Here is a 70654-nt window from a genome sequence, read left to right as displayed (position 1 = left end):
AACAGAAGCTCAAACAGTTGAGCAGTTTCTCCTATCACTGCACAAGGGGCCTTGTGGACACTCGTGCAGCTCAGAATTAGCACACACTGTGCAGGGGCTTTCAGGACAGAAGCCTAGTAAAAACACCTCTACCTTGCCTTGACAGATCCATAGGAGCAGGATCCACCACCCGTGGCCTGGGAACTTCTAGCTCTGAGTGGACAGAGCTAGAAGGCTGACTGTCTAGTGCCAACCATATCAGGCACCTGCACTCCAGTGGGGCGCTAGGCAGCAGGGTGAGCAGCTGCGAGGTGGGGTATGTTGGGAAGAACTCTGGCAAAGAGTGGGATGGTCTGCCTGCCAGGATTCACAGACTCTGCAGCATAGGTGAGAGTTGTCTTTCCTGTAGTGTAGCAGTAGAAGCACTTTCTGGGTTCCTTTTCTGCCTCTGATTCCAGCTTCCACACAATTTGAAACTATAAGCTTTGCTTTTTTTTCAGTGCTCACTCCTCGCTCACTGCTCACCTCACACCCCATCTCCCTGTCCGTCTTTCACCCTCCATTGCTAGGAGGCTTCATTGGCTGGAGATGAATGACATCACCTATTGCTCCTCAAGGGCTCTAACCTTGCCACACAACACTCCCTATGATAGAAACCCATGGTCCACACTGTTCTGGGTATCCATGGCAACACTGCAGCTTGTCACACACTCTCCACACCCACCATTCTCATTACATTGTGCATAGCTCCCACCATCTTTCTCATATGTCACACATTTCCTGAGAAAGGGGGAGCTCTGCATCCCTGCTTCCACCCTTTACCTCAGTGAGAAGGGTGCCCTCGTGACCAGGACCTGCACAATTCCAAGCAGGTAGCAGGACATTCCTGCCCTCTACTGCCAAGAGGGCTGCTGCAGTGTCTCTAGGCATCAGGCCCTACCTCCTGACGTTGGCGTTTTCACCACAGGCCCCTGAATCACACGAAGCAGAGTCCCTGGACTTCCAAGGAGAAACCCACAGCAGGAAGGGGTGAGGTAGGTAGCTTTGTGTGGGAGATCCTCTACAAAATGATTGCAGGACTCTGGGGAAGCAGGGACTAGATGTCTGAGGGGAGATGGGGATAGAGAAGGAACTCTTGGTGGGGGTGGGGAGCAAGCATTAACAATGTTCTCACCCCATTTGAATTACAGGTTGTGGAAACCTGGGACACTTCTACCTTCCTACTTAGTATTGGCTCAAAATTCTTTGAGCACTGCTAGAACTCTGAGTGATTAGATCAGTCCCTAGAAAGAGGGAGCAATGGCTGTGACACTGTTAGAAGATTGGTGCAAGGGGATGGACCTGGACCCCAGGAAAGCCCTGCTGATTGTGGGCATCCCTGTGGAGTGTAGTGAGGTTGAAATTAAGGAGACCTTGAAGGCAGGCTTACATCCCTTGTGTACATACAGGATGCTAGGCAGAATATTCAGGAGGGAAGACAATGCTAAGGCAGTCTTCGTTGAACTGGCTGACACTGTCAACTATGCTTCTATACCCAGTGAGATACCAGGAAAAGGAGGTGCCTGGGAAGTAGTGGTAAAACCTCGGAACCCAGATGATGAATTTATCAATAGGCTGAGTTACTTCCTGAAAGATGAAGGCCGGAGAATGGTAGATGTGGCCAAAACCCTGGGGTATAGCAGCCTTCCCATTGAGGGCATGGAGCCAGAGGACTTGGACCAAGTCAAACCACCAGTTTTACAGCCTCTGAGAGAAAGCATGTGGTACCGAAAGCTGAAAGTGTTTTCAGGGGGTGCTTTACCAGGCTCAGGTGAAGAGAGCTTTGAAGCTTGGCTGGAGCAGGTCACTGAGATGATGCAAATGTGGCAGGTGTCAGAGGTAGAGAAGAGGCGGCGCCTGCTAGAGAGCTTACGTGGCCCTGCATTGTCAATCATGCGGGTGCTCAGGGCCAATAATGACTCCATGACTGTGGAGCAGTGCCTGGATGCCCTAAGGCAGATCTTTGGGAATAAAGAGGACTGTAGAACCTCGCAGTTCAGGTTTCTTCAGACTTGTCAGAAGTCTGCAGAGAAGATCTCTGCTTTTTTGCTGCGCTTAGAGCCCCTGCTGCATAAAGCAGTGCAGCAGAGCCCGTTGTCAGTGCAAAGCACAGACATGATTCGCCTCAAACATATTCTAGCTCGGGCCTGCATGACCACTGCCCTGCGGGGCAAACTTGAGCTCTTAGATCAGCGAGGGTGCCCACCCACTTTTCTGGAATTAATGAAGCTCATTCGAGATGAAGAGGAGTGGGAGACCACTGTGGCAGTGATGAAAGAGAAGCAGAGGCAAGTAGGACGGGGCCGCAGGCCATCTGGAAGACAGGCAGTAGCAGAAGCAGGTGTCTCTGCAGTTCAGGTCACGGTGCACACAGGGTCTTTCAGTGAAAACAGCACCCAGACTGCACAGGAAGGTGCATCCCCGTCACTGAAGCGCAGACGACTGCCCTGTGAACACTGCACTGGGGGCAAAGGCCATAGCCAGGCAGCATGTCCCAAGGCTGAGAACCAATCTCCTGCTAAGCAGAGGCCAACAATTGCTGCAGAAGGGTTGGGAAACGAGGAAGGGGCTGGGGGCGTGAGCCACCCCAAGCCCTAGGAAGCACAGGCTCAGGAGATCCCAGCACTCCTTTCCCTGGTAAGCAGCAGACAGATCTTAAAAAGGGGAAGGAACAGCCAAGGCAAAGAGCGGGAGATCCATGTGGGGCAGGACCTAGTTGGCAGGCCGAGGTCCAGCCTCCTCACCCGCTACCAGTGGGAAGGGCCTTCATCAAACAGGACAAAAGCACATGCTGCTCAGGGAAGGCCCAGGGCACAGTCCCCAGGAAGTGCCAGAATACCAAGCAGGGAGCTGCCCCACCCTGCACCTGGGGGTCCCAAGTCTCCTGCAGAGACCCCAGCGAAGCAGAGTGTGAAGATGGTGAGACCGGGCACTCTGGCCTGGCTGTCTGCACTGCCATCTGGCCACCTCTAAGTTCCCACACTATGGACTCAGAGCTCACCATGCCCAGCAGACACCAGGACACACGGAGCATGGAGGAGCCTGCCCCAGGGCCATCCCTGTCAGAAGGAGCAGGAGCCCCTGAGCAAGAGCTGCAAGAGAGAGAAGTAATGCTCCGCAGGGGAGGCCGCACAGTCCAGCCTGTCTTCAGGATCATCTACACTGCCCTAGGGGAGCCCCAGGAAGGCAGTACCCTTGAACCCCTGCGCCCCTAAAGGCCGGGTCTCTGGACCCAAAAGCCCTGGGTGCCCAGCACCAGCCCAGAGGCAGTTTCCTCCCCTGCAGCCTGACGGGGCTGTGTGGGCAAGGACATTAAAAACTGAGAAGACCCCCTCATGGGGACATTGGCCCCCAGTAGGTCAGTGTCCCAGAGCTGTCTTGGGAGTGAGTGGGTGTGGAAGGCAGCTTTTGTTCCAAACAGGAGCAGGTAGGAGGAGTGGGAGGAGATGAGGGAGGACTTGGAGGGGGGCAGTTTGTTCTGTTTCGTTTGTGCAGGACCACTGGAGAACTGGAGAGAGCAAGCAGAGAGAACTGGGGCCTGGCATGGCAAATCACTACTCAAGAGCTGTCAACACCAGGGTCAAACCAAACCCTGCCAGACTAGGACTGCAGGCCCAGAGGCACCCCTGAGTGGCCCGACCCGGCCTAGATGGGGGCCTGAAGATGCCTGCCACCTGCACTGGACTGGGAGACACTGGGGGAAAGAGTTCATCTCAAGGGTGCCAGCTGCCTGGCTCCCCCAACAGGCGACACCCCACCCTGATTCACTGTCCCCAGGACAGGCTGCTCCCTGTCCCGGGAAGCCCACCTCATCCGTAGGCCCCATAGTGACCCACGTGTCCAACGCCCGCCCCCACACCAGCCATCGTTCCTGTGCAAAGCCGTGAGGTGTGTGTCAAGCCCGGGCGGAGGTCCCTGCCCTCGCCGCCGGCCAGCTCCAGGCCCGGGCTCGTGCCGTGAGCTTCTGGGCGAGCCAAGGCCCTGCTCGCTCCTGTCCAGTGTCGTGAGCTCAACCTCTGCTTTCTCGGTGTAGATCTAGGCCAGCTGCCTGCCGCTTGTTCCCGTGGAGATGTGTGTGTGTTCTTATCTGAGCAGTTCCTCCCAGGAGGCCCTGAGCCCAGTCCCCAAGAGACGGAGACCCGGACGGCGGGAAGGATGGACGGCGAGGGCGTGGCTGACGGCCACGGCGTGGTGGTGATGTGGCGTCGCCTCGGGCAGGAAGCACCGGACCTTGGATGGAGGGGAAGGGCCGGGCCTGTGCGTGGACGTTCCACCCCTGTTGTCGCTTGTGACTCAGTTTCCTCGGCTTGGGGGTGTTCCCTGTCGTGCTTTGCAGTGTGCCGTGACTGTCCTGTGCCCGCCGTAGGGCAGGGGCCGCCCCACAGCAAGTCAGCCAGCCCCTCAGGGGGTTCCCGGTTGGAAGCCAGTGCTCATTGCCAGAGGCCATGGTCCTGGCGAGAGGCAGACCTGGGGCCCTCAGGAAGGGAGAAGGTGGCGGGAGGGCCCCAGCGTGGAGACCAGGGAGGAGGCACCTGTCTGCAGGTGTCCAGGAGGAGGGGGGCCCGGGACCTGTGGCCTCGAGTGGTCGTGAGGAGTCCCTTTAGGTGTTGTCATCCCCTTCTCTTCAATGGTTTCTGTACATGTTTCTCTTCAATAAATCTCGTGGATGTTCCAGCTGAGTCTTGTGCTTCCATTAGGGATGGGATGGGGTGAGCAGAGGGGACACAGTGGCAGGGTTAAAATGCTGGGGTACGTGTGGGCCAGGTCCATCAAGTGCTATCGGGTTCCCTGGGCTGGCCGGTGCCTGCTGACTGCATGCAGGTGGGTGCAGGTGGGCATTACTTATTCCAGTGGAGTAATGTCAGAAGAGGTCAGCAAAACACAAGATTTCCATCAGATCCAGTATTTCATAACATTCATTACAGAAGCAGCACAGGTTTCACGTCAATGTCATGGATCAGAATGCACACAATTAAGATTGCAAAGCAAATCTTTCTCCTTAAACAGACACCAGGGCCGCATCTACAGTTCAGTGGCAGAGTGGTTGCCTAACACATGTGAGGCACTGGGTTCAATTCTCGCTAGCACCATTAATAAATAAATAGAAGTATTCTGACCATTGGCACTGTCTGCCTGGCTCCCCTGGTCCCTTGGGAATGAGTGGGTGAGGCATTGAAGTGAGGATGCAGGACTGCAGGATCCCTGGCGGTGCACTGGAGGTGGGGGGGGATGGGGCATCCAGCCAGGTCAGAGAGGCCACATATGAGCTCCCCAGCTAGCAGACCAGGTCAGGGAAGGGCCTGTGTGAGGGCATGTGTGTGATCATTTGTGTTAGTAAGAATTTCTGAGTGACCGTGAATGTATGCATGAGACATTATGTGTCACTGAATTGGTGTGTATCATTGATGTGTGAATGATAGTATGAGTATAATTATGTGTGAGACTAAGTGCTCTGATATCATGTGTCCCTGTGTGTGAGGGTGTCATTGAATTTGAACATGTGGATCATTTTGTGTAAATGTGTGGTGTCACTGGGTGTGTATTGCATGCAATAGCAGTGTTCAGTGAGAACCTGTAAGTATACTGTGATGTGACTGCATCATTGACTGAGTGTTAGTGAATGGGTGTGAGCAGGTATGTTGGATGGTTGGTGGGTTTTACTTCCTTAAAAGATCAAATGAGGGAGTTGGAAAGAAGGTACTTTGAGGTAAAGCTTCTTCCCCACCAACCCTGAACAGTGTGACCCCTGAGGGCCTCCAGCTCACCAGCCCTACAGAAGCCTCTTGTCTCCTTCATCCCTGTCTGGCCTTGGCACGTGCCCACTGGCAGAGCTCTCTACAGTGTGTTAAGGTGCAAACTGTTCACAAGGTGTTCTTTGTGGGCTATATGTTTTCTGGAGATACAAACGCCCACCCAAGTGCTTACATGTGTGGATCAACCACCTTGTAATTGTATGTTTGTCAAGTCACAGATGAATATCAAGGACAAAGAAAATCTAGAAGCCAAGCTGGGACCTCCTGTGCCTTCTCCCATCAGCCCTCTCCCCTGCAGTGGCCTTTCTACGCTTCTAGTCTCCATCTGTTCCTAAACTTTGGATTGCCTGCTCTTGGAGCATGTGTGAATATTAATTTTCCACCAAGAGGAAGATGCTGTGTAGCAGTCACTTTTCCAGCCTCCATGGCAGAGGTAACAGGATAAAGGTCACACCCTGGGCAGCCTGGCTTCCCGTGGGTCCTGGAAATCAGCAGGTGCAGGGCCATCCCATTCTCAGCCCTCAGTCTTCTACCACAGAGCAGGATATATTGGAATGAGATGAGTGAGCTTGTCTCTCTCCACTTGTCCTTTCCCCATCCATGGAAGACCCCACTCAGACCCCTAGCTCCCTTACTTTATACAAGGGTCAAACCCAGGTACCTGATGCTTGCTTTCCTGGGCTTGGAGGTCCCTGGGGCTAGGGGGCCCTGAGTCATGTGCCCCCAGGTTCTCCCTGGCCAGGCTGGATCTGCACCTGGGTGAAAACTGTCATCTGAGCTTTTCTCCACCTGAATTCCCCATCATTTGATACATGGCTTGTCCAAAGGGCACCATCTTTCTCCAGACCCTACTCCCTCCTCTTGGAGCTTGGAGTGTGGCCTGCTTCCTCAGCCTGCTACACACAGCAGCCCTGCAAGTGCTCTGACTGCCAGCACCTCCAGCTGCCCTGCACCATGCCCCAGCTCCCTTCCTGGGCTCAAATTCTTATAGCAGAAAGCCACAGGTCCTTATATCCCCAGGTCCTCACTGCAAGTCACAGTCTCCACAGCAAAGAGGGGAGAACAGTCTGCAGGAAGATCATTTTCATGACCTGGTGATGGGGGTGGGTGGGTGGATTGCTCTAGTAGCAGCTAGACTGAGTAAGCCCAAGGGTCATCCCATTTCTGGATCAATGGTACAGAGGACTCAGCAGGCTGTAGAAACTTTAGGCAGAAAGGAACCCCTCCCGAATCCCATCCAAAGTCTCACAGCCGTCACTGTAACTGAATCTTCCAAAAAGGATCCACAGTTCTATCAAGTCAGTTGCTTCAGGATTGTGGAGAACATTATAATACCAGTGAATTCCATGAGCAGAACCCCCTGCCACACTATTTTCAATATGAAAGGGTTCCTTGACCAGAAGCAATGTTGTGCAGAATACCATGATGATGGATATAGCATTGTATAAGCCCACATATGGTAGTTTTGGCAGAAACACAGCATTTGGGGAGGTAAATCTCATGGTCAAGAGTTCAGATTCTGGGGCTGGGGTTGTGGCTCAGTGGTAGAGCATCTGCCTAGCACATGTGAGGCACTGTGTTCAATCCTCAGCACCACATAAACCCAAAGAAACAAAGGTACTGTGTCCATCTGCAAATAAAATTTAAAAAAGAGTTCAATTTCTACTAAGGCCCACTAGTAGGCCAAAGCTTATCTCTGAAAAGAAGGGTAGATAATGATGATGGCAAAGTATTGCTCAAAAACCCTTAAAAGCCTGTGCCAACTCACCTGTGGGGACTGCCTGCCAAAGGCTTCAAAGTACAGCCCTATCTGCTACTGACATTTTAAGCACCACTAGGTATGCAGGATCCTATAGAACAAGAGGCAAAGCAGCCTAAACAGCAGCCTGGATCTGTTGCAGAACCTCCTCTCTCTTGGATCTAGGAGGAGCGAGAAGCAGCAATTTATTCTTTGCCTTAGAGGAGCTATCTCAATATGCCACACACTATTGGACCCCTGCAAATTTCACTGAGATACGAGGCCCCTGAATTTTATTCAGATTTATTTCCCACTCCATTACATGTAAATGTCTTAACAGTAAGTCTAGTACATGTATGATTACACAAATGGTGTGAATCTATATCGTGTACAACCATAGAAATGTAAAAGTTGTACTCCATTTGTGTACAATGAATCAAAATGCAGTCTGTACAAATAAAAGTAAAAAAAATTTTTAAAAAGTAGGTCAAAAGTAGTTGCAACTTCACACTCAGGCCATCTAATTAACATAATGTCATTAATGTAACAGCCAGTGTGATACCTCATGGAAGGGAAAGGTGATTAGGATTCCTGGAAGTAAATTCTGACATAGGCCTGGAGAGTTCATATACCTCTAGAATGTGACAGTTAGGGTGTATTCCTGGCTTTGACAGATGAAAGCAACCTGCCTTGGGTGGGGCTTATGACAGTATTATAAAAAAGCATTTGCCAGACCCACAGATGCATACCAGTTATAAGAAGATATGTTAATTTGTTCGAGCACTGAAGCCACATCTGTCACAGCAGCTGCAATTGGAGTCACCACCTAGTTAAGCTTGTGATTGTCCGCTGTCTTCTGTACAGGCCAAGTTGGAAAGGTGCACAGGGGTGTGGTGGGGATCCCCAACCATGCATCTTCCAAGTCCTGAAGGTAGCACAAATCTCTGCAATCCCTATGGACGTGTTGCATTGTATTGATTTGCTATTTTCCTAGGTACAAGTAGCTCTAACAGTTTCCATTTGGCCTTTTCCACCATAACAGTCCCCACTCCACATAAGGGAACTGATTGGGGATTCTTCCAGCTGCTAAGCATGTCTACTCCAATTATGCATTTTGGAATTGAGGAATACCACAGGGTGGGTCAAGGGACTCCCTATGAGTCAGATCTGAGTCAAAACTCCATTGACCACCTGATTTCCATAAACCCCAACTCTGACTGGTAGGTCACAGTGACATTTTGGTTCTCCTAAAATTGGCATCAATTCATAGTCCCTCTGTGAAAGGTCTGAGTTTTTCTTTTCCCCAATGCACAGTTTTCCTGGTAAAAGGCTGTAGGTCACTTTGCAGAAAGCCAGAAGAAAGATTAACAATACAATTGTTAGCATGGACTGAGGGCCTTCCTCAACCAGATGTGGGGTTTTACGTCTATGTTAAACTGCCTCAAGTGTGAGAACTGATTGAGTGCTATAACTCCATTTTTGTCATTTAAGTTAGATTTTGTTTCCTTGACCTAGAACTTTGCTGCTTATATAGATCAAGTAAGAATTTAGTATGTTTCCTATCTATTTCATGACCATGAAAACTATGATCGGCTTTCCAAATATGCAGGTCTGAGCAAGTCAGACTATCCTGTTTGCTACTTTGCTTCTGCTGTTGCATTCAGGATTCCCAGCTGAGTAGCTGTGATTCCTAGGATAAGGTCCGGACTACAGAGAAGAGTGATCATAGAACTCTTTAATGATTCCAGGGCTCCACTGACAAACTTACTTCTAAAAGTACTGGTGGCCCCCATGGTCACTCTCTTGAGCTGGTTTTACATGGTGCATATAGCTTGTCCTGGCAAAAATTCCATGTTCCTTGTATCTCTAACTTTCAGGGGTCTCCACTGAAGCTTTGGCTCCACTATCACTGTGTAATACATCATTCTGTCAGGGTCTAGTTGAGGGTTTGGCCTACAGTGGGTGCTCAGGAAATATTTAAATTATTATATGAACAAATAAGAAACTTCAATTCAGAGGTCCCCTCCCCCAGGACACCATCCTTGACTCCAAAATCCAGGTTATACACCTTTTCTCCATGCTCCTCTAGCAGTTACTACCAAAATGGGATTTTTGCCTTGCCTTTCTCTCCATGAAATCACCATTCTGTGAGTTAACAGTCTGTGCCTGTTTTGATCCCCGATGTATCCCTGTGCCCCATGCAAGACCTGGCAGGATGCAGAAAAAATCAACCACCTTGGGGATGGACATGAATGTAGAACACCATAAAAAAAGGAGCTGGAAGATATCCTTCTTCTATTTAGCAAACTCCTATTTAAGTTATATATCATCTTCTTGGGAAAAGCTGGCCATCAAGCCCAGAATAGTTTACTATATTAAAGCATTTTTCCTACCCTGTATGTTTTCCTCAAAGCACTTATCACAATGGTATGCTATAAGCATCACCAAAGTCTAAACTGGGTCTGCTTTACTGGGAGGGGATATCCATATCTAGCACATTGGTAGAAAACAGATAGCCAGTAAATGCTTGTTTAGAGATTAAGTGACAAAGTGGCGCACCAAGGTGTTGGTCCAAAAGAAAGCACTAATGGACAGGCAAGGAGTTGACTGGCAGCAGCATGTCATATCGAACCAACATAAACTGGATGGCTGGTACAGCAGAAGCTGGTCTGAGATGATTCACTAAGAGCCTTTGTGAAGAGCACAGTGTATAGTGAACTTCATAGGTGATGAGCAAGGTGGAGCAGGCAGAGAGAGAGGCAATTTTCAAGGAGAATGCATCATACAGACAGGCTGCAAACAGCAAATGTAGGGTGGACAGTGACCATGGCAGAGACCCAAAGCAGCTGCTCAAGAAGAACCCAATGAAGTATGCATTCAAAGCAAAGCACAGTGCCAGAAAATAAGCCTTCATAAATTCAAAGGAATTGAAGTCATGCAAAATATGTTCTTCAACCACCACATAATGAAGTTAAAAATCAGTAACAGAAAGTAAGTTTGGAAATTCACATTAAACAACAATCCTAAAAAAACAGTGGGTCAAAGAAGTCACAGTGAAATTAGAAAATCTGTTGAGATGAATGAAAACATAACATGCAGCTAATGCAGTGATAAGAGAAAAATTTATAGCTATGAATGCATATACTAAAAACGATCTCAAGTCAAAAACTCAATTTTACTCCTTAAGGAACTAGAAAAAGGCAAACTGTCAACTTCAAGCAGACTGAGGAAAGTAGAAGTAAAAAAGAGAAAAAGAAGACAAGCAAACTAAATCCAAAGTAAGTAGAAGGAAGTAATAAACAAGTAGATATTAATGAAATAGTAGAAAATGATAGAAAAATCAATGAGAAAAGAGTAAATGTTTTCATTTGAAAGGAATAAAATAAACACCCATTTAACAAGACCAATTAAGTAAAGCATGCCTTGGTAAAGACACTCATGGGAAGAAGGCAGATGAACCTCACTGGCAGAGTCCTTGGTAGGGTCAGAACTCACCAACAGGGCTCAGAGAATGGGGTGAGTGTTTGCAAGTAGAGGGCCCTGGTAAGGGGCCTGGAGCAGAAGGCATTCAGAGGCATAAAACCATGGGAAGAACAAATTTGGAGGTAGGTTTGGGATATTCCCAGTGAGAGGAGACTGCAGAGAAACTTCACCAGAGGAATGTGTCCTGTGGAGGAAATATATAGTCCAAAGATATTCATAAGAAAAGAGCAGGCCTCAGAAGACTATAAATGGGGGTGAATGGGTAAGGGGCCCTCATGGGTATAGACTCAGGGTGGGAGACAGGAAATAGGAGTAGGGATACTGGAGGTCCAATACTGGGACCAGTTTGCTTGGTGGGAAATTGGTTTGTTAGTTAATTTTCACAGTGACAGTACCGTGTTTTTCTTTGTGTCACACACTATCATCAACTGAGACAGAAATACCTAGTTAGAAGCTAGCACTATAATCCTTTTCTCTTGAATTAGTAAAAGCTCTTTCTCTTTTCCTAATTGCATCCATTTTAGCCAAAAGGGGGTTGAGGGTGGGGTGAGAGACGAGTACAATAGCCCCCAGAACCCTATTCAGTGGTGGGAAGATTTCATTAGTGTCTCATGTGTTCCATCTTTGGACTTCCTGTCCCTGAGTTGGATCAAGACTTTGATGGCATATAAACTGCATTTTCTGATGATGTGAAACTTGGAAGCATGGCTGGTTTGATAGGCAGAATGACAATTCACTAGGACCCTGACAGTCTGGAGCACTGGCTTTAAGGAGCAAGATGAAGCAGTCTTGCCTTTTGATACACAGCTGGAGTAATAAGATCCAGTGAGCATTGCGTGGCAGCTTTAAAGAGTGCCTTTGAGACGTGTATTCAGAATCAATGTCAAGAAGATCTGAAGGAACCAGGAGTGTTTAAATGGAAGGAGCTGACTGAAAGAGACCCTGAAAAGTATCTTCAATCTAGTTTAGGGGCTGGCATTTAGGAAAGGGATTACAGACCACCAGTGGGTGACCAATTAAAGGGAAACATGATTTAACTCAGTTGAAGAATGCATTTTCTAAAGCTGAGGCTCTCCACAGGACAGTGTGGGCTTGGAGAGGAAGGGGTTCTTGGTCGTTGGAAATGTTTAATAAGAATGTTTATTCATCATGGGTCATCTGTCTATAAAGGATACGAAGGGAAGAATATATCCAAAGTAATATTATTTCCTATATTGATTTGCTGAACGTAGAACTCCACATTCCCTGTACTTTCAGTTTCTAGATCTTGCTGTAAGTACTTAGTTGCTTTTGTAGAGAAAGGCTTCAGGTAAATCACACAGCCAGGTACACCAAGTTACTAAACTCAAAAAAAGGAAACCTCAAACTGACATGTATATTTTAACATTTATTATAATTGTGTACACTATTGTAGGTTAAGCAAGCACAACTAGAAACACTAAGAAATTTTTTTAAAGTAACAATGTAATACAACCATTCCTCTTCCTTAAGTCTGCAGAATTCTGTGTCTTTTAAGACATGAAAGAGGCTGCTTTGGATCAAGATCAATACTGACATTACAAGCTATCTCTCAATATCTCACAGGTTGGTTCTAAAACTACCTTAAAGGAAGAGTATATCTTTAGGGTGGGGAAAGCAGCCTATCTTGGGCTTCTTTACCTTGTATTCCATCTGGGAGGCCTGTACTGAGACTCCGCAATGGCACCTCTCACCAAAGGAGTGACTTCTTTCTCATTCACTCAACACCTATATGTTAGTGCTCACCATGTACCAAGTCCCATGCTGGGAGCTAGACTTCAAGACTAGCTCACATTTAGTCTGGGTACATGACATACTTACTCTTCTCCTTCAGAGTAAATCCAAAGCAAGCTATGCAAATTAATGGAATGTTCTTCTCTGATCATTTGACAGGAATAACAAGTCCACAAGCCAATATGCATAGGGCTCAGAAACTAAAGATAGAGGCTACTGAAGGGTGTGTATTCAGAGTAACTGGCTGATTGGAGCTTTCCCTGGGTTGACAAGATTCACTTTGGGAAGTCTGTGAGTCAAATCTGCTCCAAGCTGAAAACACCTTGGTTTGGAGGAGAGGGAAGGACGGCAATTTGGCCCTTGAAGTGCTTCATCAGGGGTCCAGGATGCCCAGAGGAGGACTGAGATTTCACATCCTGCCCCTTTATAAGAGTATGCCTTGGTGGAGGCCAAAGGGGTAGTGTTACATGGTAGGAATCAGGTATCCTCTGCACAGTGCTGAACATATACTAAACACTAAATCAATGTTCACTGTTGTGGTTACTGTTCCTGGAAAGAGCATGGGCCCTGGAGAGGGACAGCAGTGGTTATGCATAGGGTTCTTTAGAAGGCAATGACCACCCTCCTCTCTGAGCCTCACTATCTTCATTTGCAAAATGGAGACAAGAATACTCTCTTCTCAGGATTATTACATCAATTAATACCAAAGATACCTGGTATGTGGTGAGGCCTCAAAAGATGTTACTTTTTTCTCCTCTTAATCTTACTTGGCTCTATGGACCTTGAAGTTGAGAGGATTTCTGTGTACAGCCCAGTAAGCAGGAATTAAGGGCAAATGCATTAATCAGTTATCAAGATTCAAACATACACAGATACCCCTTTGGTCAGTAGCCTCCTAAAATCATATCATATTGAATTTAAACCTAACTGCATAAACACCACATGCCTTCAGGGAAAAAGTCAAATATAGCAAAAGGTGCATGGGAGGAGGTAATTAAAATCTTCTACATAACTCAATCAAAACCAACTAACTACTTTGAAGAATGTATGGAAACTTTAAAAAATATATATGGGAAACAGACAAGCTAAACATTAGCCTATGCCAATCCCTAGCATTCAATGCTTGCAATTTACCCACAAGGGATCGTCAACAGTCTTTAACTTGACCCCTCAGAAGCCTCAAGGGAGTCAGCACAAAATGAACTCCATACTTCTGCCCATTCCTAACATTCTAGGCCACCTATACTCATCAGAAAGTCAGTATGTCTTAGGAAAGCAAAGATGGAATTCTTGTTCAAGCCTTTGACGGGAGCCTGAAATGAGACAATAGATGTAAAGTGCCTCCTAAGCTATAAAAAGCTACACACATAAGTAATTATCATAGCATCAGTAAGATACAATACTGGATGTAAGCATGTTCAATCTAAGAAGGGCATAAGTATGAGGAAATCAGAGGAAGGAAGTGAAAGGAGAGGATCCAAGAACTGGGGACAACCAAACTTGTCCGGGAGTCATCAGCTTCTGATCATCCTGGGGGAGCTAAAAGAAAATAGGAGCAGCCATGAGACTGGAAATATACGTTCAATCCAATGATCAGTCAGAGGCCCTTGATGTGGGTCACTGTTCCAGTGATCAGGAGCTAGAGTCCAGTTGAAATGCATCACCTGTTGCAAAGGCAACCTGCATGTAGCTGGGGAAGAGTATGGTTCCTACCCATTCTGATTGCCTTCAAGGTAAATATTCTGTTCCATGATCAGACACTGGGGACAACTCCACTGTCTATTAACTTAGAAGCTTGTTTTACTGACTACTTTGGCTACTGAGTCCTGATCTTAAGCTAAGCAATGGTGGAGGTGGTCCAAAGCATTTGGCAGAGTGCAGGCCTAGAATCTGAAGACCTGGGGTGAGGTCCTCATACTACCATAAATCAATTAGGTGTTTCCCCACACCCCTTTCCTTGCAAAGTTTTTATTTCCTTGCTACAAATTGATGCTAATAGAGTTCCAGTAGCACTCCAGGGCAGCTAGAGGGCTCAGCTGGGGTGCTGGATGTAAGGTGCTTCTTGAGAGGAAGAGACTATGACTCTGACAACTTGGAAGTCCTCAGGGAGGACTTTGTTCATGTCACTTAAGGCTTCAAAGTATCATAGGACACAGGGACACAAAGACCGGGCTTCATGGACAAAAAGGCTGAAGGGATAGCAGGGTCCTGGGCTAAGACACAGGGAGAGATCAGGGAAGATTTCTTCCCCCAATGAATCTCTTGGCTTCTGGTTCCTTGGACTGCCAGCACCCACCTAGAAGAGCTTCTCATAGCATTTCCCACAGTGGATGGTGTCTTGGTGAATGAAGATCTGATCCAGGAGATCACCCATTGGTTTACTGCAAATTCCACACTGAAAGAGAAAGCAAGGTGGAGATCAACACACAAAGTGAAGCAACATGAAGAGTGGAATGCGAGGGGATGCCTGAGCAAGGAGGGTGGCAGACGCTGTGAGCTGATGCTGCATCCTGGACTTCAAAGCAGACAACAAAAAATGGCAAAAAAACAGAAGCAAAACTGAAACTCAAAATAAAGCAAAAAACACACAAAAACCAGCTGGCAGGATGACGACAGTGGTTAGGAGCCCAGGATTCAGAATCCAGTGTGCATTTAAAACCTTGACTGTACACATTATTCGCTGGGTGAGCTTGGGCAAGTCACTGACATTCTCCCAGCTTCCTCCGCATCTATAAAGGAGTTCACCTGCACAATGCACTTCTCAAGGTCATGAGGAACAGAGGCATAGGTCACATAGAGCACATAGCCTGGGGTCAGGGATATAAGGAAAGTACTCAGTAAATGCCAGCAGTCACTGCCTTTGTAGGAGGGGCTGGGGCATTAAGGGTGAGAAAGGTGACATGAGAGTCCCATGAAAGGGAAGGATCTTTTAGCAGTCCAGTCCCTCCAACTTCATGACTCACAAACCTGCCTCCCCAGGCATGCCAGTGGTGAACCTTCCTGGCACTGGTTGTCGAGGCAGTGTGGCCTGTAGACAGTCTCAAATAAGAAGAGCCAAAGAGTCCACGCATGTCTTGGTCTCCAGCCCTTTCCATGTCCCAGACTGAGCCTTCGGGTTTCAATCTTTCCAAGGGTGCTGGGAAGGGCAGAGAACAATTTCGAGGCTACTCCAAGTGCCTTTGTTCATTCTTGCCAAGCACCCTTCTGACTGGCTACTTCTACTTTTCAATTAATTTCCTCCTCCTGGAAATTTTAATTCTCACTGTAAATCAATTAACCCTTTACTACATATATTATGTCTCTATAATTTTAGTTTTTGTGAACAAGGACTTGAACCTGAACTTGGCTGACTGAGAGTACCAATCTATTTAGTGGATCGCCTCTGGCAGAAAGAAAACATATTGAAAGTGCTTCATGCTGTAGAGAATGGGGATCCTGAAGAACTGCTATGATGCTGCAGCCATGAGCACTCTATCTTTCTGAAACAGAACCCCTTTAAAATTAAAACAACTTCTGACAAGTGCTTTACTGCATCCCAAATTTCAGAAAACTGAAAATCTACTCCCTAGCCCAGTGGACCAAAAAAGAGAGTGACATGTTCTCTGGCTAGCAGAGACTTGCTAAATCTATATACAAAGATATATATATATATATATCATTATATATATCTCATTTTATATATATATGTATATATATATATATATATATCATCTGCCTTTTGTTTCTATAAATTATAACCACTCCTACAGAACTGGCAGAGAAGCAATCTAGCTGCTTCTTCCCAGTTTAATCAAATTGCAAAAAAATTCATTTTTACTTCATCCATTTCTTCCTAAATGTAAAAACCCAAACTCATATTTCAAAGGGTAAGAAAAGCCTTCAGTTAAGGTCACTGAAGAAACAGTTTATATGAATGACCCTGAGCAATGTGGTGGCTTTTTGAGGGGGTAGGCAGTAGAATGCAGCTGGGATACCACTGGCTTTGATATCACAATCTGGGATTGAGACCCTTGGTTCTAAGGAGCTCTCTGTGACCTCTCTAACCCTGTGCTAACTGCACATGGGGTGACTCAGGCACTCTGCTTACTCTCCAGAAATCCCACAACCACATCAGGCCCCACTTTTCTGCCACAACTCCAACTTCCACATACCTCACGTGAGCCCCAACCAGGACAGTTTAAAACCCCTGCCCAGCACTCAGTCTCATTCTGGCTTCATCAGCCTCACCTAGTAAAATCTCTACCCTGTCCATACAAGCCACTTGCTAGGGAACCCACACACCCTGCTGACTGTTCTAGGTAGGAGCTCATGAGCATTCACTGCAAGTGGGTACCACACGGCCTCTGTTTCTCTCTGGTCCATCTACCCTCCCATTCTCTGAGGTGATATTTCATCCCTTCTCTTCTTTCCTTACACTCCAGCACACTTCCCCACTTCTCTCACTCGCAGATGAACATGCTCTGTACCAACCAAGAACATAGAAACAACTGCTAAAGAAAATTTATTCTTCCACCACCCAATCTGGGAACTTCCCTGCATATGAGCCACACAGGCAGCCTTTGCTAACCACACTGTGTCAAGCAGGTACCCATCCTTCTCTTCTACAGGAGGATGTCTTGCTCCTGCACCACCTGTGTCTGCTCTCTGCTGGGTCACGCCTGTCAGTATCAATATACACGGTGGTCTCCTCCCCACTGCCTGACTGCTCTCTGAAGCAAGTCAGCCAGAGCTCTCCATTTCCACATGTTCATTCTCTCTTGAGTCCACTCCAGTCAGGATTTGGTCCTCATCACTCCACCAAAAGTGTTCTTAGAGAGGCCATCTATGAGGGTCAGTTTTCACTCTTACTCCCATTTGATCTCACAGCAACTACTGACAGGGTGACCACTACAACTTTCTTGAGAAACTGTGACCCTGGCTTCCTGGGGATCCATATTCTTCATTACTTCCCAGCCTCTTCTACAGGTCCCACTCCCCTTCCCCACCTCTCAATACTAGAAATCCACAGGACTCAGTTCTCAGTCTTCCCCCACGTTTATTCGTACCCTAGGGGAGCTCATCTGGTCCCATGGCTTGGGGAAAACACACCCAGAGGATGTGGCCTGTTCTAGCAGTGGCCTGTTCTTAGAAGTCAAACTTAAGCATGCAACGGCCTATGGCACTTGCCTACTTGGCTTTAGCCAAGGCACCTTCATTTTCGCCTATCTCCTCCTTCATTCTTGAGTACATGTCTAAACCCACTCCTCTTCAGTCCTTCTCATCACAGTAAATAGCACCACTATTCTTTCACTGAGTGACTTAGGCCTCAAACCTTGGAATCTTCTAACTCCTCTTATTCTCCTATACTCACAACCTGTCAACTCTATTTTCAAATAGTACTCCCAATCGAGCCATCATCTTGCCATCACCACTGCCAGCTTCCTAGTCAAGTCACCATTTTTCTCTTGCTTGAATTGTTTTGACAGCCTCCTTACCAGCCACATTTTCCCATTCTTGCCCCCTCCTACAGTCTCTACTTCACCTAGCAGTCAGAGATCCTTTAAAAGCCTTGAATCAAATCTGGACCAAAATCCTCTAGCAGTTTCCAACTGAATTTAGAATAAGGTACAAAGTGTGTGTCCTCCAAGGCCTATAAAATGCAGGCCCCAGCTATCTCTGTGACCTTATCACCTTCTTCTTATCTTCCTAGCTAGAATTATGCCCCAGGGTCTCTGTACTTGTTGCCATTCCACTAGAAAATACTCTTTCCCCAAAAGTCTCTCCTATGGTACTTAGCACATGGAATGCCCATACTCTTTCACTTCTTCAGATTGGGAGTTCATTAAACTCCCAGGCCTGCAAAGTCTCTGAGACTATGCACAAATGTATACAGGGATCATTCTTCATATTCGCTGAACCCATGAGACTCCAGTACTCTACATGATGTTCTCAGCAGCACCACCTATCTTTCTTACCTTAAAGCAATATTCATGGCAACAGATGCCAAGATGTTCTAGGGTGATCTTTGGACAGTCTTGGATCTCTTGGCTGCAGTAAGTACAGTTCCCTCCAGTTGTTCTGTGAGATGAAAGACAAGAACCCAGTAGTCAGACTGGCATACAGACTTCTGATCTGATCCAGCTGGGCCCCAGTTTACTGTCAGAATTCCCAGCTTGACATCTTTTTCTGGGAGCAATCACAGGCTAGACTGGTTCTCAGCTTGTTGTAGGCTCTTGCGCTATTCTCCAAAACCAATCCTGATGTCCCTTTTCTTTATACCTGGGACCACTGAGCCCTGGTCCCCATCCCCAATACTCTTGGACTCACACTTCTCTTATTCTGCCTGGAGTGTCTGCTTGGAGCTTATGCTAAACTTCTATATACTGGCTTCAGGGTCACTTATCTCCCATATTTCAGTATCTTTGCTTTTGTTCCATAAGAGTCACCTCTGCTTCTTCTCCTTAGGACATATTAAAAGTTCCTGTTTGCTCTAATCCTATATGCTAAACTTAGGAGTGCTTGCTTCCAGAGATTCAGGCCTGCTTCTGACAGTGGCTAGGGTGGTGCTAGCAATCTGGGGCCATTTTAGTTCCCTTCCAAGGCCTGGAATTACCATAAGCATTCTGAGCTCAGCCCTGTCATCCTGCTGCTGGTCCAGATCTTACTCTCTGGACAGAAGTGTTTCTATAGCTTCCTGCCCTCAGTGAAGTCCTGTTCCTTTGTATATTACCACCACCATCAGCTTGCAGTTTTTCTTTATGCATGTGTATGTGTATGTGTGCATGCACAAAGTATGCAAGTGATTGGGGTGGTCCTTGGAGAATCCCCTTTCTCCCTCTAAGCCCAGCAATTAAATTGTAATGTCTGACTCTAGATTTAGTAGTTGTGCAGTGGGAAGGGGCTCCCTAGAGTATCTGGTCTGCTATACTACTAAAGTGGATGCCTCATTTCATTTACTCCCATGGAACTGGCTGATTCTAAGGTTTCTAATCAACCTGCTTCATGTGGTTTGTTTATGGTTTGAGTGTGTTCCTCAAGGGTTCATATGATGAAAGTTTAGTCCTCAGTGTGGCAATGTAACAGTGGTGGAACCTTTTAAGATTTGGGGCATAGTGGGAGGAGATTAGGTTGTGGTGGGGCACTAACCTCAAAAGAGATTAATGTAGTGCTTGCAGGATCAGATTAGTTCCATGAGAATGATTTTTTATAAGAGAACCTGGCACCTTCCCCAAATACCTTTTCTGAGCATGCCACTTGCCACTTTTAAACATGTTCCTGTCTTTGTGATGTCACCTCCATGAGGCCCCTTACCATAGCCAAACAGATATTAATGCCATACCCCTGGACCTCCTAAACTGTAAGCTAAATAAATCTTTTTTATTCATAAAGTATCTGGCTTCAGGTATTTTGTTATAGTAACATATAACAGACTGGTACACTGCCCTTCTTGCTAAACTTTATCTGGTGATATAACTTATTAAGTGTTCTGGGGTTGTCTAGGATCCAGACAATAAATGAAAATAATAAATAATAAATGCTCAATAAATGAGACGGCAGATAGCAAAGTACAAAAATCCCTAACCTGGGATTTAGTCCTGGCTCTGCCCCTAACTCCCTGTGTGAATTAAGGGTATGTTACTTCCTAACCAGATACTTTCTTTCACTGTAATCTGAGCAGATTCAATCTCAAAGACTCTTTAACACTCTATTCCAATAATTTTAAAATAGGATTTTTAATTAACAAGATCCTGTAACTATGCTGTTATCTAATGATGACTTTTGCAACTGCTGAATGAGTTGCCCTTCATTCAATTCAATGATTCCACATCACTTTGCAGTTTTTAGTTCTGTCTCCTTAATAATAGCAGCCCATTTAAAAATTTTTTTTCCACTCACCACTCTTTTATAGTTGTTTTTATCTTTTGACTTCTGGTCAGATGTGTGAGTTAATTAAGTTCTACTCTGAGGAAACTCTCCTGCTGACCTGAGTGCCCTGGGCTCTCAGACACCACTTCCTTCACCAGTAACGCTTTATGTCTACCCTTTGCTCTTACTTGGGTTCAAAGGCTTTAGTTGTCCCAAGTGTGGCATCCTGATAAGGGAGGTACCACCCTACAGTGTCCTGCACTATTGCAACAAACCTGTCAACAAGGTGGAAGCTGCAAAGCACCAAGAACAAACACATATGGCATGGAGTTCCCCAGTATGGAAGCAGGCATACCTCTCAGAGTGTGGTATGCTGTCATATGGAAGTTTCTTCTCCATGTTAAATGAGTCCTCAATGTTGCTGACACTGCACAGAGTATAATAGAGAAAAGGAGGAAAGAAGGTGAAAGCTGGATCACTATCACTATCATGCATAGTGGACAGTTTTCTAATTAATTCTCTGGCCACAAGCCAGATATGACTACATTGACAGCCATCAACTGTGATCCAAAATAGCACTTGATACTATAGGGGCTGGTACAAAGGAGGCATAATTCTCTTGGAGAAGAGTTCTTTCATGGGGCACAAAGAAGACCCCATGTGGTGAGGTAGATGACAAGGGTGAAGTTGCTGGGATTCTGGAGGCTATGTTGTACCAAGAGGAATTTTAGGTCCACTGACCAAAAGAAACAGAGGTGAACTTTTCTCTCCATGTATATGACTATATTACAATGTGATAGTCACCAGAAGCCCACTCAGCATCAGACACTTGGGATGGGGAAAAATGAAGTAAACATTTAATAGAATACCTGTCTCTGGGTTATAGGGTGGGATTAGGGGTAAGATGGTTTTTTTAACTTTTGTATTTTCATTTTCAATAATATTGTAATTTATAATGAAAACGGATGGTTAAAAAATGTTGTCAGGGAAGGGTGACTAACCAGCTACAAGCCATGAGATACTTCTTAATGAAGCTGCCATTCCCCTGGGAGCCATGTGGTGGTCCTATGAGGTAGTTAGGAAAAAGCTGCTCAGAGGCCAGGTGGAGTGCCTAAGGTCATAGTCAAAATAAAGGGTGAGCTACATTTTCGGCCCAGGTCCTGATTTCTCACTGCCCACTAAAGAAAAGTCTACAGGTTTGTTATAAGACAATATTTTAACTAAAGGTTAAAATCAATTTTAAAATAGATTTAGTTGTCAGAGTCTAAGAATTAAATTTAGCAGACTGGCGGGACTAGGAGAACAAAAACCAGAAGGACACGGTTCAGTCAAGTGACTCAGAGAGGCAAATATCAGCTCCCATGGCTGTGCTGGAGGCTTCATGAGCATTATTCCTAATCTCAAAACCTCCCTGTTCTAAACAAGGTTATAGAGATAGAAAACAGGCGTGTGGGTGGCAGGGGATGGTGGGGTGCTGCTAATGGGCCTGTGGTTTCTTTCTGGGATGATGAAAATGTTCTAACCTTGGATAGTGGTGATGGCTGCATGTTTCCATGAGTACACTAAAGCCCACTGGATTTATAAACTTTGAAAAGGGTATATTATTACTCGATAAAGCTGTCACAAAAAACCATTCCAAGAAAATACAAATGAGGAAACTGAGTCTCAGAGAGATTGAGCATCTTATTCAGAATGAACCAATCAGTGAGGGCTGAGCTAGAGCTGTGCTCATCAATCCACAGCCCCAGTGAAAGCCGGTCTACAAGCCCCAGAGGCCCAATCCTGTCCTCACCCCTGCAGTGAGATGATATGTCACTAAAAAAAACCCCAACATTTCCCAAAGGTACCCCTTGTCAGTGTGGGTAGGTATGTGGTACCTAGATGACATAGAAATACCCTTCCTTTCCATATGTTATCAGAAAGCAAGCACATAAAAATATATCAGTGAAAATTTACACATATATCAGGAACACTAGTCACATGTGTGTTCAAATGAGGCAGCCTGCATGAAAGGGCATGGAAGCCAAAGAAAGGAGCCCAGTGATCTTGGACAGAATGGAATTACCTAGATGATGTTCCTAAGGGCCCCATCAGCTCTGTAAAAAGGGATGTACTTGGGGTTTCACAAATGAAAGCAACAAGGACAGGCAGAAAGGGATGGCCCTGGAAATAGGATATAGGATAAATTAAGTGTAAAGGGAGAACTCAAAAATCATGTAGTCAAGGCTGGGGTCATAGCTCAGTGGTAGAGTGCTTGCCTAGCACATGTGAGGCACTGGGTTCCATCCTCAGCACCACATATAAATACATAAATAAAATAAAGGCATTGTTTCCATCTACAACTAAAAAATATTTTTTAAAAAATCAACTAGTCAGACAGAACACCTGAAAATGCATAAATAACATCAGAGGAAAATTATACTACTCACCTGTTCAACAAGTGATCCCCCAGAAGGTACTCTGGCTCAAGCTCTGAATGAGGTACTGGGGATGCAAGAAGGAGGAAATACAGGAAAAGGCCATGACAAGGAAGGATCTAACACTTGCTCTTACCTGCCATAAGATGAAGATGCTGGCTTCCTGGAAGACACTTCACTAGCATTCATGTACTCCTTCACGAAAAGAATCCCTCTGCTGCAGAAGGAACAGAGCAGAACAGAAAGAGGTCTACCAAAAGATACCAGGGGACTGAGCCTGGCCTGCAGGTTGGGTCAGTCCAGTCAGCCTGGTTTGAAGGAACTGCAGAAGCTCATGGAAAGGCCTAGGATGGAGGTGTTGGTAGGTCTGCCATATACCAGATTTCCAAGGTAGCAGCAGATGGAGCTGCTAGGCTGCTGACACTCTTGTGAACTTGAGCTAAAATGTCTCATCTCAGCTTGTGTTTGAACCAAGAGCTCTAGAAAGAGGCTCCCTGCAACAAATGGTGACAGGACTTTCTCTGTGCAGATCTCAAGGCCCTACCCTCTCCCCAGACTTCTGCACTTCAGTCCAACAGGCTTTCAACCCCTTCACTGGGACTCTGCCTTCTCTCTTCTCGACCACATCCAGGACAACCTCCAAGCCTTAAACACAAAGTGTTAGTTCTTTCCATCCAGTGCTCTCCCTGGAAGCACTCAGGTACTACAAAATCTCCACATTGAATCTAACCTTTTCCTTCTCACTTGTGGAGTACCAGATGCCAAGAAGTCACCTTATCCTGGAAGGTTTCTGGAAGCACTGGAAATAAGACCTGCTTCATGCTGAGCTCAGCATGGCTCCAAATTTGGCCCTCATTTTCATGCTGCACTTTTCAGATTGCTGACCTGATGTCAGCAGAGAACAATTTGGTCCCCTGTCAACACACATGGACCTCACTCAATGGGTTCCCTGCAATGTCATCTATTCCTGCAGATAAGAGGCAGCCAGGAGTGCAGGTAAGGCAGAGGGCAAATGAGAGAAACAGACATAGGGCTGCCATTCATGGGCCTTCAGTGGCCTCCCCAGGTCAATTGCACAGACATGTTAGCAAGGTCCTCTGGAAAGAAACATTCTGCTGGCTGCAACCACTAATCCTTAGGAAGTGCCACCTCAGTTTCTTACTGGGTTAGGGAGAAGAGGGTGTGGGTGTGATGTAACCATGTCTAGGCTGCAAATAGGAGTTTATATGGTTTACATGGAGTGCTGGGAGTTGGAGGAGGCTTATCAGGGGAAGCAACACTGAATAAAAGCTGAGTCTTTTACCTCTAAAGAAGAAATAGGGAACCCCCTGTGCTCAGAAAGCATCTCCTAGGTTGCTAGGTATCCCTTTCTTACGTGGTTGAGTTGGAGTCCAATTCAACTGGGGGAGCTGGAATATAAACATGAGGTTGCTCAGAAACAGCAGTAACAGTAACAGTGACCATGCAGTTTGAAGGACTTCTCACCCTGAAATATATGGAGGGAGGGGAGAACATATCAACACAGAAACATGACATTTTCCTGGGCCAAATATGATTATATGGTCTAATCTCAAACTCCCACTTCAAAGGGTTTTAATAAGTGCTGGTGTTTTTGAAACAATGTCTGCAAATCACTCATCACTTGCATTTTTGTTTTGTTTTCTTTTTGTTACTGGGGATCGAAACCAGGGGTGCTTTACCACTGAATTACATCTCCATACCTTTTTTGGTTTTTATTTAGAGACAGGGCCTCACTGAGTTGCTCAGGGCCTTGTTAAGTTGCTGAGACTGGCTTTGAACTTGTGATCCTCCTGTCTCGGCCTCTGGGCCACTGGAATTACAGGTGTGCACCACCATGCCTGGTTCATCATTGGTTTTTGAAGGCTTCTGAGAGATCATAGAATGGAACTTCTCATTTTGCATATGACAAACCCCAGGCAAGGTAGGTGGAGACATGGCCCAGGTCACATTGTGAGTCAGTGGCAAGACCCTTATCTTCCAATATCCACTTTTTTTTTTTTAAGCAAAGCATTTTATTAGTTAGTTTGAGGAAGAAAATACAAATGCAGGTACAGGTCCCATATTTTAAACCACACCATTATCCACTGTCTTTCTCTGATATTAGTGGGAGGAAATGGAGGCAGTGAGGGCATAAAAAATGGGAAGAGTAATGAACAAAATATGATTGGTGATTTTTTTCTATCTAATTTCTAAAGAAATTAAGTATTTTCATGGACCCTTAGCACTGTGCATAGATTTACTGATTGATTGAGGACTCTAGTGACCCAGGCTCTTCATATCTTCTTTTATTATTTCTGGTTGTGGTTTGATGCCTCACGACCTCAAGATTACCACAGGTCGAGGCCTCACACCCAATATCAATATGGAAAGAAATTGGTGGGCATAGTTGTACCTGTTCCCTGAAAGTCTCATTAATCTGAACTGGGTTACATGGTCACTTGTACTGCAAGGGATGTTTGGAAAATTTACTGTCTGACAAAGGAGAACAGGAATATCCAGATTAGATTTAATCTGTCAGTGTTCTGCAGGTGGCAAAAAGTCACCTCTGTATATAATATAGTATGGAAATCTGGGGAGTTTCAAGAAATCTCACACTATGGTGGCCACCTCATCCATCAGGACTGGCTCTTCTGGGGACCCTGTTAATTGAGAATGGGTATCTTGCATTGTCTAGATTCCTAGTGGGAGGGGAACATAGGGAAATTTCAAAATGGTAGATGGTGAGTGGTGACCCTAGTGACAGATTTATGAGTCTCCTCCCAGGTATTGGAGCAAGGTGTTTTTACAATTAGGATGGAGATGCTGTGTGAGGTGATGGAGGAAAGAATAGCATTAGGCTAATGAAGAAATTGTGAATATGCCAGGTTTCCAAGACCTGGTGACATCTGGGTCATGGTGAGTAGGAGCCCAGGGTCCACTTTGAATTCCTGACTACAACCAAGGACTTTAACCTTTGTGATTCACTTATGGAGCTGCTGGGGATGCAACAATCAGGAGGAAGCAGAAGAGGAAGACAAAACCCAGCTCACAGCTAAGCCCAGCTCACCTCCTAACTGGATGGGACAGTCCATTTTCTGGGATCAGCCCCCCCTGCCCCCATCCTTCAGAGAACTCTCAGGAGAATATGAAATCAAGGGGCAGAGGGCCAGATGAATTTAGATGTTGAGGAAGAAAGTCAGGTGCATCTCATTCTGTCATTAGAAGAGGCAGGAAACTGACAGAACTTAGGGATTTTCTGACCTTCATACCTTCATAGCCGCAACACCAGTTTTGGTCCTAGAATCTCACCTCCTAGGCAGCTACAAGGCCCTTCTCTGGACAGGCCCCTATTTACTGTCCCTCTGTTTGCCCTCAGACCACAAGTCCCATACTCAAAGTCAGCACAAATGCCCACTGCAATTCAAGGCATTCTCTCAGGCCCCATCAGTGCCTGCCTGTTTGTTTCTTCCAGCTCACCTGCAGCAGCCTCTGGTCACTACTAGGGGTACACACTGTCCTGGGTTGATTTGAGCTTCTGTGCAACATGCTGCAGCTCATATTGTGCTACAGATAAGGCTGCCACCACCTGGCCCAGAATCTGGGGTACAAGTCCCTTGCCAGAGAATCCAGGGCCTGAGACCTCAACCAGTATAAGAGTGAGTAGGGTAAGAACAATCATGACCTAGTACCTACCTAGCTCTTTTGCCTTACAGTATCAAAATATGTCATGTGCAACTGAAGCCCATCCATACAGAAGGGTCTGAAGTTTCCTAGAGTACGGAGCTTATCATGGTTTTACAGATAACACCTGAAGGCCTACTCTCCCACCATGGACATTGTGAGACATCCTGTCTCAACATATGCAACCACCCTGCCCTATTCCTACATCATGGGTGATGAACCACAGAGACTAGAGGAAGTGGACTTGATGGGAAAGGAGGTCCCATGGGAACTTGGAAAGACAGATTAGGGATAAAATGCAGAGCGAAAGAGTGATAAAGGAATTATTTACAAGAATAAGGAAATAAGATCCTACACTAACTAAACATTTAGTAAGTTTTGGGCATATTGTCATCCATGTCTGAGGAATAGCTGAGGGGACAAGAGAACTGAAGGGGCAAGACCAAAAAAAAAAAACCTCCATGGAGATTCCTCCAGGACTACACTGTTAGCAGCATGGGACTTCCAATGCTCCTAGAAAACATCCCACCTCCCTCCCATAGCCTCTTCTCCCTAGCCTACAAGACCTAACAAACCCCATCTCCTGCCCCTACTAACCTAACTTCCTACCCACCATCCAGGTGGGCCAACTTTTAGGCCCTCTTCCCCTTTTTCTCTGCCCATGTTGCTTTCTCCCAGGATCTTTGTAAACTCCTTCAGGTCTTAGTTGAATTGTTTCCACAACAGAAGAACCTTCTCTGACCATCATGGATATGATGTATTTTGCCTGGACCCGTCCCTGTTACTGTACTGGATTTTCCTTTTCTGGGCTTATCATGAATAGAGAAGAAGTATGCACATCATGGTGATTAACAGTGCAGACTTTGGGCTCTGACTGTTGGGTTCTAATTTCTGTTAGGCCCCTTCCTAGAACTGAGAAACATAGAGGGGTCAGAGCAGGAAGTAGGTCAAAATCAGGTAAGGGGACAGGAAAAAAGACACAATGCATAAGAAATGAATCCTGAAAATAAGGCAAGTCTTGTCTTGGGTCAGAAACCTCTACTACACATTAGGCTGGATCAGGAGCCAATGGTGGATTCCTAGGAATCAAAGCTGAATGTTTGGGCCAGAAAATTCTATCAGAGATGGAGATAACGTTTACCTAGCAACATAATTTGATGACATTCTCTCTTACTTTTTATGTCTTCCTACTGTTGATCTGACAGCTGTGTAGCCCTTTCAGAGACCACTCTTGTCTGATCCAGTAACTCCAAGTTTCCTTGGATTTTTATAAATGAGAATGGACAGAATATTTCAGGATGGTAAGCAGTCTTTTTTTTTTTTAAGTTACTGGGAATTCAACCCAGGGGCACTTAACCACTGAGCCATATTCTCAGTCCCTTTTTATATTTTATTTTGAGACAGAGTCTTGCTAGGTGGCTTAGGGCCTTGCTACATTGCTGAGGTTGACTTTGAACATGCAATCCTTCTGCCTCAGCCTCCCAAGTTGCTGGGATTACAGGTATGTGCCATTGTGCCCAGTTGGTAGGCAATTGTATAGTAGATTGCTTACAAAAACATAGTTTAAAAACTCAGAGCTAATTTTCCTATGTGAAAAGATATTATATAAGTTATCTAGGTTTCCAAAGTGCAAATATTGTGATTTGGTGTAGCCAGGCACTGTTCTACTGGGGTCAAGAGCCAGAAAATTACCACTTTGGGAAATGAGAGCTACTCACAGGAGAGCATAGCAAGGGGGTGGTATTGTCTGATCCCTGGTGTCCTGATCCTCATTGATCCTACATACCTCTCAGAAAATTCACAGACTCTGTTTCCTTGGGTTACAGTTACTAGCCTTTTGCAACCACTGTACAACCCTAGGTCACCACCACGGAGGTGAGTCATTGTCTTATGCATGGCCATCCTGATGATGGTGGTGGTGAAAGATCTCATCAAACTGGTAGGCTTTACTTCTGTCAGTGAGTTCCATACACAGCAGGGCATATGTTCCTGAGATCTTCTAACTCCCTGAATGGCAAAAGTATCCTGAAACCTGAATGCAAAACAGGTTTTCAGGCTCTAACTGGACATGGGATAACATGGTTTTTTGTGCTGGCTTTGGTCCAATAAATTTGCTGTTAGTGTTCCAAGTTGAAACCTGTAGAGATGTACCCCTGGGATGTTTGCGTCTGGTATGCTTCACTGTGACTCCTAGCTACTCACACCTGTAGTGAGCAATAGACCTGTCTAGTGTGTGTGTTTTTCCTGTCCTGTGGCCCCCTATAAAACCCAGGCTCCAGCCAGAAGGAGCTCAGTGCAGTTCAGACCTCACCTGCTGGCACAGCTCTCCAGTTCGACAAGCTGCTCGGGTCCACCAGGGCTGCTCTGCCACTCTGGGGTGCTGAGATCTGCAGGTTGTGGAGTAGGGGCAGCGGGATCTCCCTGGCCAACCCCCAGGGCTTCAGGCCTCTCCTGCCAAGCCTCGCAGATCTTGTTGGCCACATTCTTCTCTTCATAAGCAGCTGGGATGCTGAGGAGGAATGAACACACTATGAAGGGAGTGCTCACCCTCTGCACACTGGCTACCACCCCTGCTGGGCATAGAGGGGCTCATGTCCTGGAGAGTGGAACACAGAGGAGCTGGGAAAAAGTCCCATCTTCAGGGACCAGGCAGCTTCCTCCTCCAAAGGACCTCAGCACCCCTGCTTCCTTGTCACTAAAAAAGGCAGCCTCCAATGTGTAATAAAAAAAAAAAATCCTACAAGGGGGAATTGTCTTCATCAGATGTTCCAGTCAGCAAATTTTGGGGGGCAGGTTAAAAAAATGGAAAAGAGAGCAGAGGCTCCACTTGCACACTACTTCCATCATCATTCCTCCTCTAAGGTGTAAGATATTGCTTCCAGGAACTACTCAGCCAGGGGCAGACAGTATTGACTAACAGCATGAGCTCAGCATACCAGCATTCAGCATCACCTGAATCCTGGGTCACCCTAAACATGACTTTTCAGTATCATTAGTCTGCTTCCAAAACCTGCTGGGGGAAAACTCAAGGACACACTACTAACTTATACCATCCTTGGGACTCTTTATTTATGGAAATTAATTCTGCAATATCAGGCTCCCTAAGTTCAAGCTGGAATACGGGGAGTGATAGATAAGCTTTTCAGACAATATTGCCTGAAAGTAATGTAATTTTTAAAACTCAGGTGGAGAGAAACTAAAATTTCCCAATAGTGACAAGAAACCAATTTCCACCTCCAGCTGCACTAGGCAGAGTGCAGTCCTTTGTAGAAGTATGGTGACAGAGGCCTCACCATGTTGGTGGATAGAGTAAAGATTCTCCACAAAGAACAATTTGAGTTCCACTGCAACATAGGGACAAATGGAAGAATAAGCCTTCATCCTAGTCCTTGGTAAGAGGGCCTCTATAATTTTAGCAAACGTAACCTATGTAGGTTGTGAAATGGAAACCTTGTTCAACCACTCACAGGAACCGTTGCTGAGCAATGTAACATCCTAGATCCATTTGCCTAATACAGCAACCACCAATTCCTTAAACAACCAGTCTTTATATAAAAGAGAATGTCCCCTTCTGTCCTTGTAAGGCCTCCACTAGATTCCTCCACTGGTTGACAAGTTGTCAGCAGTGAGTAAATGTGACTAAAATTCATCTGCTCCTCCTAAAGGAAGAACATAAATTTGAGAAGCTCACACTTACAGTATAACATACAGGAAAATAGCAGGTGTTTTTGGTGTAAAGTCTGATAACAAAAGTTCAGTAGGAAGGAGATGAGATACAATGTCTTGTCCAATTAAACAAGGCCAATAAAGTTGGTAAAGTAAAAAAGAGAACAGCTTTCCCAGGATCCTTGAAGGGTTTTGGCTGAAGGAGCTATCCTGTGAAGCTACTTCATTTGGCTTGAAGGCTAACCACCATCAGACATTTATCCAGTACTTAATGCCAAGAAATGTGACACCTATAAAGTACTTTGCGTCAAGAAATCTTACATGCACAAACCCATTTAACCTTCAAAACCACCCTATATGGTAAGAGTTATTTCTACTACTATTCTGCACTTAAGAAAACGGAGGTCCAGAGATGAGTGATAAGCCCAAGGCCACAGAGCTAGTGACAGCTGTGATTTCGACTCAGCACCAGGAAACATGCCCTCAACCCCCTATACTATACTGATTCTCCCTATGTGCAATGGAGCAGAACCAAGTTGGGATAGGGCAAAGTTCCTAAACTTTGGGGAAGTTGAAGTAACTGAAACGGAAGAAAAGGCAGGTGCCACTGTTCTGCAAGATCTCAGCACCCCCATTGTGCACCCTCATCAAACTCACAGAAAACTAACCCTTAACCACTGGGCCGCACAGCACAGCACAGCACAGCGCAGGCGCCCCCTCCCCAGGGCTCCCGGTGACTGGAGGGACGCGCTGCCCTTTGCTGCCCTGCCATCCCCGCAGCCCGCGCCCGATCCCCGCCGCAGCCCACTGTCCAGTGTCCCGCAGCGACGGTGCCCCGAGCCCGCGGACCAGGCACTCGCGGCCTCCCCGAGGCCAGCCGGCTGAGGCCACCGCTACCCACCGCGCCCACAGGTGGGGGAAGGGCGGACACCGCCCGTGCCGGGCGGCCGGGCCCATCCGCGATCCTCGCGCGCCACCTCGCGGCCGGCAAGGGCGCGGCCTCGGGACCAGCCTCGCCGAGGATCGCCTCGCCCCTGGCGGCCATTTCGCCGGCCCGACGGGCGCGCTTCCCGGCAGCCCCCGCGGCCTCCGGCTGGCGGCTCGCGGCTGCGGGAAATGGCGGCGCGCGCAGGCGCACTCGCCGGGATCCCACGCCGGCCCGAGCGCGAGCGCCGACGGCCCGGGCGCACGCACGCGCATTGCGGCCTCACGCTCCGCGGGGCGCGCGCGCAGGAGGCCGGTTGGTACCCACGCAGGCGCCCCGCTCTGAGTCCGTCGAGCCGGGGGCCGGGGGCCGGGGGCCGGGGGCCGCGGCGGGCCTGTCTGCTCCTTCCTAAGCCTCTCTTCCCAAAGACGTCCTGAGCGCACCAGAGCAGGCTTGCCAACCCCCGCAGTATTCAGGTGTTGGGCCGGATAATTCTGTTCTGCGCGTTGCGGGCCTGGGCGCTGTGCTGTGCACTCTAGGATGCTCAGCAACGCACCTGGTCTGCCCTGCCCTTTAAAGCCAGTAGTACACCCGTCCTCAATTGTGGCAGCCAGACACGAGTTGGGGGGTCTGAGACATGCCCCTACTTCTGAACCACTACCCCTGGACCAAGGCTTCTTCACCTAGACTGAAGAAGAGAGTAAACGGGGAGCCTTTACACATACTTCTTGGGAAGTAGCTCACTGGCACTGGTAGCACGCTTTCCTAGCATGCATGAGGTCCTGGGTGCCATCCCCAGTGCCACACACGCACCAAAACGAAAACAAACCCCAAAACCCGCATAATGGTGGAGGCTTACCACCAGAAAAATCAGATCCAGACGTCCAGGTGGGGCTCAGGAAAACCTTTGTTTTTAATTTCTTCCCAGGTAATTCTCAAATGCAGCTACAGTTGTAAAACGCTCATCAAGAAACTTTGTGTTGACTTTGCACACTTACACATCAAAGGAAAGTACTTCTGATTCTCCCTTCTACAGTTGGCCATCTCTTGACCAGCTCTGCTCCTTATAGGAGTGTATCCCTTGGTTTCCTTCTCTGTCAAGTTGCATAATCAGAAATCTGATGTTTCCCAGGGTTTGGGGATGATTTAATGAAAACACACAGTGTGCTTTACACATAAACCAATTGGAAGTTACTAATTCTGGGTCATGAGTATATATTCCAGACATAATTCATAAACTAACTTTCTGTAGTTTCTCCTGAGGTTTTTCTTTGAGCCTCTTCTTTGGGACCCAGTTCTGCCACTTGTGAGGCCTTAGATAAGTCACTTAACCTTTCTCTGTTTGTTTCCCCATCTTATCCATCTCGTACAATTGTGAGACTAAGCACAGCACATTGTAACTGTCAGCTATGGTTTTCACCCTCATTGTTAATTGTCAGTGGAATTTTAAACAGCAAAATGGCACATAAGGCTTCATACCTTAGAGATCCACCCCCCACCTTCTTTTTTTAAGTTAAAAAGCAACTTCAATGTGATTTTAAAATGTACACATGCATTCATTGTTAAACCCCTAGATCACACATGGCTCCTCTTTGGCTATGCACATTCCCACAACCATGTTATTAGGTTTGCAGTTCCCCATCTGCAGCTCCTGTCTCCCGTCTCTAGAATTGGTTCCCTTGTTTTTGTGTACCCGAATCTCCCCTCCATCCACCTAAGTACTAACTCTCCTGCCATCTCTCTGTATCTCAGCACCCTGGCTGTTTTTTTTCAGAGCACTGACCTTCCCGGAGGCATGGAGACTTAGGTTCTGAGTCTTTGCTCTTCATTATAAACCTTGAGGGACTAGGGAGTACTGTATGAATGGATGGTTGTACACAGAGTAGGTGTCCCAAATTTAAGTTGCTGTTGCATGGAACAAAAGGCCAATTACCCTACCTACTTAGACAAGCTTCCTCTTTCACCACTTCCCTGTACAGGGTCTCATCATTGGCCACATTTAGCTCTGTGCAGTGCTCAGAAACAACAGGTTCTTTGGAGCACATTGTATATTCTATTCCCCCAGCTTGAGGACTCCTACTCACCTTTCACGATACAACTCAGAAACCACCTCCTTGTGAAGCTGTGCCAACTCCCACTTTTCCCTGCTCTAGCATGATGTATTCATCCAATGTGGGTCAGATTTTGTCCACTAAACCCCAGACTATGAGTCCTTGAAAGGCAGAGACATTTCTGATTTATCTGGGTGTTCCAACCTGTATCCCAGTGGCTGGTGACTGAAAGAGAGTGATCCTTCCTGAGTATAGAGTACCTCTAGTACCAGGCTAGAAGAAACAGGGTTTGGCAAAAAGCACTCTGGTCTCAAAGGCAGAGGCTAGAGGGTTCCAGCTGGGACTTCTGTCCTTGCCATGTGCCTTGGGCCAGCTCACAGGCCTGGCTGCCTCCAGCTTCTTAACCAAAGGCTACCTGAGCTACCTTTCTCTACCCCAGAAACTCAGCACTCTCTGCTAATACCTTACCCCTTAGGGTCTGCCTTTGTGTCTTGCAGGTCTGCTGTGCTGTCACTCTTCCTATCATCCAGGACAGCAGAGGCCAAAGTGGTACTGGAGCTGAGGGAAGGAAGCATATAGGCCTGCTGAAGCTCAGATCAAAGCAAGCTGGGGACCCAGATCTTCTCCTTTCCCAGATGCCTTCTAACAGGAAAAGGGGACTGTCTGCCAGTAAAGGCTGGCCTCTCAGTTATGTCCCTGGAGCCATTTGTCCTTCCCAACTACATGCTATGTGCTCCTTGGGACTAAGCCCTCTAGTGCTGGCTGATTGTCCCTGACATTCTTCTCCCTGATTCCTGTTTTCTGGATCAGTTGGCAGTCCCTATAGGAGAGGTTCACTGATTCCTCTTAGTAGTATTTGTTTCCAAGCTCAGCTTTTTGATGCCCTCCATTCTGTCACTGGTCCCCCCACCTCAGGTAGGGCCCATGTACTTTGCTACTGAATTATCTAGGCCAACAGACTTATCCCATCCCTCTTCTCCCAATGTTGACAGTGAGTGTGTACAGCTTCAAGTTGTGCCCCTCTTGTGACACCCTGTCCTGTGACACCTGATATAAGGCAACATGGCACTGAGAAATCTGAGGGGATCTTGGGGCATTGGAACTTAGGCTGAGCCCTGAGTACTGTGTCTGGCAATAGGACTAGTGACTGGGGCAGTCACCACACCCTTACCTGATGGCCACTGGTCCAGGCTTGCAGGAATGAGAGTTAGCACCATGCACATCTTGGTCTTCCATCAATGGGGTGAAGCTAGCAGCAGAGCCCAGCCTGTGGAAGGAGGCCATGCCCGGTCCAGGTTCAGGACCCCAAAAGATGATGGGGAATGAGGAACTACTCAAATTCATGCTTTGGTCTCAATACTGGCTTATATCCCAAGTCAGCCACACAGGTGTGACAATTACCTGACTTCTTTGGGCCTCAGTTTTATCATTGGTGAACTAGGGATAATAATCATGTCTGCCTCCTAAGTGTTCTTAGGAGAGTAAATGAATTCATAGCCACATAATAATACCTGGGCCATAATACATGCTAGCACATTTCTGTTCTCACTGGGTCTTGGGGCTGCTTTTAAAAAGCAGTCTATCTGTATCTACCCAGTTGATATAGATTTAGTGGGCCTCCCTTACCCAGGTTTCCCTGTGTTAGGTAACATTCTCTGTCTCTGCAAAATTGGAAAAAAAAGATATTCACAGGGTACCCCATCACCCACACAAGCCCAAACCCTCCACTTGGGTAACATACTCATAATGAGTCCCTCATGTTTGTTCCCAAGTAAGTTTATGCCAATTGCACTTGCAACCAAAATCACCAAATTCAGTTGTTGAGTAAATTCATGAAAATGAATAGAAAAGGAGGGTGGTTCCAGGAGAAGCAACATGTACTTTGGAAAGTTACTAAGGAGTTTCCTAAAAATCATTGTCAAACCAAGTACAAGTAAGCAACTGTAAAAGACTGGCTAAATTTCCTAAAAATCTAGGAGATTCTTCAGACTAGCTTGTAAATTGGGTTTGCAGTTGAGGTTTGGCTTTATTTTTTATTTTTATTTTTTTGATACTGGGGATTGAACCCAGGAGTGCTTTGCCACTGAGCTACATCCCAGTCCTTTTTATTTTTTATCTTGAGACAGGATCTCGCTAAGTTTCCCAGACTGGCCTCCAATTTGTGATCCTCCTGCCTCAGCTTCCTGAGTTGCTAGGATTTTAGGCTTGTGCCACTACACCTTGCTGAGATTTGGCTTACTTTAAAGAAACAGGAAAGCAAAGACCTCCTTTTATGAAGATACATAAGCAGGAAGGATAATACAGATGAATATTCAAAGATAAAGCAATCTAGAACCAGACTTGGTTGCACTGGAGCAGAAATCTCCTATGGTAGCCAACAACAGTTCAAATCAGTCTGTACCGTTGCAGGAGAGGGCAAGAAGCAAGGCTGGATGGGAGCCAAAAGTTCTGCTGCCATTTAGGTCCCTGTGGACCAGGAAAAAGGGTTTGGATTTTATTCCAAGGGAAGTGGGAAGCCACTAGGAGGTTGAAGCAAGGGAAAAATGTGACCTGATTTATTTTTTTTTAGAAGGTCCTTCTGGTGCCTCTGAAGATAGCAAAAAGATGCAGGCTGGTTGGGCAGGGCTGTCACAGGTTTTCCCATTAGTGGCAACTCAAAGAACTGAGTCCCCAGCACAGTGGTCTTTCTGGGACCTGCTCAGAGACAGTGGTTTCAGAGGTGGGGCTTACTGTGGTATTCCCACGTTGGCTTGTGCTCCTAGCTCTGGCTCCAATAATCTGTTTTAACTAGTAAAGTTAGGGAAAGGGGCCCTTGGTGGGCTTGTGGAAGTAGGGGCAGCTGGGAGGGGTTTGGGGAAGGCAGACTTAGGGGCTCCTTCCTGAGACCCCTCTTGGCCAGAATGCAAGGAGGCACATGTTTTGGTGGGTGGGCCTGGCATCTTGCAGTTGCAGCTGTCTAGCATCAGTTCTAACCCATAAGGACTCTAACACAGTTTGGAGTTGAACTACTTGTGCCAATATCTGAATACCTAGCCTTTGCCCCAAGGATGATTCATGCAGGTGGTTTGGAACCACCTGGGGACAGGTGGAACCTTGCCACTCCCCAAATCATCTGAGAAAGTAACTCCTGACTCCACCCAGGTACAGGAACCCAGAGCCAACCTGGACAACTTTGTCTCCTAGCTTGCCTCACCTGGGCTGCTGCTTTTCCTCTCACTGACCCTCAGAGCAGAGCTGGCAAGGAAAGTGGGGTGAGGAAAACAAAGGAAGCTTTGGGGCTTCTTCCTCTTTGGGGAAGGGAGAAGGCAGGGTCAAGGGTCTCCTAGTTGGTCCTTGCAGCTCAGCCAAGAAATTATAAGGTAGGGATTCACCCATCATTTGGCCACTCATTCATTAGTTTGTCCCTTCTGTATTCCCCACATGTTCATTCCACCTGCCTAGGGCCAGTCTCTGGTGATGGCCCAACCTCCAGATGAGTGAGGCCTCGTGCCTGTTCTGGAGGAACTTTCAAACCAGTGGAAGGAGAAGGCAGGGGAAGAAACAAAGTAGAAGCATAGGTAAGTGTGAGGACATATGGAAAACATGAGGGCAAGGGATGTGGTGAATGGAGGGAGCATGGGAAAAGCAGCTTGTAGACAAGAGCTCCAGGAAGTGACCAGTACCTCACCCCAAGCAACCCAACTAGTCTGGCAGCTTGAGTGTGGCCTGTCACCAGGGACACAAGTCTCCCACAAGCACCTCACCCTCCTCTTTCTGAGCTGATGTCTGCTCCAGCCAAGCCTTCTGGTGCAGATCCCATGGCTCCTGATCTCACGTTGCCATCATTCAATTGTGCACTTGATCTATGATGGAAAGAGAAGTGTTTGCTAACTAATTGGGCTTTAATCTTATCAAACTTAATGTCCTGAGAGTGGGTCTCAAGGACTAGAAACAGGACCTTGGTTATCTCCCTACATTGCTCTGATCACAACCAACACAAGCCCAGGCATACTCTAACAGCAAGTATTTTTGCATTTCTTCCAAACTTGATGAGTAACAGTGAGGCCAAGAAATAGCAAAGACTCAGGAGGGCAACGGAGAGATTCAGAAGGGAGGCATGTTGGGGACTGACGGTGAGCAAACAAGGGACAAGGCATTCTGGGCTGCTAATAAGCCAAAGAGTGCAGAGATATGACTATCCCAGCCACCCAGGGCACCCTTCCCTCAGTCCCATGGCTCAGAGTCCTAATGAGGAGCTCCAGAGCTCCACAATGAGAAGGCAGATCTGTGGGTTCAAATCTGTTCTGGCTACCAGATTCTGGCTAACAAACGCCCAATCTATAGCCACTGCTCACCAGATTCATTCTCTCTTTGTCTGGCTTGAAGGACTGGTCTGTGGGATGGTTGTAGTATGACTACTATCTCCTTTGGATTCACCATTCCCCATCGTGGCTCTGATTTCCCATCCTTGACACAACCCCCCACCAAATGTCTCCCTTTGTGCAACTTGGTGGCCTTGATTTGAATGGATCATTCACAAGGCTACTTTTTCCTGGAATAAAAGCATAATGATTATGATGGCTTCAGGTGAACTAAAGGAAGCCCATGTACTGGGCTAGGGGTGGCCTCTCCTGGAGTTTGGTCCTCCTTTGCAAGTGGTGACCTGAGGGATCTTGGCAGGGCCTGCCCCTCTCCAGGCCTCATTCATTCATCCTTGATAATAACTGAAGATAATCATTGAAGACCTGTACTAGCCCAGGGGACAGCAAGGATAGGCTAGTCCTACTGCCAGCAACATCTACCAACCTTCAGCTGGGTACATGTGGATTCCATGTTCTTGGGATAAAGAGTCTACTCCTTGCCATGAGTTACCTTTCAGAATCTGTGTTGGGGTCCTTGAAGGTTTCACCAGCCAAGTCTCTCTTGAGCTCTGTGGGGCAGGGGGACTCCTTGTCTTTGTGGTCTTGGAAAGACCTATGGAGAGAACAAATATATTACCACTTGTTAGTCACCCCCAATCTGGTAGGGACAGTTATCTCATCCCTTGGGCAATGTGGACTTCCATGCCCACTTTCTAGATGAGCAACCTGAGCCACAGAAAGCCCAAGAACTTGCTCCAAATTCCATAGTAGTTGAAGAGCTGGGATTTGAACTCAGGCAATCTGATTTGAGAGTTTGGGGTGGTATTTCTTCACACTGTAAGCCTGGTCCTAACCTTCTGCCCTCACTATGTTCTCTTTGAGCTCATCAAGGAGCCCCATGTTGTCCAATCCAGTAGTTAGTCCCATTATTACCTCAGGTCACCATCAGTACTACTGACTCAGTGGGCCACTCTCTCCTACTTGCTGCCTCTCTTCCCATGGCCCTGTGACACCTTCTGCTTTGCCTGTATCTCCTATTTTGTACTTAAATGTTGGTGTTCCTAGCATTCCTCCCTGCTTGCATATTCCATCACCTACTGGATTACCCACCCTCTTCCTATGGCATCAACTATCACTCTGAGATAATGTCCTCCAAATGTCACCCAAGCAGATCCGTGGAGAACAGTCTGGGGATGGGACAGTAGAACATGGTGGGAAACAACTGGGCCAACAGTGGGCCCAGGGGACGATAGTAGAAATGAAAATACCTCCATAATGAAATGGACAGGGGAGTATATGGGGTTAGAAAGAGAGGAGCCCAGAAGGAAAATAAAGGGATGCAGAATTCCCCCTGGATTCATTTTGGATGTCACTTCCTCAAGGAAACTTTCCTGAGCCCCTGCTGCTCTGTGGATTAAGGGATTACCTCTTGTGTACATTGCCACCTCTCTCCTCAGACCCTGGGCTTCACAAAAGATGGGGCCCAGCCTTACTGCTTAGATCTCTCCTACCCTCTACTTCAGCTTCCCTTGGGCCCAGTTCCCAGTGGCCCCTACTTCCTCCAGGGCAGGGGTCTGCTCCTTCCCCATATGGATCCATATATATGATCCTTCCTGACTGTTACCTGGCTGTCTGACCCCAGCTTCCCTCAGGGTAGGAGCTAGACCCATTGTGTTCCCAGCTGGTTGTGGTCCCCTTGTATATCCTCCTCCCCAGCAGAGGACACTGGCATCATGAGCTATGGAGGCTGACACAAGGACCCCAACCCATTCCATGCCCCCTTCACACAGGCAGGTCAACTACCTCAGTGGCTTCAGGGGGTTATGCAGACCCAGTATCCCCCACCCAGCACAGTTGGCCAGTCCTGGGGATTCATGACATACAGTGCAATCAGTACCATAGGGTGACCTTACTCATGTCTGCATCTGCCTCCCGCATCAGGCAGAAAATCAGCAACTCTAGCCTAGGGCGTCCCAGTCACTACTGGGTCCCAGGGCCAGGTCTATTGCCTTACAAGTACCAAGTGCTCATTCCAGAACAATTGTTGATTGAAAGAATGAGACAGGAGCAGAAAACTCGGGTTGGTCATATCTTCTACCAACCCGTCAGCCCCACAGTGGCAGAATCAGTCCCCATGCCTCATCATTTGCATCCTGACCCTCTGCCCCATCTTTAGAATGGTATGGAGGGATACAGGACGGTAGCAGGGCCCATGTACCTCATGCCTTCCAGGTCTGGAGCCACCAGGCGGAGTCCAGCCCTGGGTGTCATGATCTGCAGGCGGACAATCTCCTCACCTCTTGAGCTGTGGGACAAAGGAGACACCTGAGAGGTGCTACTAGGGAAAGACTCCTTCCCTGTCCATGTTAATGTCCAAGGATGTTGTCCCTCAGGTCCAAGTGTAACAACTAGACCTCCCCTTTTTGTTTTTGCTCTCATCCGCTCTTTAGCTTTGAACCTTCTTGGTGCCTCTACACCAGAGCTCAGGTCACTGACCTGCAGGGTCCAGAGGAAAGGGAGCAAAGAAGCCTTTCCCCAGTCTCCCACCCCCATCTGAGCCCAGCCCTCCCTCAGGCACAGCAAAAGACCTTCTGGATGGAAATGAGATCAGATCTGGTCTGGCAAAGGGACGCTGTGGGATGACAGCTTGAAGTATAGCATGGGAGTTTACATGGTCACACTGACACTGTAGAACAGCCATCAGGGGTACCAGGAGAAAGAGGGATCAGAGGGGCCAGGATGAAGTCAGGGAGATAGACAGTCCCTCAGTTTATGCAAGCCTGGATCTCAGCCAGTCTTGGAGTTGGTCCTGGTTTCTGGCACCACCCTAAACCAGAAACCCATGGAGGGTTTGCCCCTCTGCCTCCGTCCTGAGCAGGGCCTGGAGCATTGGAGATGACCAGAGGGAAATAGAAAACAAAGGACTTCAAGTGGCAGGGGCTTTCCCCACCATAGAAACCAGAAGAGGGACCAATACGCATAGACATCTCTGATTTCTGCCTATCTCTACTTGTGATTACAATGTGACATCATCAGTGATGATGTCATTTATGGTTATGGCATACAGGACCTAGAACCTTCATTTGAATCAACTGAATTCCTGTGCCAGGGAACAGGAACACAACTGACTTGAGGATGTCACAGGCAAGTGAAACATATTATCTCACTGGCATTTGTGGTTGTGTGAGAGAAGAAAAAAGGAATGAAGTGCCTTGCAAGCACAAGGCCCTGGGTTCAATTCCCCAGCACTGCAAAAAAAATATTAAAAATACTTTTGGGGGCTGGGGATATAGCTTAGTTGGTAGAGTGCTTGCCTCACAAGCACAAGGCTCTGGGTTCAAATCCCCAGCACCACCAAAAAAAAAAAAAAAGAAAGAAAAGAAATAGGAATGAAGGTCACCCCAGACTGCAACCTCTGTTCCATGTTCCTTTACCTCTTGCCTGGGCTGGCACCACTCCCTCAACACTTTCTTCCTCCTGTGTGACTTCTTAAAGTTCAGCTCAAATGGCACCTCTTCCAGATGGGCTATTATGGGTTGAACTGTGTCTCCCCAGAAGTTATATTGAAGTCATAACCCATGTTATCTGTGAAGGTATCCTTATTTGGAGATAGGGTCTTTGCAGATGTAATCAAGATAAAGTGAGATCATAGTGGAGCAGGGTGGGCCTTAAGCCAATGACTGGTGTCCTTATAAGATGAAGGAAATTTGGAGCCAGACAGACACACAGAAGGATGTGAAGATGCAGGCAGAGATGGGAGGGATGCAGCTGCCAGCCAAGGGTTGCTGGCGACCACCAGAAGCCCAGAGAACTGGGAGAAAATACATGGGTACGGTTTTCACACCATCCCTGGCCCCCATTTGTGGTACTTTGTTCTGACAGCCCCAGGAAACCCTCTCGGAGGTGGGATGGTCAGGGACCTTGGGGAAGTTCCTGAGTGAGAATGAGAGTGAGAAAGCCCATTGGCTGTTCCTGCCAGGAGGCAGCCACACTCAGTGGGACCCGGGGCTGAGTCCTGGGCCTCAGGGAGAGGCCACTCGCTTGCTCCCTACTCCGCCTCACGGCTGCACTCACCAAAGTCCGACCTTGCTTGGCTCTGCTTGACAAGGAAAACTGTCCAGAGTTTGAAACAAGTTGTGGTTGGCTTCTGAGCAGCCAGTTGGTGCTCTAGGCCAGCCTGGTCTCACTGGGGCTCTGCACTTCCCCCAGCTTCTCCGGGTACCTGGTGATGGCGGCCATTCTCCAACCCTTCCCTTCCTTCTCCCCCATAGCAGGAGTGATACAGCCACAAGCCCCAAACTGCCAAGGATTATTGTCTTCAGAAGCTAAGAGAAAGGCCTGAAACAGATCCCCCCAGAGCCTCCAGAGGGAACATAACCCTGCTGACACATTTGATCTTTGACTTCTGGTCTCCAGAATTGTGAGAAACAGTATCTGGTATCGTGTTCCAGTGGATGCAGCAAACGAACATAGGGATCTTCCAGCCTCTCCCCACCCTGCATCCCCATACCAGACCCACCACCTCCATAGACCCTTGGCCACATTTTGCTTCAATTTGAAGTTTTCAGCAGGGCTGAAGCTCAAGACCCAAACAGATCAGTGAACATCCACTGTGGCCCCAGCCACCTGTGGGAATATGAAGGAAAAATGACCTGTCAGAAGAGAGGAGACTCCTGTGCTCCTGCATGTATTGGGTGGGGGTCAGGGGGAAGGGTCTTCCTTTTCATTGCCCTTTGTCACATGTCCCCCAGATGCCAGCAGGTGGCAATATTAGTCTCTTCCTGTGTTGCAAGAAGGGTTCCATGTACTAGCAAACCGACAATCAGGAGCACACAATGATACCAGCAACTCAGGCACCTGTATTTTATATGCATTATTCCATTTACTATTTGGGATGGCCTTGGGAAGCAGATATTACTGTTCTCCCTCTTTTACACACAAGGGAACTGAGGCCCAGAGAAGTTAAGGGAACTGCTCAAGGTCATACTGCCAATCTGTGGCAAAACCAGGGTTATGTCTAATGCCAGAAGCTATGCTCTTACACACAGTTCCCCAGCTACACTGCTGGAAAGCATGTTGATGGCACAGCCAAGGACCAGGACCCAGGGGGCCCTGCCCTGGTGTGATGAGGCACAGAGCCAAAGAAGCATGACCAGTGCAGTGATGTGGAAAGCAGTAAGGCCTGGGAGGATGGGAAAGTGGTGCTCATGCAGGGCCAGTGTGGACCAGAGAGGGTAGCTAAGTGAGCTCAGTTCACAGAGAGACAGGAGGCACAAGGAACTGACCTATAGATTGTAGCCAAGGCACACAGGGCAAGACCAGGCCTAGGGAGGCTGTGGCTGGGGATAAAGCTATAATAACCTCCTCACCTACTTTGCCATAAGCCAGTCTTTTCTGGGGTGTTTCAGGACCTAGAGTTTGGTTGAGTCACTGCTTCCCAATGGTGGGCTTCTTAGATAAGCACACAGGAACTGAGTATGGGGGAACTGATGGTGGTTGCCTGGCCCAGTGTAGTGCCTGATGGTGTGGGGTCAGAGAATAAGGCTCCTTGGGTTCAAGAGAAGCCAAAAGCTCACCTGGAAGCAGCTGGAAGGCATCTCAAATACTTTTTGATTGCAAAATCTGAGGGTAGAACTATCTGAAGCATCACACTAAGCCTCTTATTAGGAGCTTGGACCTGTCTTGAACCCTACTGCACACTTCTGGATGAGGGGTCCCCCTCCTTCCTGGTGGAGGCTGCCCCCTTGTGATACAACTCAAGTGTCTAGAATAATCCATGATCTGGTTCATTTCCTGGGGCCGTACCCTCTCCCCATAACAATTCTTCAGAGACATAAAGATGTGTGGCCATGGCTGCCTGAATTTGTTCCTTTCCAGGCTGAGCACTGCAGGCCTTTCATGTATCTCCCCAACCCCAAACTTTGGAGTCATTTTCTAATTCAACTGTGATACTTTTTTTTTTTGGCAGTCCTAGCAAATAAGACAGCCGTCTTTCTATGTCAGCCAGATGATGGGTATTAAACACCCAAAGGAATCTCATGGAATAAATGTTAAAATGCCTCTCAGATCCACAATACAGTGCAATCTAATTCTCTACCCATATTATCTCTTAAAAAGCATCTGAAAACATTCATTACTTTTTGTCCCTGAAAATTCCTATGTTGAGTTCCTAACCCCCACTGCCTCAGAATGTGACTGTATTCAGAGTCAGGGTTTTTAAAGAGGTCACTAGGGTGGGCCTTAATCCAGTGTAATTGGTGTCCCTCATAAGAATAGGAGATTAAAACACAGACACATGGGGAGAAAATGAATGTCTACAAACCAAGGAGGCCGGCCTCAGGAGAAACCATATACCTTACCTACACCTTGATCTTGCACTTCCAGTCTCCAGAACAACTCTGTTGTTTAAGCCATCCAGTTTGTGGTACTTTGCTGTGGTATCCCTACCCGACTCCCACATCCTACCAATCACCAAGTCCCCTAGACCCCCAGATACTGCCTCATAAAGAACTCTGAAATCTTCCTTTCCAAATCCTCCAAGGTTCTGATGGATGGAAGTTCTTATGGGCACAGTTAAACAACAGAGAGGGTCAAGAGGATGGTGGTTACATGTCTACAGATTATTGTGGAGCTTAAGTTGGGGGACTGCAATGGCATTAGTAGAGCTGGAATGGACTGTAGGTGCCCAGGAAGTGACCTGTGGGGACAGATACTCTCCCTTTCTGGCTTCAGGGGTCTTCCAAGGTGGCATAGAGGTGCATCTCTTAGCAGACCTGAGTTTGGGCAAAGCTGTCAATCCAGGCAGGTGCTTTCAATAGTGGCAACAACAGGGTAGTGGTGCTGTCTGTGGGACTCAGCACCATTCAGTGACAAGTACAAGGAGGTATTGATTGCTCGTCCCCTGCAGACAAAAGAGCACCATTATCTGCCTGGACACCTGGGACTCAGAAATCAGGGCAATCACAGCCCAAGCTGGAGTGAGATCAGCAGCACTCAGCCTGCACCTGCCCTGCCACACCATTGGCTGGACCCTCCCTGGCTGGCAGGCCCGGCTGGCCAGGCTACTGAGAAACCATCTGACCAGCTCACAGCTCTTGGCACCCACCTGGGTTCCTGGCTCCTGGAGGGGCTAGGTACACTTGGCATGTGCTTGATCCAAATCTCCTGAGACACTTTGGTCCTGCCTCCATCCACACGGGCAAAGAAGGCAGCTGTGAGCAGCACTGGGGACTGCAGAGCCTCCTTCCTAGGCAGTTTGAACGTGGCCAACTTATAGGAGTGCCACAAGTAAGCTTTATAATGGCACACTATGGCCGCAGTAGCTGGCCCTTTCAAACCCTAAAGATGGTACTTTTTCTCAGGACATTTGCCACCACCGGTCTCAGCAGTGCAAGAGTTAAGGTGACACAGATAAATGCTAAACAGACAAGAGCCAAGCTCACTTTCCCTGGAGGCCAAGCTGTTTTACTCTTTTTAGTCCTGGGACATCCAACCAGATGAGTCCTCACCAATTTCTGTACCCCATCCTTCCACTAGGCACATGGGGACAGTGACCCTGGAGGTCAGATGGAAGTGGCCTGTCAGAGATTCTCCAGTTACTGAGAGGTAGGTAGGCCCAACAGTGATCATCCCCAGGCAAAGACTAGCAATTGATTACCTGCTCAAGCCAGGAGTGGATCTTGCCAGAGCATGTGGCTCCTGGCTCCTCTCAGAAGGCCCATCCTCATCCACCACCTCAACCCTGTGGGCAAGAGGAAAAGTTGTCCTTATGGTTTTCTTGACTGTCCTAGAGCTTGCTGGACTTTGAAGGACATGCTGTCAGAGATGTCCAACTGAGATGATGATGAGGTGGTTCAGGTTCAGGGTCTCAATCATTCCAACTCAGGATAAGGATAGCATACCTTGAGGTTGAATAGCAACCTCCCCAAATTCATCTCCCCCTGGAACTTGTGACTATCATCTTATTTGGGAAAAGGGTCATTAGAGATGTAATCAAGGTAAGATGAGTTCATGTTGAGTTAGGGTGGGTCCCAAATCCAATGACATGTTCTTCTAAGACCAGGAAAATCTGGACCCAGACACAGAAAAGAAGGTCATGTGAAGACAGGCACAGACTTGAGGAAGAAGGTACAATCTAAGGCATGCAGATTGCCAGCAGCCACCAGATGCTTTTCTTTCAGCAGTTTCAGAAGGAACCAATCCTGCCTATAATTTGATGTCAGAGTCTGATCTCTAGAACTATGAAAGAAGCTATTTTGGCATTTTAAGACACCCAGTTTGTGGTACTTTGTTACAGCAGCCACAGGAACCTAATACAGTCAGCAAGAACATACCATTCTGTCATGTCCTTTGTGCTGCCACCACTCCCTGCTCATTGTATTCCAGTCAGCCTTTCTGGTCATTCAACACAGTGAGCAGAGGGTGGGACCAGCTTTGGCCTTGGCATGCTGGCTCTTCCTTGTTTGTCAGTTCTCAGCTTGTCATGAACTTTATCTTGAATGGCTTCCCTATTCACCTAACCAAAGATCCCTCAAATTCTACTTTCCATAAGTTTCTTCACTACCCTCCCTCCAATACTTTTTCTCCCTAAGAGAGTTCCCTGTCTCAACTAATGATACCCCTCCCTCATGCAGTTTGACATCCTGACCATTCTGTTTTCCCTTTAGGACCCATCTCCAACGTCATAGTCACTTCCCAGGGAATTTCTCTTGGTGGATCTGATCCTGAGTGAGAGCAAAGAACCCTTGCTGGGGTCAGCTGATGGAGGGATGGAGGGAGCCAGGACACCTCCAAAGGCTGGCAAGTCAAGAATTCTCAGTCACAAAACTCTGGACCAGTCTGTTCCTGGTGGGGTGGAAAGGAGGTAGAGAGAACAGCTCCTTTGTAATCTTTAGCTAGTTTGACTTCGAATCCCCAAAGGGCCTTTCAAACACTACAGCTCCATCTTGGGTTAGGGTCACAGCCTAATTAGCTATTGTCAAATGGAAGAACTCACCATAAGCCAGGCTGCTGCCTGCACACAACTGGCTACTAGGGTCACATGTGCCTCCACAGTCACCCTGGTGCTTGCCTGGCCTCCAGACAGAAGCCTGATGCCTCTCACACCTCTCTGCTTGGGAACAGCAGTCCCCCACCTTTCCTCCCCTCTCTCTACACTCCTGCTGACAGGAGTCCTCCTCTGTGGTCAGCAACAGGCTTCCAAGGCTTCCTTGGATGAAACGTACCTTTTTGCAATAAATGGGGCCTGAGTCTCCTGGGTAGGACTTCTGGAAAGAAATCAGAAGGTGACATATTGGGAAGAGCCCGTGGACAGATGACAACTCAACCCCTCTACCCTAGAGGGTCTTTAGCCTCTCTCCTATTCCCAGCACCTCACCTGCCCCTCATTTCTTTAGAAAATGCATCTGAGAATCTGAGAAGGTCTAGCTAGGAGAGTCCTTGGGAATATGCTTTCAACCCACCTTTTCACCAGGCTGAGGTACCCTGAGAAGAGGGGACCTATTCCAGAACATGGAGCTAGTTGGTGGCCATGCCACGCTCAGAGACCAGGCCTCCTATCCTGCTGGGCTTCCCTGCTGTGAAACTCACCCAGTGCTCTTCTTGACTGCTGACAGGACATAGGAATGCTCCCTGGGGGCTGTCTTCCTCACCACGCTGCTTGCAGCCTCTGATCTGGGGCAACAAGGGGTGCAGGACAACTGATGGGTGTCAAGGTGGACATACTCTGCCAGCCTAACCAGAGATGTTCTCAAGATGACTCAGAACCACCCCAGAGAGGTGAGGAGGAGAAGCCAATGTTGCATGTGCTACAAGGACTATTCAAAGGAAACACAGAAACTGAGGGAAGGGCAGCCATGTTTACTGAGCACATAGTATGTGCCCAGTCCTGCCCTGGATGCTGACATCACCATATTTGCTCATTAATCTTCCTAACCCAGGGAAGAAGGTGCTAATATCCTGCGTGATTTACAGATAAGGAAAGTGAGGCTAGGGAGCTCTAGTGACTTGCCCAGGAGTATACACCTAGCAGGTGGAACAGCAGGCATTTAATACCAGACAGCTCCAGAACTCCTTGTTCTTTGACCTGTACTACCCAGCCTGAGGACCCATGACACTGTGGTCTCTTCCCTTATGATTGACAATCTTTCAAAATCTTCAGTAAAAGGACTTTGTTATACTTCCTGGGCTACAAACGGGTTGGTAGATGATGGCCCATGACTAGGCCTGTTTGTGGGCAAGGGACATTTGAAATTATGGAGCCCAACTCCTGCCTTCCAAGTGTGCATGGTCTACGGGGACTCTGTACACACAGCTCACACATAGAGGGAACTGTGCAGGTGGCCCTTTCCAGGGCTCCTACCCTACAAATTTTTGTTCAATTTTCTGAGTACCTGTTCTAACAAACTGGTTTGATGTCCTGAAGAACTTGGCCCTGGGCCTGCATTACCTAGGTTCTGCCCATAGCAAGTTCCTTAGAAGGCCTGCTGAGCTGGTAGTTCTCAGCTGGCCCAGCGCTGAGCAAGTAGTTCTCAGACTCATGGAATGACAGCTATACCCACACCCCACAAACCACCAAAGATGGCCTAAGTGTGGTATGTTTAGTGAAGACTCAGGACCATGCCCTGCCTCCAGGGGCACCATTACCTCCGTTTCTGCTCATCTGAAGAGACAGGCACCTCCTCCTCTTCCACATCTCCTGATGTGGAGCTGCGCCTAATGTTGTAGGGTGCCCTGGAGGAAGGGGAGAAGCGGTTACAGCTGTTCTACCTACCTGCCCACCCCCCCACACTCTCCCTGTTATAATCCTCTCCAGTTTAGGTCTCATCACTTCCCCAGATTTTCCAGCTGCTCCATGACACTGGTAGATGGGGACAAAGGACAAACAATATAAAGATGTGGGGCTCCTGGGGAATCTATGTCCAGAGCCCCCTTCCCTGGGCATGCAGGGTAAGAGCCTTTGAAAGGGACAGACCTCAGAGAGAGCTATAGTGTGGATGCCAAAGAATTAGGCCAAAGAAATAACTCAGCTTTAGGCACAAAATGCCCTTAGGGCCTAAGGAGCATGGAGCTCCCAGCCCAGGACAACCAGACTGAGTCCAAGGCCCAGAGGGATATAGGGGCATGCCCAGAAAACACAGACAGCCAGCAGCAGCCCCACAGCTATAATCCATAATTCTTTCTCCAGACCCATGTACTCCTTCTAGAAGCTTCCTACAGCCTGTGCTTTGCCTCAGATCAGAAATGTATTATGCATGGCCATCCAATTTTCTGAGGCTTTGTCACCCCCTAGTGGGTTCTAGACCACAGCCACAAATGTCAGGGGGTGTGAGGCCAGCCAGACTGGCTCTCCCTAGGCTGTGCTTAGAGGCGAGTGGCCAGCTGTCCTCAGCAGGCCCTATGTTTGGGTGGGAAATTGCATACTCACAGCTTCTTGTAATCCTCAGTGGTCATCTTGTAGCCAGAGGAGGTGGGGCGGGGAGGGCCAGTGGTAGCTGCCTTCACCAGACCAGCAGCACTGCAAAGGCAAGGAGTTTCCATGTGCCCATCCACAGCTCCCTTCCTGCCCCCAGATTTGCCTACGCAGCCCAACAAACATGAGATGGGTAGCTCAGGGGGGACACTGGGAGCTTTCTTTTGCTTTCAGCCCTTCCTGCCATAGGCAGACCCCAGTGAGCCTCAAAGAAACAACCCATTGGGTTGTCACCTGTGTCTTCTTCCTGCCCCTGGTCCCTTTGGTCTTTCCTTTCCAATGGAGCCCCAGTTCTGCCTGATGCCCGGTTGCTTAGTTAATATGCCACCTGAGCCTACTAGGAAGACTAAAGCACACAGTCTAATGATGTCAGCAAGTATGGGGTACCAGCTGCCAAGCCAGGGGGACTCTGGGTCCAGCCTTCCCAGTCTTTTCCTGTGCCTTTCTGCCCCAGAGACCACAGTCAGTCAGGACGGGGCTGCCCCTTGCTGACAGGCAGAGCCCTGTCCCTGCATGAATCTGGAACAGGCCCTCACACCTTCCCATGGTCCAGCTGGCTAGTACTTGATAAACATACCTTTTTGGAGCTCCGTTGGCCTTGGGGAAGTGCTGCTGGGCCTGGGATGAGCTGTCTATGGGTTTGGTGAACACACCACTACAAGAGAACCCAGAAGACGTTGAGAAGTCAAGGAGTAGCACGGGTGGTATGGGGATGCAGGCAGAGTCCTGCTGTCACTTACCGGATAATATAGCCAGTGGGAGCCCTTGTGCTTGGAGCCCTGCCAAGGGAAAAAGAGGTATGAAGTGAAGCAGGGCCTTTCTAGAGCTTTCAAGCTCCCTTTTTCATTCTGTCTCCACGTACAGCAAAGTGGGCTGACTGGCTGGTATCCCAGTGCAGCAGAAATGAGCACACTCAACCACACCCATTTCCCTGGCCAAGGTGCTTACTCTGTTCCCCCCAGGAAGAATGCCTATGGCTGACTCCTCCATGGCCAAACCCAGCATGGCCCTGACTCTCAGCAGAGGCACATGTTCTATGGCTGGCATTTACTGCAGAGATGTCCCCTCCAAAGTCCAGTTTCTCCCTGGTCTGACGGATCCCAGCACTCCTGAGGTAGGGTCATTCTTGGTTCTGTTTAATGACAGCCCTCCTGCCCTCCTCTCAGTGCTGATCTGGCTCAGGCTGAAGGTTTCCAGGTCAGAGTCCCAGGATTCCTCCACAACCCTGACCTGACCTCTAACACAACCTCCTCCAGAAAGGTTCAGGACAGGATCCAGCCAGCCAAGGTCAGCTAGCCCTCCCTTCATACTCATCTTGGGACTTCCCACTCTGGCCCCTTGAACACCTGTATCAGTCTTGATGGAAGACATTTGAGACCACAGGGCATGCCCAGGGCTTGGTCAGTGGCTGGAAAACAATAGGCCCTGGGTGCTAGAGCATTCTTCTTAGCAATAATCAAAGGGGATCAGAAAACTCAGGGGAAACCAAGGGGAGCAGGCAAGGAGCTGATAGCCAGGGATGGTCAAGACTGTAAGTACTGGGCTCAGGGGCAGGAGACAAGGGCACCTCCTAGGAGCTTTCCTTATAGTTGGGCAAGTAGACAAGGACTCAAGGCAGACCTTACCACTGTCCAGCAATAGAGGGGCTTCAGGTTGGAGCAATGGGGTCAGGTCTAAGGGTAATGCAGAGTCCCAGAATTTTCCATCCCACAGACTCTCTTTGAGAGGGACAGCCTTCTGGAAGTGGCCAAGTTGCAGGAACAAAGGATGAGACCCATTCTAGCCACATGAGCATTTCTGACTGGGGCCCTTTGGCAGGCTTCATGTAGACTTCAAGGTAGTACCATTCTGGTCCGTGATTCACAACACCCTAGTGCTTTCCAAATGCACCCCAAACCAAAGCCCAGGGTAAGAACTGCACCTTCCAAAGTCAAAAAGCTCCACAAGGACTTGACTATCTTTTGATGGTCCTCAAACTCATCAACCTCATCCACCACATTTGTCCCAATTTACAATTCTCTCTTTTGCATTCAACTCTTAAGTTGTGCCTATGTCCCTTGCAGGGATGTCGGTTCCCCTCAGGAAAGGGCCTGGGTCTTTACAACTCCTGTAGCCTCTGTGCCCAACACAGGACCTGGCAGTTTGTGGGCATTGAGCAAGACTATAACCAGAGGCTGCTCCATGCACCAGCTGCTGCCACTGCCTGCCACCACCTGAGAAGCCCCCACTCTGCACCTGCTGTCAACTGCCAGAAGCTTGGGGCAAGGACCAAGCCAGTATTTATTTCATGGTCCCCTTTTCTCTCAGGAGCAATTCTTCCAGATGCCAGCTGAATGAGCTCACACTTCAGAGCCCCCTGGACATTGTTATAGAAAAGTCCTAAAAATAGATCAGTTCCACTCGGCCAGCTGGAATTCTGTCCTTGGGGGACAGCTGAGGCAAACATATAAGACCCTCCTGCAGAAGTAAGTCACATGTGACTCTCAAAGCTGCCTGAGCACCTCAGAGATGTCATCTCATTCCCTGAAGGAGGAGATAGAATAATAGTCTTCTTTTGAATGACAGCTGGAGCAATGGAGGCCGGAAGGAGTGTCAGTAGCCCCATGGCCCCACAGTAAGACCAGGAGCCTGGACCAGAGACTCCTACCCTTCCTTACCCAAAAGGAAAGCACAGCAGAAGAGAGCATCCTTCCTGTGGATCTTAAATGACACACTACAGGTCTTATGTCCCTTTCAGCTTGGGCTCCCTTCCTATCCACTATTGTCCTGCTACAGGGCCAGCCGCATGCTGCAGGCCGAGTCCCTGGGGTCCACCTATGAGTCACCTTGGCTCCACCTCTTACCTGGCCTTTGAGACCTCCCCAGCCGATGAAAAGGATGTGGCCCGATTCCGGCCTGCAGGCAGCTCTCTGGGGAAAGAGGGATCCTGAAAGAGTGACTCCCAACCTCCTTGTCCCCTGCCACCCTGCAACCTCCATCATAAAGGATGCTTGCAGTGTCCCACCATTCTCGCCTCTCCTTCTACCCCAGCCTACCTCCACAGGTGGGTGTGCACACATGTGCCCTAGCACCCGGGAGCTTTCCCATCCTTGGACTTTGCTCAGATCTTACCTTTAGCTGCTTTGACTTTTGCATGCTTTGTCCTCCCTGGCTATTTTATGGCCATGTGGCCTGACTGGGCTTTAAATGCTGGAAGCCTCTCAGCATCCCCAGGTCTGGTCAGGCCCCATGAATTCAACCTGCCCCCACCTGCCCCAGTTGCTGCCATTCCTCCTGGCTTCCTGGACTTACATGGTGCGGCCCTCGGATTCATCCTGCTTGGTGATCCAGCTCTTGTCCCCCTTCAGTGTGGTTCGTACTTTCATCTGCTTGAGGACATTATTGCGCTCCTCCTCACCTGGTGGCAAAGACTTCCCTGGCAGGGCCAAGGCCAAGCAGCCTCAAAAGGGGATCCCAGGCCCAGGACCCCGAGGCCTCCTTTCCGCCCTCCCATATGTTGCTCTCCCTTTGCTGTCCAGGCTGCGCTCATGGCCCTCGTGGGGAATGCACAGAATAAGGCAGGGACACATGGAGCCCAGGCCTCACCTTTGGTGCTGCCTCCCAGAGCAGAGATACTCATGGTGCTGCCTCTGCAGGTCCCCTCTCAATTGAGTCAACAGGGCTCCTGGGAAAAAGGCAAGCACATGTTTGTCACTTCATGCATGTAATGGTCTGTGGGTCACACTATGGTTTTGAAGGGGTTTGTCCCCCAAGGGTTCATGTGTTGAAAGCTGGGCCACCAGAGTGGCAATATTAAGAGGTAGTAAGACCTTTAAGAGGTGACACTTAGTGGAAGGTGATTAAGTTATTAGGGGTGTTGCCCTAGGAAGGCAATGACACAGTTCTCCTGGGACTCTGGCTATTTCTGGTGAGAGGGTTGTTAACAAAGAGCAAGCCTGGCCCAGGCCTGATCTCACTCTGGCTTCCTGTGTCACCATGTGAGCTCTTCCTCTCACATGCTCTCCTGCCACTGTGATTCCAATACCCATGAGGTCCTCAGCAGAGCCATGCTGATACCAGCACCATGCCCTTGAACCTCCAGAACTGTGAGTTGAATCAGGGTCAGTCAGCACTGTTGAGTTCAGAAGGTAGAACTGGAGCACATCTCAGGCAGAACTCCTTCAGGGCAGGCAGGCAGCCTAGGGGAGAACAAGGGCTTGGGGGACAGTTGTTGGACTCTCTTCATCACCCCTTAGTAGCTGTCTGAGAGACCCTGGAAAGGTCAGCTAATCTCTCTGAGTTGCCTCAACTTCCTCATTTGTAAAACTGAAGGAAAAACATCTACCTTTCAGGATTACTATGAGAACAGGAAAGATCCCGGACATCCCTGGGCATTTGGACAGAAGCCAAGTAGCGTGAACTGTCACCCTGTCTCTTCTGGAAAAGGGACAGTCATCAGTCTCCAATCAGGACAAGTATGTGCAAACCTCCAGTGAGGAAAGCCTAGGGACCCACTGCTAACTCCTAGTGGCCCTTGGGACCAGATGAGTGTGAGGATACGGCCAGGGCATCCACTGCCCCCCTGGCCCACACCTGCCTTGTGATCTGCTCTCCCTCCTTGCGTCCTCTCTGGTCTATAGGCAGGGCCAGTGAAGATGGGTTGTGGTGGTTGCTGAGGCCTTCACAGTGCCATGAGGGTTGTTTACCTGGTGGAGGGGCTAGAGTAAGAAGGACAGCTCTCCAGCCTGGGGGTCAGCCAGCTCTGTCGGGGGTGAAAACGTCCAGGCTGTGAGTCTGGCTCTTGCTCTTAGGGGCCACCATTAACCCCATGAGCTTCAAGGGAGGGTTTGGGGTGTGTAGGCACAGTGTCAGGACACAAAGCAGGGGCTGGTTGTGCTGACATAGTTCTGAGGCAGAACAGCCTTCCTCTCCAGGGTCTGCCACCTTCTGGACTCCTCTGGGGCTAGGCTCTGACCAGCTCAGCACTGCTGCCAGCTGGCAGGACCTGGCCATGTTTCCGTGGAAGTTAGGGGCACACTAAAAGGGGCAGGGCAGGGGGCCAAGACCAAACCAAATTCACCACGTCAGCAAGAGCTGGCTCTCCCACAACGAATGAGCAGTCCAGGCAGCCTGAGCCTGCTGCATGCCAGGATCAGCACCTCATCATGGCAAATGGGAGCCCCACGTGCCCAGCCCTGTGCCGAGGCTGCCACGTCAGAGTTCTGTTGAGTGCAGCTCATTCCATAGGAGATCCTATGACTGCAGAGGTCCAGTTGTTCCCATCCCAGCAGCCTGTGAATGCAGGCCCACACAGTCGGTCTTGATTCTTCCGTCTCCCGGTGCTACTGACTCTGAAACCTTTGGAGAGTCCCTCACCTTCCCTGGACCTCCTCCAAATGAGGTGAAGGTCATCCACAGTGTTTGGAGCCATCCCAGCCACAGTACTAGGCCCAGAAACTCGTCAGTTTCCCCTCATTGCCTAGAAGTTTCCTGCCAAATCAGAACCAAATAAGCCACTTCTCCAATAGAGACAGACTCACACATGTGCAGAATGACAGAAACACAGGGGCCATTGGCAACTCCCCAGCAAAAGGGGTAGGACATCTGCCAAAGAGCAGGGCTGATGCTTCTGCATTGGCTCCTTTCCCTCAGACCTGGCTGCATCTCAGAAGTCAGATTTCTTTTATGATGGGTTAATCAATCTGAACGTCAGAAAGCTCACTGCCAACGTAGACTAAAGAGTTGGGTAGCTCTTTGGGTAAGGAACCTTTAAACTGATGAGTCTTGCCAGGTGGATTGACAAATGGGGTTTGCAACTATGTCCCAGCCAGAGAACTGGCTACTCCTTCTACAGTTTCTCCCCTCCCCAGCTTTGGTTCAGGCCAGGATCACTTCCGGCCTCCTCCCAGCTTCTCCTGCCTTCCTCTGCACCTCCTTCCAGCAACACTCATTTGTCCCTAATCTCAACTGGTCATATCAGTCCTTGTTTCTCACTCACCTTCTGATGGTTCTCGGCTGTTTCTAAGACTGGAGACAAATTCATCAGTCCCCTGATCTGGCCTCTTTACTCACCAGCCCTCCTCAATGTCAATATCATGCTTTAAAAAGACCAGACACATAAGAGTCCCTGGATGGTGTCTCTACTAAAACAATTCATTTATCTTTGCTTATGCTGGTTTCCCCAACATGGAGGGCCTCCCATTTCCTCCTGCCTCTCCCAAAGGGCTCAGCCCATCCAGTCAATCCTGCTCCTACTGGGTGCTCCTATCCTGCATCCCAAAGTCATGCACACTTGAGCACCTTGGAGCTGTTGACCCAAATCTTTCCAGGTAAGAACTGCCTCTCCAGCAGCCTCATAAAGGACAGAGTCCAGGCACCCCTCCCAGTCAGCCATCACAGACCAGCACCCAGCTGCTGGGGAGTGGTGCCCTGATGGAAGCTGGTTAAATCCCTTTCTGTAGCTGTAAGCAGCTTTGGCAGATAGGTGGCTTACCACTCTGGGGGTGGGGGGTCATACACCACCTGTACATACTATTGATGGAAAGGTGAACTGGGGCACCTTTTGGAGGACAAGTCTGTCAGTATCAAAAGCCTGAAAGGTAAGCCTATTGATCTTGCAGTTCCCCAACAGCAATGAAGCCTAAGGAAGAAACTGCACAAGTCAAATCAAGAAGCACACATGAGGGGGGCCATCCCAGTATTGAGTATGATGGTGAAAACTTGGCAATAATCTAAAAGTCCAATAGTCCATCTGATCAAGCAAACACTAGGAAGCTATTACAACTTATACAGAGTATTTAACATGCCTTCATAAGCACTCAGTCTTTCATATCCATAGGTTCCACATCTGTGGATTCAACTTCCTTCAGATCAAAAATACTAAAAAAAAAATGCATCTGTACTGAACATGTACAGACTTCTTTTCTTGTCATTTTTACTCCCCAAACAGTATAGTATAACAACTGTTTACACAATGACATTATATAATAAAAAATCTAGAGATGATTTAAAGTATATGGGAGAATGTAGATAGGGTACACAAATGTTATGCAATTTTCTACAACGGACTTGAGCATCTGAAGACCTTGATGAGGGCATGCTTGGCATCTGATTTGTACAGTGGTTGCAGCAGTAACAGTGGCAGCAGAGGCACCCCTCAGAGGAGGAAGGCAGATTTTTCACTAAATTGTGCAAGCAGGCTCACTGGGACATATGGCGATAGAGTGGACATGAGGCCCATGAAGGCTCCTCTCCCTGCTGACCAGGTTGGGAAGATCCCCACCCCCATGGTCATTAGCACATTTATAGTCAACTCAGTCATTCTTTGGACTTTTTCAGTACCATATACCACATTTCTGCCTTGATTGGGAGAAGACTCTGGTCATTTGAGAGCTGGCATATCACTGCTCAGGGCCTGGCCTGGATTACCAAAGGAACAGGGAACTGACTCCTTCCATACCAGCTGTCCCTCATGACACACCCCTGGATCCCCAGTAGATATGGGCCTACTACACAGTGCCCCTTCCTGTACCAACTCTGAGCAAAGACCTACAATGCAGATGTCTCTTGAGGCAGGTAGGCTGAGAGGTGGCCAAAGGATTGATTAGGGAAAGTGTCCTTGGCAGGGCTGGGAACAAGCCCTCCCTGAATTCCAATGGCCTTAGTGCCGACAGGCATGCTTTTTCTCCACCTTCCTCCCTGCTGCTGTGGCTCCTCTAGGGAAGGGGCCCTCGCCCTGACTGGATAGGTAGAAATGAGGAGCCAACGAAGGGGCTGCAAGCCTGGTGTCATCACATGCTGTCAGAGTGGAGTCACACACAGATAACAGCACGCTGGACGTAGTCATGGGTATCTACAATGACGCAAATGCTTGGCTGGCACATTAGGATGCAGACATGGAGACAGAAGCAGAAGGGGGCACCCTGTCACCTCACAAGGATATGCTCTGCCTCCAAAATTAATTCAGAGAAAGTTCTGTAGAATTCCCCCTGCCATTCGGTTCCCCATGGGGGAGGGGAAACTCCCAGAGACCCTCTTATGTCCCACAGCTCCCTGGCTCAGGGATACAGGTGAGTCCCACTCTTGATCATACTACACTAAACATAGAAGGAAGAGGAAACCACAGAGAGAAGGGAGGTGTGTCTAGGGAGAGAGATCAAGTGGTCTGATTGAAGGGCCAACCTCCAGACCAAGCCCAGGCCTCCTCCTACTGGCGGCTGGGCAGGACCCCAGGGAGTATGTGTGTTCATAGAGGAACATCTGCCCTGGTGGCCTTCTCAGTGGAGCCCTCACTCTGGTTCTGCTGCTGCCCCAATGCCATCACACCCAGGATGTAGAGTTCCTTACTTCCTGAACATCCCCTGCCACAGCTGGAATGGGCTGGCCTCTTGCAAAGAACTGCAGTGAACACAGAGGGAGGGGCAAGGAAGCTGAGCCTGCCCAACTGATAGTGAGCCCTCAATCCCACCAGGCCCATGGCAGCCCCTAGGTCTTAAGACCCTGGCATGGGCTCTGTGGCAAGGACTCAGGTGAGAGGAGGTGGCAGACTGAATAACTGTCTTCTCCCAGCCTGAGTGGCAGGGAAATGGATGGGTCCCAGATTGTAGAGAGGGGATGCTATATGCCAGGCAGGGAGGGGCGTTCTAGGTAAGGTGGGAGGGAGGAGGAGCAAAACAGGTTCAGCACTGCCCTCCAGGAGAACCAAAGAGTACTGTTATGAGAACGAGAGGCTGATGGGGGCATAGGTGTTGGGGCTTGTCTGAGTGCATGTGTTCTGGGTGCTGGCCTCTGTGTAAGCAAGAGGTATGCCAAGGGCAGAGGTGCAAGGCAAATAACTTCTTTTCTAAAGGCCAATTATGCAGCCCCCAGGAGCTGAGGAAGCCCACCTCCACCTCCCCATGTGTGCCAGCCTTCCGCAGGGCCCTCAGAGGGGCCAGGCAGGTTCTCAGGGGTCACACACAGGTCTGTATCCTAGAACCAGCGTATACAGCTCAACACTGCGTAGAGTCCTTAGGTTTGAAAAAAGAATTGGCATAAAGAAGCGGTGGGACAGGACAAGAGCATGCAGCCCAGTGGCCAAATACAGATGTAGCAGATGACATCTGGATGAAGTCATCAAGACCTGAGTCGCCCAGTTAAAGGGTCAATTGCTGGGCAGGTATCAGGTCAGTTTTAGGGGAATTGTGTTTGCAAGCATTTGCATGGGGCTCTGGGGTAAAGGTTTTATCTGTCCTGACAGAGGCAGAGGCTCAGAATATGGCTGGGGACAAGCTCTTAGGCCTTCCCCTGCCATTTAGCAGAAATATACATGCTCCCATGTGGTCCTGAGGACAGTGGTAAAGTGACACTAAGTCCCTGCCTCCCAGGAATTTGTTCATAGAGATAGATACACTCAGTGCCAATCCATCAGAGAAGATGGCTGGCCTATGGCAAAGAAACTGCATTCTTATCCCAGCTTTGCCACCCTGGGCAAATCCTTTCTCCCCACCATGGGGCCTTGGTTCCTCACCATTGGATAGGGTACAGGGATAAACAATGGAAAAAAAGAAAAGCTGCGAGGGAGATTCTGGTTGATATACCTTGGCCCTCTTACAAAAGCCTGAGTCTCCAGGCTGCCTGAGCCCCTATAGTCAAGCCAGACCAGGTAGCTAGCTCCCTCACTGAGGTTCCTCAACTCCCCGGCTTCTTACTCAACCTATGACAGCTGGAGGAGGGGTTGGTCTTAGAGAAGCAGTTTCCAAAATGCTCCCTGCTGCTGGCCCCTGTTCTTGTGGGGAAGGTGTAGGCTTCAGAGCAGCCCCTCTGCTTATCTGGCAGTGTTGCTTTGGGTGGGTAGGGGGCAAAGGCCCAGCTTAACAAGGAAAGCCTGGGGAGTGGTGCAGACTCCCCCCAGAGGCTACAGCAGGAAGCACAAGGACCAGTTGGCATGATCCACATGCTGGGATGGGTGGGAAAGGCACTGGGGCTCTGGTGTAGGTCAAAGCCTGGAGTGGAAGGAGGCTGAGGAATGCTAAAAAAGGCAAAGAGCACAACCCCTAACCTCCACTTGAACGCCCTCATCCAGTTCTTTCTCCAGGTATACACTTGGCCCACTAAGTTTGGACCCAGGCTGAACTAAGCCAGACTGACTCTCTGGGCCAAAAGGTCAGGAATGATGAAATGTCCCTTTTATGAAGGAGCCTCCTCAGGCCACTCTGATTCCCAGTCTCCTGCACTAGAGTCTCAGTAGCAGTTGGCAAGCAGGTTGCTTTGCTCCTGGAAGGGGATAAAAGCAGCACCGCCACTGCTGCTACTGCTACAGGGGACCCGGAGATCCTGAGGGTCTTAACAGCAATGCAAGAGGTAAGATTCAGAGCCTTCAGGTAGGACTGGGCCCTCCAGAGCAATGGCTGAGCAGCTGAATCACGCCTCAGTCTCCCAGAAGCCACAGGCTGGACCTCCTCTTGCTGGAGGGCATGAACTGCCTGTGATGCTCCAGTCCCTGGGGCTCCTGCCTAGAGGCCAAGGAGGCAGCAGCAGGAAGGAGAAGCGCAAGTGGAAAAAGAGCTGGAAGAGACTTGGGTTGCAGGGGGAAAAAATGTAATATGGAAAAAGAATGCATGGGGGGTGGTATTTGTAAATGTGCTTTACAGGTAAATGACTTCTACATGAAAGTCTGGAATTTCACCTCCCCCTTACCCACACCCAACACCCCAGAATCTAGACTTCTTGGCGTCTGTGCTGGAGGGACCCTGAGAGGAAGATGTCTAAGGCAGGCCAGCTCCCTCCCAAGGTGGTCGTGAGCTGAAGTCTCAAGGGGCAAAAGGCAGCCACAGCCACTTGCTACTCCTGGGGCCTTGGAACTCATCCTGGCTCTCAGAGAGCTGGATACAAGCAACTTCTCAGAGATGGCTAGGACTCAGTGAGGGCTTCTGGGTGGAGCCCTCTGAGGTGTCCCTGTGGAGGAGTACAGAAGAGCCAACATGCAGGGGAGAGCAGGGTCCATGCACCCTCACTCCAAACAGGACTGCTGACCCAAGCTATTCCATTGCTACGAGGACATAGCTGCCTAGCTGTACCATGAACAGGGGCCCAGAGGACCTCAGGGGCCCTCCCGCAGGGCCCTGCTATCTCTGCCCTCAACACATTTCCAAGTCTCAAGCTAATCCTAGTCATGCAGAAGTGCTATCCCCCTCCGCAGACAAGGCAGCGAATGGGGGTTCAGGAATCAAGAAGCCCACCCCACCCAAAATCGCCCTCTCCCCCTAACCCCAGGAATGCCCCACATTCTCACCACTGTACCCGTTCAGCCTTTGCCAGAACAGGTCTGGTGACAGGAAGGCACCCTGACTAACACTGGCCAAAGCTAACTGCTTTTGTCCTAGTTGCAGGTGATCATCAGGCAGTATCAAAAGGAAAGGAACTGCCCAGCTGCCCCTCTCCCGCCCAGACAAAATGGATCCCCCAGCCCCAAGGCAGGGTCACAGCCTCCTTCCTGCCAGGCTCCTTTGCCTCTCACCTCCAGTCCAGCCCAGATCCAGAGTCCCCTTGATTCCACCTTTCCCCCTATCACAGCTCCCATTTTTGGACAAGAATACGGAAGCCCAGAGAGGAGAAAGCATTTTCCCAAGGTCACATTTTCCTTTCTGCAACAAGCATTTACAGAAAGCTATGGGCCACGCTGGGTGCTGGGGAGACATACAGGAGCCAGAAGAGGGGAGACCTGCTCTGCCAGAGCACTGCATTTCCCAAGGATGTGCCTGCCCTTGGCTCTGGTCCTAAAGTATTAAAGAATGAGTAGCAGCTCGTGCGGGCAGAAGTGGCAAAGCAAGTCCTGCTTTTTGGTTTTTGTTGTGGTTCTTTTTTTTTTTTTTTTCCAGTCTAAACCAGGCAGTGCCTGATGTAAGCATTTTCAGCTGGGATCCCCTGGTTCCTGTGATTGGAATCCTTGTGCCTGCTCTCTCCATAGCAACCCTCTGCCACATCAAGCTCTCTGGGAAAATGACCTAGTCATCAGAAAGTGGTGTGCTGAGCCAAGGATCACAGGGACCAGACGAAGGGGGCTGGAACTAGCCCCAGAGGTGTGCCCACAGATGGGACCAAGGCTGCGGACCACCAGCAGCCACCACCAGTGACTGGGAAACTATCCACCACTGACCCCAGAGGCCATGTCTTCTCTGGACCCAGGGTGTGGCTCCAGAGCTTCAGAGCCATCTCAGGTCACTGACAGTAACCCCAAGGACAGCTCTGCAGTAAGAGGAACAATTCAACTGACCTTGTGGGTGAAGGACTACTCAGTTCCTGCTCTAGGTGGGACCTTCCCCAGTTCCCAACTCCCTCATTAGATTCAAAGCAAGCACACTCCTCACAGGAAAAGCCGAGTGTTTCTGAAAGTGGCCTCTGGGTCCCTCCAGTAGCCAAATCCCCTGGGACATCTGCTTAAGTTGCAGATTCCTTCCTGCCTCCCCACCTCCTAGTCTGAGTCTGCACATTAGCCCTGGAGAAGGACACCTATAGGGCCTCTTGCCCTTTCATTCTCCAGTTTCTTCTCCACCCATACCTGCTCCTCCCACCTCCCTGCCGAAGCTCTCTCAATTCTCCATCATCCCTGTGCCCCAGTGCCCAATGGGGAAAGCAAGCAGAACATGTTTGCCAAATGCTTGTGTATCCATGAGAGAAGTTAGCAAGGCTCTGCTTCTAATCCTCAAATGAAAACTTGAGCAAGTCTCTCTCCTTGCCTCAGTTTCCCTTTGGAAAAACAAACCGATGCCAACCGTGCCTACCTCCTGAGCCCTCCACAACCACAGCAGCATCTTAGCATCAGGAAGGTTTTGAGAGTTCTATGCACTATTTCTACATCTTTTCTGTTAGTTTTACTTTTTGTTTCTTTCTTTCTCTCTCTCTTTCTCTTTCTTGGAATTGAACCCAGGAGTGCTTAACCACTGAGCCACATCCCCAGCCCTTTTCTGTATTTTATTTAGAGACAGGGTCTCACTGAGTTGTTTAGAGCCTCACTAAGTTCCTGAGGCTGGCTTTGAACTATCACTCCTGCTTCAGCCTCTGGAGCTACTGTGATTACAGGCATGCCCTCAACCATGGCATGCACCACCATGCTTGGCTGTGAGTTTTAAATTAATCCAACATCAGAAAATTCAAGACAAAATGTGAAAACGAAAAAGAAAGCAAATTGAACTTTAGTAGGCATAGGAAATCAGCCTAAGAATTCAGCATTTGGTAGCAGTTCATGTAACTGGGCAGATACCACATGCATCACCAGCCTGGACTAGCAGTGATTTAGAAACTGTTCCTCCTCAGGTGGGGGCCCACATCCCAATTAGTTTCTTCCTCCCAACCTAGCCCCTACCTCACTCCTTGCCGCGACAGCCCTGGAGGAAGGCACTGTGGTTCTGGCTCAGCAGGTCTCCCTGAGAGAGCGCCCCCTCTGTGCCAGGTGCCCAGCTGCTTGCAACATCAGTTGCACTTTCACATAAATGAGAAAACCAAGGTCTCAAGAGGTCACGTGGCATTGTCAGCTTCACACAGTTAGGTGGTGGTTAATCTGGGGTCTGAACCCAGTTGACCTCTAGGTCATTCTTTTATCCCTCACTGACCACACACCCTACTAGGTGCAAGATTCTGGACACTGCATCCCACCGCTCCACTGCCAGTTCCCCCAGGGCACCTCCCTTGTCCTGGCATCAGCTAGTTCTCTGTGGGGAAATGCAGAGACACAGATCTGCTCCAATCTGTGGGGTCCATGGAGGGCCAGAGTTCTAGAAAGCTGCTTTCTTCTTCCTCGGCTCTCGTCTTGCCCCATGCCACCAGGAGCCTGACAATGAAGGTGGCCTCAGAGTTCAGCAAGTAGAAGGCAAGTTTGTGTTACATGTGACCTGGCACCTTATGGGCTGTGGCTTGAATCAAGATCCAGACCAAATGGATCAGTTACTTGTGGAGGTTTTAGCAGGAAAGTAGGAAGAAGGCTCTGGCTTTCAGAATGCAGTGACCCAGAGTTGGGTTATTTTTTTGGCATACAACTGAAGACAGTTCAGGTAACAGGTGCAGATGTTTACCTCTGCCAGGTCCCTGGCCCAATGCTGTGGGCTCAGAGTTCCTGGGCCTCCAGGCCTCGGAAGGCTATGAGGGAACCAAACAGAAAGGCAGGAGCACAAATCACACTGAGGGAGGGTGAGGGAAGGCTTTGGCGGCCCCGGAGACCACTGCCCTCAAGTCAAGATGGCTTTGTATGGAATCTGAACTTGAGAGGAGCAGAAAGTGAGGCAGTCACTACTAGCACTTCAGCTCAGATGGCAGCTCCTCACCGAGTGTTCTATCGTCTCTCCACATACAGTGTCACGCCTCCAGGCAAGACACACGGCTGATCTCCCTTCTGTCCCCCACCACCTGGCTCTAGGTGGGATACACTTTGGTCTTTCAGGAATAAAGGGAAGGCTAAACTCAAGCAATCCCCAAAGCTGCACAGGTCTTCACCTGTGGCTGCTGAGTTCCTCCTCCTGCTTCTAAGTTCCCTTCCTCCAAGAAACCTACACTGACCTTCCCAGTCATGGTTGCTTCCCTGTTCCAGGTATGAAGAGCCCCTCAGAGCTACAGAACCCTATGTGGTCATGGGCCACCTCTGTCACTGAATCATGAGTGTCCAGATGAAAATGAACAGATCTTGAGCACCTGCCGTGTGCCCGGACCTGTCAGCTCCACCCCGCTGAGCAGAGCCCCAGCCAGGAACTGAGAATTGAGGAGCAGGGTCGGTGGGATGGCTCTGCTCCTTTCCATCCTGGACGGAGTGGCCTGGGGTCCTCCAGAAAACTGCCCCTGGTCTGAATATCCAGGCAGGCCCTGTGTTTTCAGATGAGGCAGTGGAAATCCTGGGAAGGTGGGAACTCCCACCTCCTTCTACAGCTCTTTGTGAGCTAGGGAAGAAGCAGTGGGTATAGAGCTGGGCTGCTCTAACTGTGAGCCCCTCCCCACTGTTCAGGCCTATCATGTTGTGAGACCCGGCTCCCTGTGCCCATTCAGGTGCCATGACCAGAAATCTGAAGGGATATGAGAGCAAGGCAAGGCTAAGACCAGTTTCATAAGCCTGGGCCACTGCCAGCTGCTGTAGGAGAAGCTCTCTCTCAGGGTTCCCAGAGTGTAGACAGAGCTCCCCACTCTGCCAGCTTCAGGTCCTGAAATGCTCCTGTACCACCTTCCACATTGTCAGGGGTACATGCAAACAGGTCACGGAAAGCCCAGCTCCTACAGCACCTCAGAGGTTCCAAAGCCCAGGCAGACACCCAGCACCTACCTTATCTGAGCCCCCAGCAACTCTGGGTGAGAGGTGGTGTACCTTGTTACTCTTTTTGGGCCAATGCAGCTGCCCAGGTGCCTGCAGCTTGGAAGCAGTTGAACAGACAGGAGGACATGAGCTTTGGGCTTTTCTCTGAGGCAAGGTATCATTCTGCCTTTCTAAAGAGGACAAGCCTCTTGGCTCCCCCTGCTCCCACCAAAACAATCCAACCACAGAGCTGGTCTACTGCAGATCCGGCTGATAACACCTCAGTGACACTTGATTCGGCGCCTTCTGTCTGAGCAAGAGCAGCTCCCTTCCCCACAGCCCTCCCTGAGATCGCCCTATGCCCAGCACATGCCCAGCACAAGCCACCAGTGAGCTTCCTCCCTAATATCCAGGCTGGTGAGGGGATCCTCAGGGTGCCCCAGTCTCTGGGTTTCAGTTTTCTCATCTATATAATGGACACAGGTACCAAGGGAGCTGAGATTTCCTGCTTCTAGCAGCGACCACCTCTTGGATTACCCTGCCCCCCTGCCAAGCGCTAACCATCAAATCGTTTCATCCAGAAAGGGTGAGGATAGAGGGACTAGACCAGGAAGGGGGTCACTTGCTCTAGTCAGTACGCTGGCCTTCTCTGCCTGATGGTCTCTTCCCTCACAGTGGAAAACAGAAAACAGAGCGAACTGCCTTCCTGAGGGACCTCCAGGAGGGATGCTTGGAGAGGGAAAGCTTTATGGTTGGGGACACTGAGGCCCTGACTTGTCTCCAGCTGGGAGGGGGCCCTTGCCCCTCTCTGCCTTCCTGCAGGGCCGCATCCGACGGCGACTCGACAGCCCTACCTGGCACAGGTGCCCGGCTCGTGGGGCGGGCGGAGCGTCGGGTGGGCGCGGGGCGCGGGCTCCCTCGGGTGGGCAGCGCCCGGCTGGACAGTACGGGGCAGCAGGCGTGGGGCGCTGGGCGCAGCGGGGAGCGCGCAGGGAGGCGAGGAGGCGCGGACTGGGCTCCACCCGCCCAACAAACAGGTTTTCTCCGGCGCCCGGAGCCTCGCCCCTCGCCCCTCCCCTCGGCCGGCCCCCTTCCTCTGCCCTCTCCTGGGGTAGGTAGATGCGCCTGGCACATTCCGCACATTCTCCCGCCAGTGTCCTCGGTCCACCCGCCCCTTCCCGGCCCCGCCCCGCGGGGCTGCTGGAGAAATCAAGGCTGGGCTCCCCTCGCCCAGCACACACGATCTCCGAAAGGCCTGGCCGCGGTGGAAAACTTCCAGGCAAATTCCTTTGGGCTCTCATCCCCCACCGCCCGGGCCGGGAGGCCTCCGCCACGTGAAGGGCCCCCGCTGCCTAGTTGCGCCCCTGCCCGCGCCCGACGAGATCTGGCCCAGGCTCTGGGCCAACGACTTCCACAGATGCTGCTGGGTTAATTCTGTCGAGAACTACTGTTCCTAGATCCATTTTACAGATGGAGATCCCAGACAGGGGCGGGGAGGGGGGAGGGGGGCTGGCGGCTGAGATCATCCAGGAAGTCTCCGAGGCAGGGAAGGAGGAGAAGGCCAGGGAGCTGCTCCCGTCGGCGCCGGGATAGCTCTCACCCTGGAAGGCCATCCCGGGGGCACCTGAGGCTCCCAAAGCTCTGCAAATGGAGCCACCTCGCAGACTGGGCTAGGAGATACATCTGGGCCCCTAGAGCCAATGAAGTCTCATAAACGTCATTCATGCATGCTGTTGGCTCCTAACTATGTGCGAGGCATTGAGCTAGGGGCTAGGATAGAGGGAGTATACAAAGGAAGCTTCTGACTCCACATGTGAGGCGAGGTAAGGCTCCCAGAGGAAGGGGCAGTTAAATCAGCCTAAGCAGGGGCATGGAGTTGACCAGGATGGAAAGAATGGACCAAAAACTCCTCCTTCCTCTGACAGTTCTGTAGCTTAGTGGCCTTCAAATTCACCCACTTCTCTCCACGTCCACAGGATGAACCTGCTTGCTGTTTTCTGTCTTGGGTCTCCTTCCCACTTGGTCTCTTCTCTACCTGAAAGTCAGTTTAGTAACTTTCATATGTGAATGAGAACAAATTGCTCCTCTGTTTACAACCCTTCTGTGACTCTCCCTTGCTCTTGGGAACAAAGGCAAATTCCTTAAAATGATGTGAGGGTGTTCAATTGCTGTCAGCCTCTCTCACTCTGGGCACAGCTGCTCTGTTCACTATTGGCACTCATACCAGCCTTCCTCTGTCTTCTGAATACATAATGTGTTCTGTCACCTCAGGGTAGGTGTTTGTTCCTGGTACTCGCACTCCCTGCAGTGACTTCCCTGTAGCTCATATCTGGCTAATGAACTCAGTCATGCTTTAAGACTTCACTCAAGTGTCCCTAAACTCTTCTATGCACTCCCCTAGTTCCATCCGACAACAGTGACTATCACCATTTATTATTCTAGATGGTGAGCTCTGGGAAGGCAGGGTCTGTCTGATTCATCACTGGGTCATAAAGACCAGCCCAGCAGATCTGAGTCACTTGCAGAAGGAAGGGATGGAGGGGTGACAGATTCTGGAAGCTATCCTTCTTCTTCCCTTCATGGGGTTTATCAGATAGAGAGGAGGTACCCTATGTGCCAAGTGCTGGAGGTTTATATAAAGTCACTTTTGCTCATCTCTATCTCTTGCCAACCAGTGTTTTTCTGCTTCCAGTGTGGTATACCCCAGTCCGGTGGCCAACATCTAAAGCCTACCTGTCTCTCACTGTGACTTCTGGTGGCCATGGATTCACCTTGGCATCCTAGCTCCTAAACATACTCACTATATGACCTAGGGTGTGTCACACTCCTCTGACCCCTATTCCTCTCAAGAGCCTAAAAAGGTGAAATGTAGAGCACATTGATGGGTAAGAGGTAGGAATGAGGAAGATGTACCTCTTCTATCCCAAGGCTACCAGTGGGAGATTCAGGGTGGGCCAGCTGAAGAACATGATCAAGTGTGGTGTCCAAGGGCATAGCTGGCCAGTGAGAACTGCCCCAGGCTGGGCTGCCCTGGGGCCTTGAGCTCTTCCCATGTCCCAAGTGACTTAATTCCTACCCTGACCAGATTGGTCACAACAGCTCCAGTCAAAGAAACCAGCCTTTCCTCAGCTCCTCCCTCGCAGCCAGGCTGCCAGGCCCTGCAGCGGATCTTGCCTGCAAACGGGTTTGACTCGAAGGGTAACTGCCTTGCCCTGCCCTGCCCTGCCCACCTGTTTACTGCCCAAACAAAATCTTCCAATAATGTTTTCCACCCCCACCCCCTGCCTGGGTCATCTCCAGTCACCTCGGCCAGGCTTCCAGACCCCTACCAACTTCTTCAGCCTCCTTGGGCACCACACATGCCCAAGTGACATAGATGCAGACACAACAAGCGCTTTCATACCACTAGGCCCCTATACAAGATATCCCCATTGTTTGGAATGACATTTCTTCTCTTGAGACAGCAGGTGACTTCCCACTCACTCTCAACTGCCATGGTGTCTTCTTCATGAACTTTCCCTTGGACCCCCTTCAAGTTATAGTCCAAGGTTCTGGTGGCTGCTGGCTGCCTTTTGACTAGGTTCTACCCCATGCCTTGCTTGACCTTGGGCATGTCTCTCCTTGCTTTCCTATTTTCTTGCGTCTTAGTCCCTAGCTCCAACTTCAGGACTGGTCAGCTCTCCCCTCCACCTCCCCACTCTGTCAGAGTTCTCCTGAAGCCCCCAGCTTGGGTAGCAGTCCTCCATGGGACCAGGCAGCCCTCCCACTGAGCAGGCCCTCAGAAAGGCCCTGCTCTTAGGGCACAGGTGCTGTAAGAGGTGTAGGCTCGAAGGGGCAGGCTGGGCTACCAGGGGAGGCAAGAGGCTTAGAAGGTGGAGATAGAGAGTAGCAGATGGTGACCCTGTGCTGAGGGGGCCACAGCTCAGGAGCAGTCAACTGAGATGGATTCTCAAGAAGGCCAGATTGAAGCCAGCAGCTGGGGAAGAGGACAGGTGGTTGTCTGAGAGAATAGGCTAGCAGCTCTCCTAAGCTCGAAGAGAAGCCCGTTCCCATCTGTGGAGCTGAGAGCAGGGCTCCATCCAGCTAGTCTAGCTAAAGAGTTCCCAGGCTTAGGGTGGGAGATGATGGGATCCTGAAAGTTCTTAGGCTCCAAAGCTGACCCAGGCAATGTCCCTACACCAGAGGGAATTGAAGACAAACAGCCTTAACACTGAAGTTGTACAAATGGGGAAATGGAGGCCTGGAGTGGGACAGGGTTGAACCAACATTACACAACTAGTCTGAAGGGCCTAAAATCTGGAGCTGCAGTTGCTCTGGATGGAGTGTTTGCCCAGCTGGAGAGAAGTTGAGGTGCTCAGGTTCATGTGTAGAGAGGGCTGGACTCCTCTACCCCGCCTTCCAGGGCAGGAGCCTGCCCTGCTGCCTCATCCTCTTAAGCTCTTCTACCAGTTTCCACTTGCTGGGTGACTCTGCTGACAACCAGCAGGGTGGGCCCCCTGGGGGCGGGGTCCCCAGTCTGGGGGCGGGGGCTCACCCAGGATGGCCCCTAGGGAGTCTGTGTATATGGGGTGGGTCCCCACACATCAGATCTTGCCTTTGAGCTGCCTGCCACACCCCCAGCTTGCACTCCCAACTGTGAGGTCATGGCTCCACTCTTTGGCATGCACGCACACTCTCACTTCCCAAATTCCTCCCCCAACACACACTGCTACCTGCACCCTGCCACCCGCACCCTGCCTGGAGAGCAGTCAGACCCAGTCTGGAACAGGAGCAGCTCTTAGTCTGGGGAGGAGGCAGAGCATACCTACTCCAAGGAGCAGCATCGATGCCTAGGGATCATTTGTTCTGTGGACTGTGGCCCCCAGTGGGACCAATGACTTTACCTTATAGCAAGGGGACTAGGAGGTGGTTCACCTTCTCACAGGGGCCACATTCTAACATCTGTTGCACCTGGACTCTGGCTGCCCTTCAAATCCACTGCTTCAAATAAGTCCAGGAAGCACTCCACCATCAGTCTTGATCTGCGTGACCTGATGCCCCAGAACACAGACTCTGCCTTTTGTCTCTGGCTCTGAAGCATCCCCAGGCCAGGCCTCCAGAGCACGAGTGCACAAGCCGAGCCAAGGCCTCGCTGGCAGATAATCCCCACATGCCCTGAAGAATGGCTTTTTCCTGCTTTAAGAATCATCCACAGATCGGAAAAAGAATGTTCTAATTGGAAAACCTCCCCGCCATGGTTTTCCGGAGTTTTAGTACAGTTGGCCGGCAAGGAGGCTCCTGGGATGAGGAGGAAGGGAAGTCATGAGGAGGAGACAGTGGGCTCTTTGCCCAGCGCCCCCTCATTCCCTGAGCTCAGCTTAGCCACTGCCGGCCAGAGGGGGGGACATGCTGAGGGCCTGTCCTCAGCCTGGAGGCTGTCCGGCCCCAGCTGGGAGCTCCTCCCGGGAACCTGGCCCAAATGTGCCCCCACCCCAGAGGCCCTGCTGCTGCCTCAGAAGCAGCCCAGGTTCCTGGGACCCTCTCGCTGTCATGAACCAGAGCTCTGAAGAGGAAAGGTGTAGAAGCTGTTGCCTACTTAGAAATGGGAAAGCCGTAGTTGGTATTGGGGTCCATGAGGCCCCAGGTCTGACTGGGGCACTGGACTGGGAGGCCTGGCATAGAGTTTCAGGCTGCACAGGAACACTAACTTCTGAAAAGTTACATGTATCCTGTGAGGGAGGTGGCTTTGAGTCCAGGGGTCCTGCTAAGCCACAGCCACCTGAGAGGCTACACAGTGTCAAGATCTGCAGATTCGCTTCTTTTTGTTGAGCACTGCCCTTGTGCTTGGGAAATGCCACCTGGGAAGAGGAAATGCACTCCTTTTCACACAGAAGAGGGCAGGTTACTGTGACTCACCTGCCGGCTTTATTAGTCTTTTCCAGAAGTCTCTGTGTGTGCTTAGCTGCCTTGATTTCCTCAAGGGAGCAGCCTTTGAGAGACCAGAACAGAGAAGTCCAGGGTTTCCCCCCTTGTCCAGTTGAGCTGATCAAAGTTAGATCTTCAGCTTTCCTCCTCCCCTTTCCACCCAGTTGCTGCTGGCCAAAACCCTTGCTGATGGAAACTTGAATCTTCTCAACACAAGGGAAGGCAGCCCCTGGTTTTCTTCACAGAGGTTAGGACCAGTCTGACTGGGGGATGCACTTGGCCCCTGTTCGTGGCACATAGCCCTAGTAACCTATACCTGGGGCCCATAAATTCAACCACATGGCTCCAGACTTCCTGGTATCATTCCTTCTACTACTCCTTC

General features: G+C 49.3%; 2 protein-coding genes across 9 annotated transcripts; one reads left to right on the top strand and one right to left on the bottom strand.

Moving 5' to 3' along the window:
- Positions 1 to 1278: 1278 nt before the first annotated feature.
- Pnma5 (PNMA family member 5) lies at positions 1279 to 2616 on the top strand. The gene has a single exon (XM_047535135.1). The coding sequence runs from the start codon at positions 1279 to 1281 to the stop codon at positions 2614 to 2616; it is 1338 nt and encodes a 445-aa protein (XP_047391091.1).
- A 9741-nt stretch (positions 2617 to 12357) lies between these two features.
- Znf185 (zinc finger protein 185 with LIM domain) lies at positions 12358 to 65369 on the bottom strand. Of its 8 annotated transcripts, none has more exons than XM_047536815.1 (23): positions 65223 to 65369; positions 52725 to 52803; positions 52431 to 52554; positions 51983 to 52048; positions 49880 to 49918; positions 49717 to 49794; positions 49095 to 49184; positions 48314 to 48400; positions 47258 to 47341; positions 46894 to 46932; positions 45327 to 45410; positions 39888 to 39974; positions 38181 to 38282; positions 37073 to 37171; positions 34501 to 34596; positions 33798 to 33887; positions 28999 to 29196; positions 24382 to 24492; positions 23143 to 23223; positions 20945 to 21016; positions 18699 to 18801; positions 15041 to 15139; positions 12358 to 14283 (listed from the first exon to the last, which is right to left on the bottom strand). In XM_047536815.1, the coding sequence occupies exons 2-22, from the start codon at positions 52756 to 52758 to the stop codon at positions 15041 to 15043; spliced, it is 1863 nt and encodes a 620-aa protein (XP_047392771.1). In that variant the 5' UTR covers positions 52759 to 52803; positions 65223 to 65369; the 3' UTR covers positions 12358 to 14283. The 8 variants fall into 8 exon arrangements, with proteins under 8 accessions (XP_047392771.1, XP_047392774.1, XP_047392772.1 ...); XM_047536814.1 differs by having other exon boundaries at positions 12359 to 14283; positions 46894 to 46935; XM_047536818.1 differs by lacking the exon at positions 24382 to 24492 and having other exon boundaries at positions 46894 to 46935.
- Between the last annotated feature and the right edge of the window lie 5285 nt (positions 65370 to 70654).

Source organism: Sciurus carolinensis, chromosome X, assembly GCF_902686445.1.
Source record: "Sciurus carolinensis chromosome X, mSciCar1.2, whole genome shotgun sequence".
NCBI classification, from domain to species: Eukaryota; Metazoa; Chordata; class Mammalia; order Rodentia; family Sciuridae; genus Sciurus; species Sciurus carolinensis.
The sequence above is the reverse complement of the archived record's forward strand: the minus strand, read 5'-3'. Positions and strand labels throughout refer to the sequence as shown.

Bases quoted from the DNA above. Each gene is read 5' to 3' on its own strand.
- Pnma5 (XM_047535135.1), top strand. From the start codon at position 1,279: ATGGCTGTGACACTGTTAGAAGATTGGTGCAAGGGGATGGACCTGGAC.
- Znf185 (XM_047536814.1), bottom strand. From the start codon at position 52,758: ATGAGTATCTCTGCTCTGGGAGGCAGCACCAAAG. The intron at 49,185-49,716 runs GTATGTTTATCA...TTGCCTTTGCAG, and splicing joins GCCAACGGAGCTCCAAAAAG to TGCTGCTGGTCTGGTGAAGG. The intron at 21,017-23,142 runs GTAAGAGCAAGT...TACTCTGTGCAG, and splicing joins GCATCTTCATCTTATGGCAG to TGTCAGCAACATTGAGGACT.